Genomic DNA, 72,089 nt, shown 5'->3' with positions numbered 1-72,089 from the left:
CAATTTTCCACATATTATGGTTCCAACACACAAACTTAATGCTCAAAATCTCTCATTCATCTTAGCTTAATTATTAAATAATAATTATATTAACTCATAATATAATATTGTTTATAAAATTTCCAACACAAAAGGCCCGATGTGTTCTAATAGTCAATGAAATAAATGCGTCCTCTTTTTTTTTTGAACGAGAAGCAACAATGTGCCAACCACCTCGATACTGGGCGCTGTCGCCAAGGTCAACTACTCGACCACCGCCAGCCACTTAGCTCTCCTAGATGCGAGGAAACCCGACCTCCACCCGCCCGAAGGCACGGTAGTGGAATAACCGGGAAAACCTCGCCTCCTATCTAAGACGAACCGGCGTCGCTCGTATTTGCCCTTCACCCGGATGCCGCATAAAATAATGGGGAGAGTGGGAGTTGAACCTGGGTCACAAGGAACACCAAGTCTTTCCCCAACTACTCTACCACTGCATCATTGAGGGAAGAGGATTAATGCCGTTTTGTCGTCAGTGTCAAACGTATTTTTTTATTTCTCTTGCACTTTAATGTCTTTTGATTGCAATCTGTTGTGTATTTAGTACAAAAAGTAAATTCGAAGAATTAACAAACCTAAAATCCGAATTGAAATTGCGAATTTTATGATGAAACCTGAATTAATCTCTAATAAATTTATGTAAGGGTTACGCGTAATAATTCATCGAATTGGACAGAGATTCGCTCTTGATAGAATCTGAATTCGATAATATGTGATTGTGTATTGATGTGTGGTAAAATACACATATTTGTCCCGTGTAAAGTGTATAATTATTGTATAGTTTTATTTGTTTTATTTAGTTTTTAGTAGTATATTATATTATTTTGTGTTTTGGCAGGTCCTGGTGCAAATGAAGCGAAAACGAGTAATATGAAAATGACCAGCTAGTTGGGCAGACTGAGGTGCCAAAGACCGAATAAAAATTGCAACCATTTTCTGTGAGTGGGCTGAGCCCACTATCTCTTTGTCATCTATTAGAGACAATTTGCACATGTAGATGTATTCTGAAGCCTATTTGACCATATATTATTAGTGAGAGAAGAAGGGCTACATATGATGATTGGAAGGAATGAACAAAGCTAAAGAAAAAAAAAAGGTTGTTGCTGCTATTGTTATTATATTTGAAGGGTATCTCAATTAGCCATAATAGAAAAAGGTGGCCGACATTAAAAGAAAAATCGATGCCATATTATGATTATTATATTTTAAGTAATAGCAACCCTAATGTGCCACATATATAAACGTATATACTCACAATTTGAGGAGGTGACCTACAACAGACGGCAACAAAGGGAGAGGTCGATCAATAAAGAGAAAAAAAAAGGATTGGTTCAAGCTTCAAAGCCATCATTCAAGATTTGAGTTGGGTTTGTAATTTATTATTTTCGGTTTTATTTAGACCTATGAATATGTTTTGCTACTCGGTTCAGACTTGTTTATTTTTCTTGACGATGATTCTTGGCTAAACTTTTCATGCTACCTAGGTTGAGATGAACTAGTTGATTGTTGCGTTATTTTGACTTGGTTATGGTTATTTGATGTGATTTACATAACTTTCCTTTGATATTGATCTTGATATTGCATGTTGGTATGTTTTGGTTATTTTATTAGTCAATAAATTCAGCGGTTTAGGCACGAAGAAATTCCCCCTAGACTTAGGATTTAATTTAATTCGTTGATCTTAGGATTTTCGGGTTGAATATTGTGTTGAGAAATTGACCAAGTTGACTAATAATTGAAACCACTATATTAAAACTTGCATCCTCATCTTGTGACTCGAAAGACGATTAGGGTGAGCTAGGTTATTAGCTAATTATTGGTGGGTAGATTGGGTGACCGATAGCTCGGGTTCGTTTATTGCATCGTAATAAGGTTTCCTAGGATTTCAATTATCAAAGTTGGGTTTGCTTTGCGATTTTGGGATCTTCTCTTACCATAACTGTCTCTGAGGTCAAAAGGATTCTAGTTTCGTAGGATTTGGTATCGATAGCTCGAGCCGGTTCGTTCTAGCACTTCACATTTAGTCTTGCTTCTTCATTTGGGACATCTCTAGCGGGGGGTCAATTGAGGGAGTAGGATATTTAACCATTGTCACTGTCAGAGTAGCATTGCATGATTCTAGGGATTCGAAGCCTGGGTAGTTCTCTCTCATTATTGTCTGCTTCCTGTCACGTCACCAATCTTGCTTGCTTATTCTGTTCTCTTGTTTATTCCTTTTAGTATTATTAGTTTAATTAGTTAAAACCTCAAATCCAAACATAAATTAAAACCAGTTAAGTAATTAGTTGAGTCAGAGTCTAGTTAGCGTCGCTAGTGTCTCGTGGGTTCGATACTCGGACTTCATTAGGCTTTACTACGTACGATAGGTACACTTGCCTGTCAGTGGTCTAGCATTTAGAGAGTCTTAGTTTATAAATTTAAAACTAGGGTGTCTAGATTAGGTTAGTTTTTATATAGACCGCATTTTGCACATCAAGTTTTTGGCGCCGTTGCCGGGGACACTTAGGCGATTGCGTTATTAGCGTTGACTGATCTTATTTGTTTAATTGGTCTTATTTGTAGTTTGAGTCGTAGGGTTTGTGTCTAGTAGTAGTGTGTCTAGTCGTATTTGTAAATATATTTTTATTAGTTAATTTTTTTTTACATATTTTTTTTATCATGTGTTTTATCTGTGGAGGGCCCCATTACACTAAATATTGTCCAAACGATTCGGGGTGTCCCATAGATTTCGATGCTAACCCTCTTGTGCAGCCACAGTCATATCAATCTTGGAATTGGCAACCTGAACGAACACCCGAGGGCTTCCGTGACTGGGTTAAGGCTGCTAAGGAAGAAAGAGAAAGGGGAATTCGAGCTGCACTTGATAGGTTAAATTCACAGAGCTTGAAGAGCCAAGGCCGTTACACGTATGATATAAATGGAAATTATCTAGGATATCAAACGGCTGATGGTGAGATGGATTATACAATTTTAGATCCAGGGGGAGAAATGTGCATGGGGATCTCACAGTCAGGTAAATATTGCGATTCTACTTTTAATTATTATAATTCTCATGAATCAGATTTATCTTTGTCTTGTGAGGATGATGACGTGCAGGTTTCACATTTTAAGCCCGTGTATGAAGAAGATGAGGATCACACTCATGAACCAGAGACGATAATGGGCGTTGAAGTCCCACCTCCGGTTCAACAAAACGTTAATTCCAGCTATTGGTGTCCCACGCCATGGGATATTGACGATGGATTTTGGAGTGATGATGATGAGGGGGTAGTAGAAGAGGCAGAGTTGGAGATGCCTGACTATACCACGTCCCTTAGAGATGAAGAAGCTAGTGAGCCAATAGACAAGATGGAAGATGCAAAAATTGAGGAGCATGTACCATCTTGGGAGGAGGAGTTTGGTGATGAGTTGGTAGGATTGCCAACTCTTGTGGAAGTGGAATTTGACCCAGTCGGTGACCTCGCATGCTTAGAGAAATTACTTGAAGGTGAACCGGCCATGGAGATCAAACAAATACCAAACGAAGGAGAGATAGTGGCTGAGGAGTTTGATAGCCGACCCGTGGAGAAGTTAGAAGATGGACTGCCACCACGATCAAGAACACGGGAGAGGGCGAGAAAGAGCTTGGATCAACACCTTCTGAGGATTCGAGGATGGTACCAAAAGAAGAAGAAGAAGGAATTGCTGAAGTTTGCACAACACCATCCTTCTCATTACATGCCACGAATCAGGTTTGGTCCAGGTAAGTTTAAGTATTGTTGGCCTGACCCGTTTAAAAATGTTAATAGGTTTATAATTTCCACCCTTAAAATTTTAATTTATAATAAGGAACGGGTGGAATTAAACGGGTTGGACCGAGGTTGGATAAAGGAGAAACCTCCTGATTAAATTCAAGTGTGGGGAGGTTTGTAGAGTTTGTATTTTGAGTCGTTTATTTTGTACCATGAGTCTAATTTAGGAGTTTTGAGTCGTTTTTTTTAGAGTCGGTACTGCTTTGGTTTTGCTTGTTTTTGTTTATGCAGGTTTGAATATGTACCACCCGTACTCAATCTCCATTCGGGTGATTTCGGAGCCGTTAAGCAGATATCAAGCATTCTCCAAGTGTACCAGTCAGAGTCAAAGCCGATCGCGAATGGAATGCTATACGATCGAGCTGGATCGTGTACGAGTTCGGATTGAAGACGCGCGCAGCTGGCACTGATTTTTATCCTAACCAGCTAAGTCCTTTCCAATTCGTTATCTTTTGTATATTATTTTAGGTTTTATTTCTTATTTATTTTTAGTTGTCTTTCATCCTACATTGGGGACAATGTAAATTTTAAGTGTGGGGATGGGAGACTACGTCTTTTTAGGTAGAATTGAGTCAAAAAAAAAAAAACCAAAAAAAAAAAAATTTGAAAAAGAAAAAAAAAGAGTTGGTTTTGTGAGTCCCGGTCTTTAGCGCGTAGAAAACGGAAAACCTTTTCAAAACGTCGGTCAAAAGCGGTTTAATTGTCGAATCTGCGAGTCGGAGAGCACTTGTTTCTTTAAGTTGCGGGATAGTAGGTTGATTGAATCAGTTTTTGGGAGTAAAAGGGTTTGGGATGCCTAGGATAGTGGATGGAGCCGGAGAGTTAATTGATTATGCATTGTTAATATCGTTAGTCCTTATTTTCCACATGATAGTGAGATTTGAGCCTTTATATTTTTCATATATTTATGATCATTACTTTCGTTTCATGTGTGTCTGCCGACTTTGTTGCATTACTTTAGAACTTGTGCGTTTTGATACAGTTTGTGACCTTTGGTTAGGATTTGGCATGGATATGATAGAGGCATTAGGATCACCCCTGTCCCCTGTTTGTGTAACCTTTGTGTTTGACCCGTTTCACCATTACCCTTAGTTACACCACTTTGAGCCTAGCCATTCGTTTGTTACCCTTTTGTGATTCGATAGCCGGATCGTATTACGTGATTATTATACTTGAAAAAAAAAGAAAAAAAAAGAGAAAAAAAAAGAAAAGGAAAAAGAAAAAAAATAGAATAAAGTTGTAGGTCAAAATGACCAATATGTTAGTATTTGTTTCGTGCTTATCCGGTTTATTGTGTGATTATGTGTTTAGCCACTTATTCCAAAAAAAAAAAAAAAAAAAAAATCCTACCTTTAGCCCTTACCTACCCATTAAAGCCCTCTTGATCCGTGTTGAATTTTTAACAAATAGGTGGAAATCTGATTTACGTACAAGCTTATGATAGTATGCTTCATAATTCGGTTTTGAGAGTTCACTCTAAATTATATATTTATTAACCGAGAGATGAGTGATATTGTGAGGGGTGTTGACAGTGCATGATTGGTTGCTTGAAGGTAAGAAAAGCTTGATTAGGTAGGCCCGTTTTCAGTTAAATGTTATGATTCGTCACCTTTTGAACGTTGTAAGTCTTGCGAAACTTTTGTGTTGGATGATTTCGTAGTTCGCATTTTAACTTGTTCGAGATTTGCGTTTTTGTTAAAGTGTTTGAGTTAGACATGCTGCTTGGGATTTTGCTTAGGGACAAGCAAAAGTTTAAGTGTGGGGATATTTGATGTGTGGTAAAATACACATATTTGTCCCGTGTAAAGTGTATAATTATTGTATAGTTTTATTTGTTTTATTTAGTTTTTAGTAGTATATTATATTATTTTGTGTTTTGGCAGGTCCTGGTGCAAATGAAGCGAAAACGAGTAATATGAAAATGACCAGCTAGTTGGGCAGACTGAGGTGCCAAGAACCAAATAAAAATTGCAACCATTTTCTGTGAGTGGGCTGAGCCCACTATCTCTTTGTCATCTATTAGAGACAATTTACACATGTAGATGTATTCTGAAGCCTATTTGACCATATATTATTAGTGAGAGAAGAAGGGCTACATATGATGATTGGAAGGAATGAACGAAGCTAAAGAAGAAAAAAAGGTTGTTGCTGCTATTGTTATTATATTTGAAGGGTATCTCAATTAGCCATAATAGAAAAAGGTGGCCGACATTAAAAGAAAAATCGATGCCATATTATGATTATTATATTTTAAGTAATAGCAACCCTAATGTGCCACATATATAAACGTATATACTCACAATTTGAGGAGGTGACCTACAACAGACGGCAGCAAAGGGAGAGGTCGATCAATAAAGAGAAAAAAAAAAGGATTGGTTCAAGCTTCAAAGCCATCATTCAAGATTTGAGTTGGGTTTGTAATTTATTATTTTCGGTTTTATTTAGACCTATGAATATGTTTTGCTACTCGGTTCAGATTTGTTTATTTTTCTTGACGATGATTCTTGGCTAAACTTTTCATGCTACCTAGGTTGAGATGAACTAGTTGATTGTTGCGTTATTTTGACTTGGTTATGGTTATTTGATGTGATTTACATAACTTTCCTTTGATATTGATCTTGATATTGCATGTTGGTATGTTTTGGTTATTTTATTAGTCAATAAATTCAGCGGTTTAGGCACGAAGAAATTCCCCCTAGACTTAGGATTTAATTTAATTCGTTGATCTTAGGATTTTCGGGTTGAATATTGTGTTGAGAAATTGACCAAGTTGACTAATAATTGAAACCACTATATTAAAACTTGCATCCTCATCTTGTGACTCGAAAGACGATTAGGGTGAGCTAGGTTATTAGCTAATTATTGGTGGGTAGATTGGGTGACCGATAGCTCGGGTTCGTTTATTGCATCGTAATAAGGTTTCCTAGGATTTCAATTATCAAAGTTGGGTTTGCTTTGCGATTTTGGGATCTTCTCTTAACATAACTGTCTCTGAGGTCAAAAGGATTCTAGTTTCGTAGGATTTGGTATGGATAGCTCGAGCCGGTTCGTTCTAGCACTTCACATTTAGTCTTGCTTCTTCATTTGGGACATCTCTAGCGGGGGGTCAATTGAGGGAGTAGGATATTTAACCATTGTCACTGTCAGAGTAGCATTGCATGATTCTAGGGATTCGAAGCCTGGGTAGTTCTTTCTCATTATTGTCTGCTTCCTGTCACTTCACCAATCTTGCTTGCTTATTCTGTTCTCTTGTTTATTCCTTTTAGTATTATTAGTTTAATTAGTTAAAACCTCAAATCCAAACATAAATTAAAACCAGTTAAGTAATTAGTTGAGTCAGAGTCTAGTTAGCGTCGCTAGTGTCTCGTGGGTTCGATACTCGGACTTCATTAGGCTTTACTACGTACGATAGGTACACTTGCCTGTCAGTGGTCTAGCATTTAGAGAGTCTTAGTTTATAAATTTAAAACTAGGGTGTCTAGATTAGGTTAGTTTTTATACAGACCGCATTTTGCACATCATGTATATTGATAACCTTTGTAACCGTAAGCTCTTGTATACGTTTTTGTATCTTCTGATCGAGTAAACACAAAAGTCATAAGTATGACTTCGCCACCAATTAAAACAACTTTTTGGACTTTTAGCCCTACATAGAATAAGAGTAAAATGTCAAAATGGTCCCTGAGTTTAGGTCACTTTTCCCAATTTAGTTCAAAAATGAAACCTTTTAAATCTGGTTTCTGTTGTTTAAATTTTGATGCCATTTTCATCCGAAGGGAAAACTGGGTCAGATTTTTCTCGTGTTCCTCATTTTAAGGAAGAGTAGTATTTTCCTTTTATCCCTTAAATTATATTAATTAAAAAACAACGGTTATTGGATTTTATCACCACTAACCATGACCATGGGCCGCTGCCACCCCCAACTAACACCTTGACGCCCGACACCTCCAACTTGACACTTGGGTTGTTATGCCACCCTGGAGTTAACCAAGCACTAACCTAGTTGGTTTTTTGTCTACATGAAGGGTGGTGGTTGATGTAGGTGGATAGTGTGAGGGAGATAAACACACACAAACTGTGTGTTTTTTGTCTGCATTATTATGTATATATTAGATATATTAATTATAGGTTATATATATATATATATATATATATATATATATATATATATAGAGAGAGAGAGAGAGAGAGAGAGAGAGAGAGAAACAGGATCGGGAGAAAACGCTCAAAAGTGTGAGAACGCATCCTGGCCCAACACGTGTCCCGCGACATAGAGAAGGGCAGAGGGGCTTTTTTGTCTTTTCATTCTTCTTTTATTTTCACAACGCGGTATAATATTTTTTGGCGTCCTAAGTTTTTTTTGGCGTTAATTGTATTTATTAAACTTTTTGGCGTTGAATTAATTGTTTTTTAGTCACATATATAATTTTTTGGCATTATATCGTTTTCTGATTAATTTTTTTGGCGTTTGTGGCGTTTTGTATAATAATTCACTACAAGTAATTAACATTTGCATAAGATTAAAATAAGACCAATTTTCCTTTTGGCGTTATTGAATTTTTTGGCGTTTTAATACCCGTTTACAAGGTGCTTTGCCAGCAGCTGTTCTCCCAGTTTTCATTCTACTAGCGTTTTGGTGTTTGTAATTTTTGGTGTAACGACTCGCTCAAAAATGTCCTAAAACGCTCCGTAAGTGAAAACTCGGACCCCTGAAACCCAATGTTCATGAAAAACCAAGAATTTAAGAAACTTGGATTTCACGCGGGCCTCGTAAGACATAAGGGTAGTCTACGCGGGCCACGACAGATCGAAAATCACCGGATAAGCATGAAGGCCACGTAGCATGACACGCGTCGACCAGACGCCTACGCGGGCCGCGTAGGTGTTCCTTTGAGTTTACGCGGGCCGCGACGCACCCCAGTTTCAGCCTATAAATAGAGGACGATAGTTTCATTTCAAATCGTTCAATTCTTTTCTTTCTCTTGTTCTCTTGTTCTGTCATTCTAATGTCAGAACTTCTAAGTCCCGAAACTCTGCCCGTATTAGGGTAATAACTCTAATCACTGGTATGATACTTTATCCGATCGAGTAAAACCGATCCAATGGATGTTTAAATGCTGCCAATATTTGGCTATACTTTGTCATTCGTTGTGAGGGTTTCGATCTTGAGATTATCCTTAAAGTTGAATTGAGTAATACACTAATACGAGTTCCATTGTATCTAGAAATTAGAACTCGTAATCAGGGAGCTGCTAGAATACTTAATAGCTAAGTAAACTTAATAGCTAATTAAACTTAATAGTTAAGTAAACTTAGTAGTTAAATAAACTTATTAAACTTTCTAATTACGTACACCTAGTTGTTAAGGAAACTTAGCAGTTAAGCTACCTGAGTAGATTAATTAATCTGCTAATTAAGTTAAGTAATCGACTAAGCAAATTATAAGAGTTAAGATAAATTAATTAGTTAAGTGATTAATTAATTAATTAAGAAATATTAATTAAGATTAATTAAGATTAATCAAGATAAGTTAAACTTAATCAGTTAAGCGAGATTAATTAAGCTAAGCGAGATTAATTAAGCTAAACGAGATTAATTAAGCTAAGTGAGATTAGTTAAGTAAGTAAATTAAACACCTAAATAGATATACATGAAAATAAATAGATATATATGAGGAAGGTGCAAGGAAGGTGCAAAAGGATATATATAGGGGCAGGAAGCTTCCTAGAAAATGTATAGGTAACTTACTAGAAAAGCTATATGAAACTTCCTAGAAATTTCATACTTCTTACCTATAAATAGGAAGCCTAGGAATTCATTTCATTTGCTCATTTCTTCAATTCTTCTCTCTACACATTGGTGTTCTAACCAATAATCACCGAGGCGATATTCTGTCCGATCGATTCAGGAACCAACAAACGAATGCCAAAGTGCTGTACTTTGTGAATTTCGTCAAACGAATGCTAAAGTGCTGTACTTTGTGAATTTCGTTAAACGAATGCCAAAGTGTTGTCTGAATAAGACTATACTTTGTGAATTTTGTTAAGGTTCTGATCTCGTAACCATCGTTAGGTTTGATATGGTTTTACACAAATACGTATTCCACTCTGTTAAACTATATGTTTAACTATCAGAATAATCCCTACTATACACTTACAATCAAACAAGATGCTTAATCATCAGAAGATTCAGAACTGTAAAGTAGATGCTTGTTTAATCAAGACTATATGCTAACAAGGTGGGTCATTCTCTTTTTATCAATGGTTTTACTAAATCTCAAATTATTTTCAAAGTTATAATTACAAAGATTAAGTCGTGGTTATCTTGAATCACTGGCTAGTGGGGTTTTGTGCACATTACTAATTTCTCACGGTTAGGCTCATAAACCTAACAGTGATAATCATCACTACTTGGGTGAAAGGACCCAATAGTGGTATGACCATCGTCACCAGGGTGTGACACGGCGCCAAATAAAAATAAGATAGTAGCTATTGTAATCGCTCTTATGCTGTAATCTATAACAATGTGTCATTTTTGTACAAACTGAATGACCTCACCAGTATTTCCTGCTGACCAAATGTTTTTAAAATGCGTTTTAGCTAATTACAGTAGATCGGAATAAGAGTTGGATACGGCACCAAAAGACTTACAGAAGTGGCTTAATTTATCAATTAAATTAAATTAAGAAAAGTTGTTTTTTGTATTCGGGTTTATCCCATATTAAAGCTACCTTTCAAAACATGGTTTTATCCCATCTATTTAATAAATAAAATCCGGTGTTTTCTAAACTCTGATATTTTTCCTAACTCACGGTACTGGTGAAATTTCCGCTGCACCACTTTCTAAATAACCACCGGTACCACTAAACTGGTTCGCGGCTCTCGATTCTGTCCAGGGTGGGGTCGAAGGTCATGACATTTGGCGTTTTATATAATAATGTATTTTATTTATAGAGAATTAGATAACAAAACAACATATAACTTGATATCAATACAATATAAAATGAAAACAAAATAATTAAAAATGGTAATCTAGTTTTTCTTTCCAATCTTCAATGTCATCAGCCTCTTCCTTCTTGAATTTGTTTTTGGCGTTTTGAACCTTTTTTGAATAATTTAGCTAGATGTCAACTTTCCTTCATAAACCCCGTCTTTTTTAGAAGAAGCTGCTTAGTGGCATCCTGTTTTTTGGTGTGATATTCTTGTTTGGTGGCATGTCATTAAAGATCAACTCTTGTTTGATGCTATTTGTAATAATGGAGTCCAAAATAGCATTTTACACTTGTGTTGAACCCTTTAATCCATCCATATAATCATCAAGAAGAAAGCTCACATGATGGCATATCACTGTCATCAGTCTCTTTTTCTTGAATATTTGTCCATCTCATTTAGCAAAATATTATTGAGTTAACCCCCTCAGAAAAAGGATCCATTTCAGTGAAAGCTTTGCCATCTGTGGCGTTTTAAAGGTAGTGGGTTCTAGAGGATATGGCGATTATGTTTTTTTTTTGTTGTGATTAATTTCATTGTGTATAGACCCTCTCTTAGAGGAGTTTTTTGGCGCGTAGTTTAGGCGGGACTTTTTATTGTAATAAATGATAGTAATAAAGTAACTGTCTTTTCAGTTACGGTTTTTGTATTTACTGTGTTGATCAGCTTTTATCAGTTTTATAGGTTATAGACGTCCCATCTTCTAATTTTGGCGTTTTATTTAAATGGCGTTATGCAGACCAACATGAAAAAATACAGTAACGGAGTAAATAAAATATTAAGCAGGAAAAACATTTTTTATTATTTTTGGCGTTTTGTTAGGGTTAACCATTTTTAGTATTTTTTTAGCGTTTTGCTAATAAAGATAGAAATATATCGTTTAATTATCTTAAAAAAAGAAGATTACATAGTAGAAAAAAAGAGGAAACAAAATTAAAATCCTTCGTCAGAAGGTACTTTATCCGAATAGTATCCATCACTTGCGTCATCTTCTTCCTCCTCGGAGTCTTCATCTGGATCTTCATCCATGTCATCACATTCACCTTCATCAGCTTCTTGTTCCTGAAGATTCTGAAGCCTCCACCTGAACATGTCTTGCATTAACTCCAATTTTGAGTTTATTTCTGTGTTGGTACAAGTGGCGTTATGCAATTCTTCCATGAAACCCAGTCGCTGCTTTGTCATGATGTTCTATAGCCACTAGACTTCCTGCTCTCCGCTGTCGTATGTAACCGTTACCATGTCTGTTTCATAACACTTAATTGCTGTTAATTCTTATTTATTGATACTACTTGGTCTAGAATAAGATATGTTATGGGAAACAAATTTCCTTGATTCTAGATGAAAGCCTTAATAAAAGAGGCACTTTTAAAATCTTGAAAAGATACTATTTATGGGAAACATAATAATTACCTCTTCGGCGAGAACCGGGCAAGATGAGGTTACCTCTCCAACGAGAACCGGGTAAGAAGGAGTATAATATGTCAAACAAGTGACAAAATTCCCTAAATAGTACCATGACCTGATGTCTGACTTGTTTTTGAAAAAAAATCATTATGTTAAAAAACATTGACCTTATGAATGGTATGTATGATTATATAGATATGTATATCTATAAGGAATTCCAAAAGCCATAACGACTGACAATTTAAAATAAATCACGAACATAAGTGTCAATAATAATTCTAGATTTCTTTATCAGGAATCTCTTGCATATATCTATAATTCCGATATCAAACATTATTTCGTTTGATCATCTGTCTCGTAACTCGTGCGACAAAATAAACAATGAAAACCCTTTAAGTTGGGACGCCATCAAAAGTATAAGAATTTCCAATGCGTTACCATAGACTATTAACGAAAGTAAGAAGCATGTAAAGTTATGCTAGTGCACAAGAAAACACATGAAACTTAAATTATACGTCCACAGACGTCGAAGTATATCACACACGACTTTCAAGGCAAGACCTTTGATAAATATAATGGGGCATGATGACACGAATGCGAATCCCGTCAGTGGAAGAACTACTAATCAAAAAGCAGCACTTGGCCACGTGATCCTACAAACGACATGGATCTTGCTGAGGTACGATAGAATAAGATTTCACAACAATCGGTGCATAGTCTAATCCAATTCTTGACGCTGCAAAAGAAGTCACATATCTTTACAATCCCCCTATTTCATTTTATTCGACATTCCCTGGTAATGTCACTTAACAACGGTTATCACACAAAATTCCAGATAAGATTCTTAAATTCCTTTTGTTAAAATTCAGACCTCTGCACATAGTAAATAGACTTTTGCATTTCTACTCTCCTAATGGTCATCATGAGGATTTCTTTCATAATCGCGAATATTTATTTGGTTGTTTCATTTCTTGGTAAATCCACATGTTACACATGCACTGTTTGTTGCGCATGTGGTTAGTTTGAGTTATGAAGACCATTAGAGGGCTTCATTCCAATTTGTTGTTTTATTAAAACTCAAATATCGTTCTGCTATACTTGATCTTTGCATTATAAACCGCATTTTTTTTGCAAAACGATGACTCTTTGATATCGAATCGATGTATTTCTTGAAAAACTTGATTTTCTTTTGAATGGTATACATGGTTTTTGTTGTGACCATGTCAGAACTTTCTTATTGATACATGAACTCGTTGTGTTTAAACCAAGTTCCATTGTTTGAACTTGCTCGCAATACGTATTCAATTCAAGGTCCCGTATGATAGATTAAGGTCATCATATTCGAATTAATCCCAACAAGCCCTTCAATTACTTTGAACCATAACAGGCTTGTTTGGTCTTCAACTTCATTAAATTGTTTCTTTGATCACGATCACCTTGTGGTGACGTTTTTCACAAAATTGAAGCTTGCGTTAATCTCATTTGCACACATCGTATACGGATTTAATTATTTATTTATTTATTGAATCCGCTTTGTTGGTTTATCCTATAAAAGCAATCTTAACACAATCATGTGATAAGATAATGATACACAAATTCATGTCATATTTCAGTGTATCTCTTAATGGTCCTTACAGCATCAATCGAGCCTTTCGTGATATTTATTGCTTTATCGTCTTCAATCAAAAAACATTATTCAATTGTTTCAATTTCAAACGAAAATCCTACTAGATTTGTTTGAAACAAATATTCGGACTTACTTCATTTGATTTAAAACACGGTGAACTCGTCCAGTCACCGCTATTATTATTTCGATCACTACGACACCTTGTAGCATCGGTATAGACTTGTAGCTTGAGCTAATCTATATATACCTTTCGCTTGACTCATCCTTGAAAGTTGTCTTAATACAACTATGTGTTAAGACAATGATACACAAAACTTTGTTGTATATCGGTGTATCCTTGTAATTCGATAAATGTCAACCCATTGATTTTTCTCATATCATAATTCAATAGTTGACAAATCATTTTCGTACTTCTATTTCATTCGAGCTTGTTGATTCGGAGAACTTCCTCAGTTGACAATCAAAGTAAGTTTTCTGTTGACAATGAATTCTATTGATTGTAAAATTATTTACAACTTGTAAACATTCACGTCTATTGATCATATATCTTTTTGACTTAAACCTAATCACCATGGAAATTATATCATTTCATCTCATTCATTTGACATCAACTTCTTGAACTAGTTCAGTTAAACCATTGAGCCTTATTTATTGAAAAACACGTATTCATCTTAAAACTGTTCTTATTGACTAAGACATGACATAACTCTAAAAGAGATATCATAGCCCAAATCTCGAGCACGAGATTTAAAACAGGGTGGGGGAGGATGTAACGACTCGCCCAAAAATGTCCTAAAACGCTCCGTAAGTGAAAACCCGGACCCCTGAAACCCTAATGTTCATGAAAAACCAAGAAATTAAGAAACTTGGATTTCACGCGGGCCGCGTAAGACATAAGGATAGTCTACGCGGGCCGCGACAGATCCAAAATCACCGGATTAGCAAGAAGGCCACGTAGCATGACACGTGTCGACCAGACGCCTACGCGGGCCGCGTAGGTGTTCCTTTGAGTTTACGCGGGCCGCGACGCGCCCCAGTTTCAGCCTCTAAATAGAGGATGATAGTTTCATTTCAAATCGTTCAATTCTTTTCTTTCTCTTGTTCTCTTGTTCTGTCATTCTAATGTCCGAACTTCTAAGTCCCGAAACTCTGCCCGTATTAGGGTAATAACTCTAATCACTGGTACGATACTTTCGATTAAAGCCGATCCAATGGATGTTTAAGTGATGCCAATATTTGGCAATACTTTGTCATTCGTTGTGAGGGTTTCGATCTCGTGATTATCGTTAAAGTTGAATTGAGTAATACACTAATACGAGTTCCATTGTATCTAGAAATTAGAACTCGTAATCAGGGAGCTACTAGAATACTTAATAGCTAAGTAAACTTAATAGCTAAGTAAACTTATTAGTTAAGTAAACTTAGTAGTTAAATAAACTTATTGAACTTACTAATTACGTACACTTAGTTGTTAAGGAAACTTAGCAGTTAAGCTAGCTGAGTAGATTAATTAATCTGCTAATTAAGTTAAGTAATCGACTGAGCAAATTATAAGAGTTAAGATAAATTAATTAGTTAAGTAATTAATTAATTAATTAAGAAAGATTAATTAAGATTAATCAAGATAAGTTAAACTTAATCAGTTAAGTAAGATTAATTAAGCTAAGCGAGATTAATTAAGCTAAGCAGGATTAATTAAGCTAAGCGAGATTAATTAAGCTAAGTGAGATTAATTAAGTAAGTAAATTAAACACCTAAATAGATATACATGAAAATAAATAGATATATATGAGGAAGGAGTAAGGAAGGTGCAAAAGGATATATATAGGGGCAGGAAGCTTCCTAGAAAATGTATAGGTAACTTCCTAGAAAAGCTATATGAAACTTCCTAGAAATTTCAAACTTCTTACCTATAAATAGGAAGCCTAGGAATTCATTTCCTTTGCTCATTTCTTCTATTCTTCTCTACACGTTGGTGTTCTAACCAATAATCACCGAGGCTATATTCTGTCCGATCGATTCAGGAACCAACAAACGAATGCCAAAATGTTGTACTTTGTGAATTTCGTCAAACGAATGCCAATGTGCTGTACTTTGTGAATTTCGTTAAACGAATGCCAAAGTGCTGTCTGAATAAGACTATACTTTGTGAATTTTGTTAAGGTTCTGATCTCGTGACCATCGTTAGGTTTGATATGGTTTTACACAAATATGTATTCCACTCTGTTAAACTATATGTTTAACTATCAGAATACTCCCAACTATACACTTACAATCAAACAAGACGCTTAATCATCAGAAGATTCAGAACTGTAAAGTAGATTCTTGTTTAATCAAGACTATATGCTAACAAGGTGAGTCATTCTCTTTTTATCAATGGTTTTACTAAATCTCAAATTATTTTCAAAGTTATAATTACAGGGATTAAGTCGTGGTTATCTTGAATCACTGGCTAGTGGGGTAGTGGGGTTTTGTGCACATTACTAATTTCTCACGGTTAGGCTCATAAACCTAACAGTGATAATCATCACTACTTGGGTGAAAGGACCCAATAGTGGTATGACCATCGTCACCAGGGTGTGACACGGCGCCAGATAAAAATAAGATAGCAACCGTTGTAATCGCTCTTATGCTGTAATCTATAACAATGTGTTATTTTTGTACAAATTGAATGAGCTCACCAGTATTTCCTGCTGACCAAATGTTTTTAAAACGCGTTTTAGCTAATTACAGTAGATCGGAATAAGAGTTGGATACGGCACCAAAAGGCTTACAGAAGTGGCTTAATTTATCAATTAAATTAAATTAAGAAAAGTTTTTTTTTGTATTCGGGTTTATCCCATATTAAAGCTACCTTTCAAAACATGTTTTATCCCATATTAAAGCTACCTTTCAAAACATGGTTTTATCCCATATATTTAATAAATATAATCCGGTGTTTTCTAAACTCTGATATTTTTTCTAACTCACGGTCCTGATGAAATTTCCGCTGCACTACTTTTCTAAATAACCACCGGTACCACTGAACTGGTTCGGGGCTCCCGATTCCGTCCAGGGTGGGGTCGGGGGTCGTGACATTTGGCGTTTTATATAATAATATATTTTATTTATAGAGAATTAGATAACAAAACAACATATAACTTGATATCAATACAATATAAAATGAAAACAAAAATAATTAAAAATGGTAATCTAGTTTTTCTTTCCAATCTTCAATGTCATCAGCCTCTTCCTTCTTGAATTTGTTTTTGGCGTTTTGAACCTTTTTTGAATAATTTAGCTAGATGCCAACTTTCCTTCATAAACCCCGTCTTTTTCAGAAGAAGCTGCTTAGTGGCATCCTTTTTTTGGTGTGATATTCTTGTTTGGTGGCATGTCATTAAAGATCAACTCTTGCTTGATGCTATCTGTGATAATGGAGTCCAAAATAGCATTTTACATTTGTGTTGAACCCTTTAATCCATCCATATAATCATCAAAAAGAAAGCTCACATGATGGCATATCACTGTCATCAGTTTCTTTTTCTTGAATATTTGTCCATCTCATTCAGCAAAATATTATTGAGTTAACCCCCTCAGAAAAAGGATCCATTTCAGTGAAAGCTTTGCCATCTGTGGCGTTTTAAAGGTAGTGGGTTCTAGAGGATATGGCGATTATGTTTTTTTTTGGTTGTGATTAATTTCATTGTGTATAGACCCCTCTCTTATAGGAGTTTTTTGGCGCGTAGTTTAGGCGGGACTTTTTATTGTAATAAATGATAGTAATAAAGTAACTGTCTTTTCAGGTACTGTTTTTGTATTTACTGTGTTGATCAGCTTTTATCAGTTTTATAGGTTATAGACGTCCCATCTTCTAATTTTGGCGTTTTATTTAAATGGCGTTATGCAGACCAACATGACAAAATACAATAACGGAGTAAATAAAATATTAAGCAGGAAAAATATTTTTTATTATTTTTGGCGTTTTGTTAGGGTTAACCATTTTTAGTATTTTTTTAGCATTTTGCTAATAAAGATAGAAATATATCGTTTAATTAACTTAAAAAAAGAAGATTACATAGAAGAAAAAAAAAAGGAAAAAAATTAAAATCCTTCGTCAGAAGGTACTTTATCCGAATAGTATCCATCACTTGTGTCATCTTCTTCCTCCTCGGAGTCTTCATCTGGATCTTCATCCATGTCATCACATTCACCTTCATCAGCTTCTTGTTCCTGAAGATTCTGAAGCCTCCACCTGAACATGTCTTGCATTAACTCCAATTTTGAGTTTATTTCTATGTTGGTACAAGTGGCGTTATGCAATTCTTCCATGAAACCCAGTCGCTGCTTTGTCATGATGTTCTCTAGCCAGTAGACTTCCTGCTCTCCGCTGTCGTATGTAACCGTCACCATGTCTGTTTCATCATCAAAACGCTATGATGTCATGATAGGGGCTGGCTTCACATCTCCTTTGATTGGTCCAAATTTGCTGGTTAATGCTTTCATAAGCATATGCGTTTCATGGCATTCGTTGTCTAGAGCGATGCCAATGGATAAGATTTGCCTCTGTATTTCTTTTTCGATCTTCAGAATTGCCCTGACCGTCTTAACATACACCCTCCTTCTTTGTCAAAATGGAGGACGTATCGCCTGATTCCCCGAGTGTATCTCCACGAAACGATTGTTGCCATTTTTGGTGTTTTGGTTAAGTTGGCGTTTTTGGTTAACGATTTTTTGTTTGCAGAAAATGGATAGATTGAAGTGATTATGGAAGCTATGTTTTACCTTTGTTTATATAATGATGTTTTTGGCACGTAATTTAGGAGGGAATTTCTTCTAATAAATGTTAATAACTGAAATTCAGTTATTTTGTGTTGTTTCATCTTCCTGTAATATTCAACGCGTTTTATTACTAATTTTTGGCGTTTTGTTTTTAATGGCGTTTTTTTTGTATGGCGTTTTTATCATTTGATGGCGTTTGTGAATACGAGCGGTAAAAGACCCTTTTACCCTTAATGAAGCGCGCCCGACATAATAAAATTGATGTTATTTACGAAAACGCCACTGCGCAATCTAGTCCATGGATTGTTTTGATCGTGTTGGACCCAGTATGGCCTTAACAACTTCTTTTTACGTAATATGGCAAGTGATTTCAGTATATGTGAAAAAGGTGTGCGGAAATGGAAATCAGACTTTCAAGAAACAAGACCTACAGAATTATCAAGTTTATATCACTTTGAAACAAATTAGTTTAACAAGGTGATTGTAAGATTAGTATCTAATACAAATGAATCTTGATTTCTGTGGGTGAGAAGAGCAGTGGAGTTTGGGTGTTTGTATATGAATGCTAAGCTTCAAACTCAAGTATCTTCTGCCTCTCGAGCCTTCTATTTATAGACGGCTATAGACATGAATAAACAATTGTTTATTCATGCAATAAGTCCTGCGTAAAGTAGCAATTTGACATATTCATTGAATCCATCGTTCAAGTTGCATTTGTAATCATGAAAACCAATAATGTCATGCTTCTGTCATGGGTGGCAGGATAGAGTTGTGATTTTTAGACAAGTGGGTCTTTCATCAGAATTTCTGATAAACCACTTCATCAGAAATTCTGGTGAACAAATCATCAGAAAGTCTGATGATCAGAATTTGTCAGAAACTGATGACATTTCATCAGAAATATCATCAGATCTATCAGAAACGACCTTCTCTGATAATCCAAATCAACTCTTGATCAACTTGTGATTCTTTGTAGTAGATACTTTGCTTTTCAGTTGTCCCAACTGATTTTCTTCATCTTGCTGTGTTCTTCAGGACTGTTATCTTCTTCAGAGATCTAGTTGATTGAGATTTTCTTCAATACTTACAAATAAAGTTTCCTAACACTTTACCCCTAAGTATTGTAAGAAAATGAACTATCTCATGAATATAAAATTTCCAAACAGTGGAAACTTAATACTTGCAAAATTTAAACCAGTTGCTAAAGTTTTGAAAAACAACTTACATAAAAGATGAAAATAAACAGGTTTTAATTCAGCTTCACTCTCTTATGCACATCTCCTTTCTTTATCTTCTTTTTGTAGGAGATATACTTGTTGCAGCTATCATACATGTCTTTGTACCATTCTCTTGCTTGGATCCATTCTTCAATCATTTGCTCAATTTCTTTCCTGCTTCCCTCCAAGTTCCTCTCTATCTTCTGAAGATGTTCCTGTCTCTTGTTCATGGTTTTTAAGATATACCTCAGAGTTTGATTTGAGTACTTACAGATGTCAATACTTCTAAACAAAGCTTTGTTATTGTCTTGGTCTCTGAAGATTACACCATATTCTTGTTCTCCATCTTTGCTTATCTGCATAATGATGTCTCCAGATCTTGCATCATCCAGTATTTCTGAGGGAACTTTTGTCTTAGGTGATCTAAAGTACACCTTTTTGTTGTGCGCATGTTCATAATTGATGCATAGATCAAAGTCTGAAAAAGCCATTCTTTCAAATAGCAATATTCCAGCCTTTGATATGCTATTCAGTGCCCTTCTGACCTCTTGGTTATTTTTCTTTTCCTTTTCATAGTGATCCTTCATGAACAAAATGTCCAAAGGATGCAACTGGTCAGCTAGTTCTTCATCAGTCACCTTCTGTTCATCCCCATTTTCTCTTTGAAGTGTGTATCTGTTTTGTACATAAGTTCCTCCTATATCATCTGTTGCAACTTTCACTTCATCCACCTTTAAAATTCTCCTTACCGGATTCTCATTGTGCTTGTGAATGTTGTATGGCCCTCTTTTCATTCTTTCTTCTCTTAACCCTAGTCTGGTAGGAGATAGTGATCTTGGCATTTCATCTTCTTTTGTCAAGTAGTAACTTACCAGATTGTATTTAGGAAACATCATTACATCTCTGGCAATTTCTTTGACCATGACAGACTTGGTTTTTGAGATTTTTCTCTTAACAATCTTTGACTTTGCCTCTGACTCACCTTCTTTTTCCCATTCCTTTATTGTTTGTATATTCATATAGTTGGTTATTGCTGAGTCATCAGATATTGTTGGATTTGGAACGGTTGCTAGCAGTTTCAAATTTGTACTGACTTGAGGTTTTGCAGCTGCTAGCCTTTTCAACATTTCTTCTTTTGGAATATTTGGAGGTGGTCCCATCATTGTGGTATCAGCTTTTGTGATTGGTGTGGTTGATGATTGTTGAGGAGTTGACTTTGGAGCTTTCTGATGTGAGCTTGAAACAGGAATTTCCTTCATAAGTTCTTGAGGATCCACTTTGGCTAAACTTGCAATATTGAATTGCATCTTCTCCATTATTTGTTGTGTTTCTCTTGCCAGTTTTGAGTTGCTGGCCATGTTTTTCTGAACTTGGTTGAATTTAGCTTGAGTTTTTATCTGATTTTCAGCCCATTCTTTTGACAGCTTCTCAAGGGAATCTGTGATACTGTTATTACTTGCCCTTAGAATGGTAATTTCTTCTTCCAAAACTCTATTTCCACTGCTTGACTGTCTTGACTCTATCACATTCACAACTTGTGTTTTGATCTTTTCTATTTCTATGAGAATCATTTGGATTTCTGATGCAGAAATGTTTAGTTCTGGTGCTTTTTCTTTCATCTTCTGAAGGGACTTTAGTGCTTTAGTGTTATCATCAGTCTGTTTCTTTATTGCTTCCACTGATTCTGATAATGTCTTCATTTCAGCCCTTTGACCTTGTATTTCTGACAGCAACATATCAAGTTTTTCTTCCACTGGATTTCTTTTGCAGACTTTGTAAACTTTTTCCAACATAGTTTCCAGATTTTCTTGATTCATGGGGTTTTCAGGGATATTTGGAACAACAGATGTTCCTGCTAACATTCCAGCTGCAAACACATTTGCTGCTATTTTGGAAATGATAGGGTCACTTTTTGCTTTACCAGAATTTGGTGCAGCCTTAAGTTTACCAGTATCATCTCCACCAGTGGTGAGTGACATACTCTCATCCTGGATTTCCTTATGTCCTTGAATCACATCAAGATGTGATTCTCCATAAGTTTTTAAGGTAAACATATTACCTTTTTCCAGATTTCCTTGATCAGTTTCCTGATCTCTATCTGTTGAGACCTCATACTCCTCCTCATTTTCTGATTCAGAGTTGAGATTGAAAGCACTAGTAACCTCTTTATCAACATCAGTTTCTTTATGTTCTAAGTTGTAAGAAACATTTACTGAACTTTCTGAGTTAGTTTGTTTTGAGTGAGTATCAACTAAAACAGTTCTTGAGAAAGATGTACCCGTGGTATGAGATTCATCATGATGTATTACTTCCGTTGTTTCAATTTCAGTGTCACCAAATTGAGCTTCTTCATGAATTCTTCCAGCAATATGTGATTCTGCATGACGTTCTTGTGCTGTCTCTTGTAGCATATCAAAATCTGGATGAATTCTTCCTTCATGAATTTGATCATTTTCAGCATTATTTGGTGAGTTGGTAATCATCAGAATTCCTTCTCCTCCTGCTCCTTTTGATGATCTTGACCTTTGTTCTTCATCTCCTTCCAGTGATGAAGAGCATTTGAAAACTTCTCTGCTGGCTCTTTCTGTTGTGGAGTCTAATTTGGTTAGAAATGTCTCATGCTGTATTCTGAACTGTGAATCTTGTGAAATGAAACATAGCATGCTTTCTGGTAATATAGGAATATCTTTGTCAGATTCCCATCCATGATTAGAACTCCAGGCCTTCATTGTGTTTGATCTCCACAGATTTTCCAGAATTGGAATTTCCATTTCTCTTGCAGCAAATGTTTCAGAAATGAAAATAGAAATTAATCTCGGATATGGCAGATGTGAGATTATTTTTCCATTTTTGGTGATGATTGACCTTTTGATCAGGTTAAAAATTTCTAATCCATAATCAATTCTGAACCCAGTTATGAGTCCATACATGATTGTTGGAATAGCTTGATTAATCTGATCAGTTCCTCCAATTTTTGAAGTGAGACATTTGTTTAATACTTCCATCATCACTTGCCATATTGCTGGTAACTCATTTCTTCTGATTGAACCAATTTTGTTGATCTTCTTGTTCTTGTAACCAAGCCCGATGATAAAGCTTAGTAGCTCTTTCTTGCTTGGTGCTTCAACATAGTTATCAAGAATAGGTAGTTCAAGCCATTCTCTTACCCTTGCAGGAGTTAATGTTACGGAAACATTTTCCCATACATGGGCAGAGAGTTGGTTTTCTTCAACTTCATCAAAGGTGTGAACAAATTGTTGTAGCAGCGTTTCTGGTACTTCTCTCTCTTTTGTTAGAGCTCCTGAAATTGGACAGTTCATGAGATATTCTATCAGAAGTTGACATCTCACATCATATTCTGAATGCTCTGTATTCATCAGCAAATTGTTTTCCTTCATTGACAGAAATTCATTGTCTTCAATGAAAGGTACATCATGTTGAACAATTAGGATGTTGAGGTTTACTTCGGCCATTTTTGAAGTTTGTGAATTAGGGTTTGAAATTTAGGGATGTTTGAGTGAGGAACAAGGTTTGCTTTGGTTTGGAATTTGTGAGAAAGGTATGATTTTTGAATTTTCTGCTAAGGGCTATATAGTGAAGATTTTTAGCAGAGTGTTGTGGGTTTATGGAGTTGAGAGGATATGGAACGTGTCATGTAGTGGCGGCTAAAGGATCATTAATTGTCTTTTATACCATTTGATCATGGGATGTCGGTTTTTGATTCATGATATAACCGTTAGATCGTGGGTATCAAGACTTTAATGATGATTAATCGTGTAATCGTGGTTGTGCCCTTTCAACTTGTTCTTTTTTAACTTGTAGTTTCACTGAAGTGCTTCATTTGAATTCAGATTTGAAAAACGTTATCGGTTGTATGACACCTTTCCATTTTTGTGGACCCTACTCTTTTGAGGAGGTCCAATTAGCTTTCTTCATTTTCATCCTTCCTTTTCTTGCAAGTCAAAATTCCATGTCTTCAGCCATTCAAAATTTTCTGTTGAAGAATATGTATTTCCTTTGATCCTCCTCCTCTTTTTTTTTTGATCAAATAAAGTCAACAGAAGTCAACAGAATTTGATATGTTTTTCCCCCTAAATTTTCACCCTTTTTTTTGTTTTAACAGAAAAATAAATTCTTTTACCAGATTTTTTTATAAAGCAAAATTTAAAGCAAAACATGTAGCATTTTATATAAACATATATATATATATATATATATAACATACCATCTACACAAATAAGATCTATTTATGAAGGGTTTTAATCAATATCTATTCCATCTCCATGTTTAATCTCAAGAAGTACCCATTGTTCGGTTACTAAACCAAAATTTTTATTTGTTGGTCTAAGTAAAGCTATGCTTGCATTTTGTTGAAGAAACAGCTCTGCTCTTTGATAACCAGCAGGAATTCCACCAAAGCCCAGTTGGCTTGTGATTATCTTCATCAGAAAATGAGGATACATCTAAAATGGCTTGCTTGACCACATGTTGCTTGCAAAATCTCTCATTAAATAATAAGAGAAGTTGTAAGGAACTTTCAATGTAATAGCACGGCAAATTTCTAACAACTTATTAGATGCTTCATGATGCTTTATTGTCACACCCCTATTTTCCACGTGTCACCGGTGGGCCCGGTGGGGAGTATCGTGACGTAATTGATATCATCATAGTCAAACAACACAACATATAAATGCACAGCGGAAGCAAAAGAGATAGATTCATTTCAACTGAATAAATTATAATGTTTAAGTATCACAAAACAGTCGAAACGGATCCACAGGTGGATCAAATAAAAAGGAAAACTGTTCAACAGACTTTGACATCTAAAGCTTGCGAGACTTGAGTAATGATGCCTGGAGTAGCCAGCCTATTTCGTTTAGTACCTACACTTAGCCTTTTTAGAAAATACGTCAGTTTGCACTGGTAAATACAACTCAACTGACTCATTTTGAAAAGAGTTTGAAAATTTATTTGAATGCACTTCGGCTAAAATATTTTATAACTTGGGAAAATTATTCAAAATAATCTTGTATACAGTTTTACTCATTTGTCGTCCATTAAGGCCAGTTTTTAAGGCCAGACTTAAGTTAACTGACACGCCACAGGTATAATGCCCACAAGGTCGATTCCTTATAGTGGGATACCAGTTTTTACATAATACATCTGTCAGGTGTACGCCTACACCCCGTGCTTAGGTCGTGACCATTTCTTTGAATGATGCCAAGGATATCCAGGACATGGTCAATTAACCCCCAAGGGCCATACACCAAATAATACATATCAAACAGGTTATGTAAATACATCAATCACAATATGATTTAAATGACTACATACACCCGACCAAGCGGTACTTTTATAGTACCGTATCCCAAGCCCGTATAGGGAAAATAAGTTAAGGGTATTTACCTGAGCAAAGTATAAATCAAATACAAAAAATGCACGTAGCTTTTACTGGGCTCCTAATCTGGAACGAAGGTTTTTAATAACCTATTAGAATCCTAACGGGTCTTTAATTAAGCTTAGACTTAGACCGGTTAGTTTTCAAAAGGAAGACACGGTTCATACGCATGATAAAGCGAAGACCAGTTTAGAATGTGGTATTGACCTGACAAGCTTGTATGCTTGTTTAACATGGGTAACTTAAACACATTCTGGGTTTTGAGACAAAAACGATATGGTTTGACCCGTTTCGGCAAATATATGCAAACTAGTTACCTAGGCCGATCCGAACGCAAAACATGCGGAACGGGTAACCATAAGAGTCATGAACATGTTCCACAAGTTAATATGCCTTAAATATGTTGTGACATCAATAGGATATCTTCTATTATGCCCCAAATGAATTTTAAATTCAAATTACGCCCCGAAAGGGCATTTTGGTCATTTAAAAGGTTATAAAAGAGTTTAAATATAATTCTGAGTTACGGGTCTGATGTAATCAGTAAAAATACTTAATTACTAAGTTATATCAGTAGGGTATAACTTATATGTGAAATTTATCACTTATAACCAAACTATGCATCTTAAGGGCATTTTGGTAATTTCACATAGGCTTAAAAAGGGCAAAACTGGAATTCCGAGTTTAAGACTTTTTCTTACTGCTAAAGTATGAAAATTTACTTAAATCATCAGTAGGTATCAAGTCTTATATATCTAAAATGGTTTTTAATATATACTATGCGTTAAAAACGCTTAAAAAGGCGATTTGGAGCCATTTCCGGGTTTTTAAAGAAAAGCTGATATCTTTATTATTCCAGAAGGCTCAAAATACTTTATTTATCATATTAGATCAGTAGAAAAAGGTTTGGGGTTAAAAGGATTTGTAAAACTCATTTTATAGCCCAAAAGGGCAAAACCGGCAATTACCAAATTAAGCTTAGAACTCTATGTTATGCTCAGCCTAAAAATAAATAAAAATCTTCAAAAATCCCAAAATATTATATTACATCAGTGGGTAATAAGTTTGGTATCAAAAACTGGGTTTAAATAGGCTATATGCTAATTATGCGGTTTATTTACTTAAAAGCTTCTTAATTACGCTAATGAGCATAACTCCTAATCTAGACCTCAAACTGATGTCAAATTTTAGGGACAAGTTTATAAATCAGTAGTGAAGGTTTCTATTCTTTCAGTTTATCAAAAATCACATTTTAAGGTCAAAAGGGCATAATAGTCAACATTTAAGCATTTAACGGAATCATGCATATGAATCGGATAACTAATGAACCAAGTTGCATAATCACAGAGGGTTATACTTATAGGTAACTTGGTCCTAATAAGGCTCTAAGGCATTCCTAAATCATGCTCAAACGGGTCAGAACTAAAAGTCAAAGCATAAGTCAAACTATGCGACTCTCGGCCCCGAACCGAACCTAAATTGAAAATTGTCAAGTTGAACATGTTTAGACATGTTCTTACATTAATTACCAAGTTATATTAATGTCAAAATAGGTTGCATAGCTTCTACATTGCTAATTATGCATTTTTTTGAAAATTAGCTTTCGGTTGACTTTTTATAATCAAGTTTGACTCGACAATTGACCTAATTAGAGTGGGAATCAGAGGGTGACCTTTTAAGGGTTTAATGCCCACATAATTACCAACTCATAGGTACTTTCAAAATGAAATTTGACTGGAGCAATTAAGATTAACGACGAAGTCAAACCTTAATTACGACGGTTTGACTAAATACTAATAAACTAAGCAAAACTGAATTAAAGGAGGTTAATGACACTTACCAAGGTCCTAAAGCACGACTAATGATCACTAGGAAGAGGTCTTGAGCTCCAGGAATCTCCCAAATTTGGGTTATGAAGGTTTCCAAGTGCAAGTCCAAGTGTTGCAACTTAGAACTCCTTATATAGCACTTTAGATGCAACAAGATCATTCCACAATAGTCTATAGATGTTCCTTGATCATTTACAAGTGTCCCTAAGCTTGAAAAACCATCAAACAAGCCCCTAGAATCGAATACAAGACTTTTAAGTCGGTTTAACCTGCTGAAGTTGCAGGTGTACATGATTTCTGCCGAGCTAAGGCCCTCGCGTAGCGCTACGACAAAAGTGGTAGGTGCTCGCGCTACGCTAGCAAGTGGGTAACTAGCCAAACAAGTTTCAAACTTTGCATTTTTGGTCCCTGGTCCTTTGTTACGTGGTTTTAACTTTGTTTATTGCATTTTCAACCCTCTAACTTTACTTTTAAAGGCTCCAAGGCATAACCAAACACCGTTAAGTCCTCGGTTAACTTTGTGATCACCCGTAAAGCCTTAAATTTCAACGTTGATGCTTTTAATCCTTCGTATACGAATATTGTCATAACTTTCTCATACTTTATCGAAACCTTGTGAAATTTTTATCACACATTCTCGTGAGTATAATTAACCATTACAAATCTTCGGGTTTGCTAAAAGGTCACTCAGAGGAATACTTTAAACATGTTGACACATTTAACCCCTGTAGTTTGCAATTCCTCACTTTCTTTCACAATTAGCTTCGTATGATCCAAGATTTATTCGTTTAAAGGTATAAACATCATGTAGGGCTCTATAAGGATACATTTATCCATTGTTGACACTTTGAATCCTTTTACACACGTAGATTCTTTGTTTGTCAACTTTAGTCCCTCTAAAGAAATCTCTTACACGTTTAAAGTCCATGACACGTGTCGATATAATATTGGTCATGAATTTTTGAGGTGTTACATCCTCACCCCCTTAAAAGAAATCTCGACCTCGAGATTTGCTAAAATGCTGGAAGTTCTTTTTGTCACATAATGGACTTAACTTCTATAGCATATCTGGAGCCTCTCCAAGCTCCCAAGTTGACCTTTATAATAGGTACAAGTATCCTTCTTGGAGCTTCTTAACCTGTCGATCCTTAATCGATGCAGGTTTCCCATCATATCATAAATCTGCATATCATTATGTGATAATGCTTCTCGACTTATTGATGAAACATATCCTTAAATCATTAGTGTGTAATACATGGCGATCTCCGCCAAGCTCCTTAAATAGGTTTTAGCTTATAAGCTATTTAATCTTGATACATTCAATTTCTTCGAATGATTTTATATATTCAGAGCTTAACTAGCCTGATAATTAACAAATTGGCACACCCTTCCAGGGTGATATCTTTTGTTGAACCTTATTCCTTAACAATAACTCAGGAGGTTCGTCCTTGATTTTCTGCCGAATACTGGCAAATTTACAGATGATTATGGATTTGTTTGATCTTATTCGTTGTTTCGAAGGAAACTTTCAGATCCTGATAATTGGACTTACAAATCTTCTGTCTAACATTAGATGTTTAACATTCCATCTATACAAGGTCTCCCAAGGAGCAGCCTTAATACTTATACATCAGCTATTATAGAAAAGCTTATCTTAGGGTGAAATGGTTATTCCAATCAATGCTTAAAAACTAATCTTAAGGGATAGCTAACCCTTGCCGTTAGCCGAACAAATCGACGATCCTGGGCAGCTGATGGAAATTCTTAATTGTTGCCTAATTAGGGTTGCGGTAATCAAATGCATAAGCAAAATAAACCGTCTTTCTTATTTGACTATACCGAATTCTCAGAATATTGAGTTAGGCTATATGAATCCTCTATTTTAAAACTTACTTAATCAGGGTTTCAATTCTTCCAATGATGGCACTAGCCGTTTTGGAGATTTCATAATAATACATCCTTAAATGGGATATAATCTTAACTCTACTTACCTTACAAGAGGTAGACAGGGTAGTCTTCGGAGAAGATAATCAAGATACAAGGAGGTTACAGAGATTTTCCAATTCTCTGGCTCCAGTTCATCTATCATATTCTGTGTCGGATAAGTGATACATTTATGTTATAAGTCCACGGATTCCTTAATCGAAGACATTTTCTTGGACAATTCCATTCTGGATACCTTCTTTGAATACCATTAGTTGACTTTGGTACCATATGATCATTGAAATATCTTTGTGGTTCCATGCATTAAACCTCCATACTGATCAGGCATGGAAGCAATCTATGGAACACATTAAGATACACCAATCCTCATGTGGCGCTTTTATCATGCCTTCTGGTATTCGCAATCGATAGATATCCAAGAGATATCAATCAGATATGCTGACGCACTTCTTCTAAAGAGAGGATACTTCTAGAATTCTTACGACTGAAGATCTCAGACAGGAACAGAAGGAATAGTTCCTTTGATTTTTGTCTGTAAGTTTTACCTTACACTTAACATCTGGGGTTCTTTACGGGAAAATTTCTAAAAGTTTGCTAAGCTTATGGTTTTAAGAGAGACTTAACAGTACCTGAAACCAAACGTAACTAATAAAATCACAATAAGGGTCTTATCTGATGTCATTATTAAAGTGAACTGCCTCTATCATACATCAGGAGGGTTAAACGCCTCCATGCTTAATCCTTTAAAACTTAGCTATAAAATCCTTGACAAGTTCTAGGGCAATCTCAGCTTTGACTGGTCATTTCTTAATCTATAAAACGCGAGTAGCTGAGGTAGGTCCATAATGGAATTATAATGAACAGGCTTTGACAACTTAATGTGCCCTCTTATTGCCGTTACTAACCACCAATAATTATTGTATTAAGCTTAGATTTTGGGTAGATGGAATAGGGTACTATCTCAACCAATGAATTAAAATTTGCGACATACTGTCGACGGTCTAGAACTTTTATGGTGAGAGGCAGAAAATTCTTATTCCATCTTTTTTTCCATTTCGATGCGAATAATAGGTCTTTCTAATAAGGTCCTTAAAACTGGGACCATCCCATTCTATTTAAGAGGATCTTTCTTGTGGACTTAATTAATGTCCTTACTAATTAAGGGTATTGTCATCAAACGATTAGGGTGCATACCACACCATGTCCTTTCCAGCATCAATGCTGATACACCTAATGGATTCTACTTCATCCAACAATTTCCTGCAATTGATGGCCCCTTTTTACCATTGAAGTCTCTTGACTTCCGAGAGACCAAGTACTTTTTAAGTACATCCTAAAAAGGAATGGGGCTCCTTGCCATATATGCTTTTGTTGGGTTTATTCTTCGCAATCGAAGTATGAATAAAGCTCTTCTTATGAGCAGCGACATGGGTTTTTAGTGTAAGCAGTATTCAGCTTCTTGAACCTTTTCATGACTTTTCTCCCAGCCTTTCCAATGGCTGTGTTAATTATAGTTTTGGAGATTAACTCCATTAATAATGAGGTTCAGATTTGATGCACCATTAACATTTGCCGCATCTTAACATCGCGACTGATGTTTATCTCTCCCGAGTTTTCCATGCCCGGAGCTTTGGTATTAAATATTAAATTTAGCAAATGCTTAGGCAATCTATACCTAGCGTTCGCTTGAATTGTCAAAGGCTCACCATAAGGAGTCTTGATAACTATTTGCTTCTTATCTCCCACAATATGGGCTTGATCTACCACTATATCGAGTCCCTCTTATCTTAACGAAAACAAGGACAGGGATAAGAATGATTCCTAGTGGATATAAAACATCCATCTAATATTGCTGAAGCAGTCTCCAAGGTACTATCGGTCAATTCTACTTTATTCTTAAGGCTTAGAGTTTTAACAGGCAGATTTAATGATTTACCAAATCCATTGTCTACGAAAGACTAATCTGAACCTGAATCAATTAATACTCCAGTATGAGCGTTATTGACAAAGAAAGTACCTATTGTGACATTGTCATCCTGACTAGCCTCTTGAGCATTCATTTGAGAGCTTCCAGCTCGGGTCTTCTTAGCCTCCCCAGGCTTCTTGATTTTATTTGGGCAATTAGTTTTGATGTGCCCTTTTTAATTGCAACCATAGCAGGTTGCGTCTTCCAACTTCTTGCAATCCAAGGTCTTGTGGCCCTTGGTCTTGCAAATTCCACATAATTTAGCACGTGGGTCTATCGTGCATTTTCCAAAATGTTGCTTTCTGCAGTTACTGCATTTGGGTCTTGCCTCCTTTGGCTTGGACTGGTTATAGTTTGAACCAGTCTTACCCTTTTTATGACCCTTATTTGGGGTATCATCGCACTTTCGCTTATGATTCTTCAACGCACGGTCCACAACGTTGTTTACGGCTATATCTATCATAGCCTGTAACTCGGTGCCCGTTAGGTTCAGTCTTGCATCATTATTCTGATTGACTGGATGATTGTGAGCTTCAGAGGAATCGGCCCTAGTGAAGCTTTGAAGGCTACAACCAAGTAGTAATACTTTGCCTAATTATATAGTGAATTGTCGAACTTTGATAATTAAATAGCCATGGTACAAACAAACCATATAGGCCAATAGATAGTATTAAGTTTATTTGATTATGTTTTGCCTAGGTTTCAAAATAAACCATCTTTGGCGTTTAAACAGAATATAATCCTTCATATTTATTAGACAGGGGACATCAGTCACAACTGTCAATGTCGTACCGACATTTTATATATAGCACAAGGGCTTGTTCCAAAGGACTTTTCAATGGCACAGATGCCTTGTCACTAGGGAAATTTTAAAACATAATCAATGATTCCTTTGTATACATCTTTACCCGTAGGTATACATCCCAAATGGATGTTTAGATGTCTACATCATGTTCGACGTTTATTAGCCATGATTCCTATTATCATTTAGGCTAAATAAGGGGTTTGGAAGTTCCTAATATAAAGATGACAAGTGTGATTTTATCGCATCACTGTTGTCGGGAGTGTTAACACGTTTTCAGGTGTTAATAAGGATCTGAATCTCTTTTAAACAGGTTTTACCATCTTAGCCAGGTCTTTAATGACATTCAAGCTAGGTTATACCTTTTAAGATTCTTTTTAATACATATACTAGCAGAAAAGGAATAATATTTATTTTATTCAGGATTTTCATTATAACCCTAAATTTATAAGTTAATAATGGCACAAAAAGGCCTAGTCACGTAGACAAGTTTAATTTATTAACCAGGATTCTTACAGGATCGAGGTATTTAAGGTTTGAATCAAAGTTCATTACCTTTTCTTGACATGGAATTCTAGGCTACCACTGTCTTTAGTCCCAAAGGACGTTATTTATAGCCCGTGGGCACTTCATCCTTAAGGGATGATTATTTAAATAAGGGAATTTAGAATAACCCATTTTAATAATGACTCATGTGATTTTATCGAATCACACTTTGTCAAGCATATTAATTTATGCTTTCAGATATTAAAAAGGTTTTGAATCTTTTGAATAGGTTGTACCATCTTGGCCATGTCTGCAATGACATTTAGGCTAGGTTTTACCATCTTGGCCATGTCTGCAATGACATTTAGGCTAGGTTTTACCATCTTGGCCATGTCTGTAATGACAATTAGGCTAGGTTTTACCTTTAAGATTCTTTTAATATTAATGCAGAGCAATCCTAAGTTGAGATGTTAACAAGGATCTGAATCTAATTGAGGAACTACCATCTTGGCCTTGTCTCAAGGTGACACGTGGCTAGGTCTTGTCCTTTTAGATTTTGCCATTTTATTATAATGGTAGATCTTATAATAGGAATGTTATTTTAAATCTAACTGTCCCTTTTAAAATTTAAACAAGTACATGGTTGCCCTAAACGGGACTTCTAACTGAAATGATTTACCCATGCAAGGGCCAATCAGAAAATAAATAAAGGACAAAATAAAACAAATTAGGATTAGTCCTAAGTTCTTGTCTAGACTCGAGAATGTGCAATTGTGTAACTGAGATTAAACACAAAAGGCTAGGGTTTAATTCCCTCAGCGTTGGCTCTGATACCAACCTGTCACACCCCTATTTTCCACGTGTCACCGGTGGGCCCGGTGGGGAGTATCGTGACGTAATTGATATCATCATAGTCAAACAACACAACATATAAATGCACAGCGGAAGCAAAAGAGATAGATTCATTTCAACTGAATAAATTGTAATGTTTAAGTATCACAAAACAGTCGAAACGGATCCACAGGCGGATCAAATAAAAAGGAAAACTGTTCAACAGACTTTGACATCTAAAGCTTGCGAGACTTGAGTAATGATGCCTGGAGTAGCCAGCCTATTTCGTTTAGTACCTGCACTTAGCCTTTTTGGAAAATACGTCAGTTTGCACTGGTAAATACAACTTAACTGGCTCATTTTGAAAAGAGTTTGAAAATTTATTTGAATGCACTTCGGCAAAAATATTTTATAACTTGGGACAATTATTCAAAATAATCTTGTATACAGTTTTACTCATTTGTCGTCCATTAGGGCCGGTTTGTAAGGCCGGACTTAAGTTAACTGACACGCCACAGGTATAATGCCCACAAGGTCGATTCCTTATAGTGGGATACCAATTTTTACATAATGCATCTGTCAGATGTACGCCTACACCTCGTGCTTAGGTCGTGGCCATTTCTTTGAATGATGCCAAGGATATCCGGGACATGGTCATTTAACCCCCAAGGGCCATACACCAAATAATACATATCAAACAGGTTATGTAAATACATCAATCACAATACGATTTAAATGACTACATACACCCGACCAAGCGGTACTTTTATAGTACCGTATCCCAAGCCCGTATAGGGGAAATAAGTTAAGGGTATTTACCTTAGCAAAGTATAAATCAAATACAGCAAGTGCACGTAGCTTTTACTGGGCTCCTAATCTGGAACGGAGGTTTTTAATAACCTATTAGAATACTAACGGGTCTTTAATTAAGCTTAGACTTAGACCGGTTAGTTTTCAAAAGGAAGACACGGTTCAAACGCATGACAAAGCGAAGACCAGTTTAGAATGTGGTATTGACCTGACAAGCTTGTATGCTTGTTTAACATGGGTAACTTAAACACATTCTGGGTTTTGAGACAAAAACGATATGGTTTGACCCGTTTCGGCTAATATATGCAAACTAGTTACATAGGCCGATCCGAACGCGAAACATGCGTAACGGATAACCATAAGAGTCATGAACATGTTCCACAAGTTAATATGCCTTAAATATGTTGTGACATCAGTAGGATATCTTCTATTATGCCCCAAATGAATTTTAAATTCAAATTACGCCCCGACAGGGCATTTTGGTCATTTAAAAGGTTATAAAAGAGTTTAAATATAATTCTGAGTTTCGGGTCTAATGTAATCAGTAAAAATACTTAATTTACTAAGTTATATCAGTAAGGTATAACTTATATGTGAAATTTATCACTTATAACCAAACTATGCATCTTAAGGGCATTTTGGTAATTTCACATAGGTTTAAAAAGGGCAAAACTGGAATTCCGAGTTTAAGACTTTTTCTTACTGCTAAAGTATGAAAATTTACTTAAATCATCAGTAGGTATCAAGTCTTATATATCTAAAATGGTTTTTAATATATACTATGCGTTAAAAACGCTTAAAAAGGCGATTTGGAGCCATTTCCGGGTTTTTAAAGAAAAGATGATATCTTTATTATTCCAGAAGGCTCAAAATACTTTATTTATCATATTAGATCAGTAGAAAAAGGTTTGGGGTTAAAAGGATTTGTAAAACTCATTTTATAGCCCAAAAGGGCAAAACCGGCAATTACCAAATTAAGCTTAGAACTCTATGTTATGCTCAGCCTAAAAATAAATAAAAATCTTCAAAAATCCCAAAATATTATATTACATCAGTGGGTAATAAGTTTGGTATCAAAAACTGGGTTTAAATAGGCTATATGCTAATTATGCGGTTTATTTACTTAAAAGCTTCTTAATTACGCTAATGAGCATAACTCCTAATCTAGACCTCAAACTGATGTCAAATTTTAGGGACAAGTTTATAAATCAGTAGTGAAGGTTTCTATTCTTTCAGTTTATCAAAAATCACATTTTAAGGTCAAAAGGGCATAATAGTCAACATTTAAGCATTTAACGGAATCATGCATATGAATCGGATAACTAATGAACCAAGTTGCATAATCACAGAGGGTTATACTTATAGGTAACTTGGTCCTAATAAGGCTCTAAGGCATTCCTAAATCATGCTCAAACGGGTCAGAACTAAAAGTCAAAGCATAAGTCAAACTATGCGACTCTCGGCCCCGAACCGAACCTAAATTGAAAATTGTCGAGTTGAACATGTTTAGACATGTTCTTACATAAATTACCAAGTTATATTAATGTCAAAACGGGTTGCATAGCTTCTACATTGCTAATTATGCATTTATTTGAAAATTAGCTTTCTGATGACTTTTTATAATCAAGTTTGACTCGACAATTGACCTAATTAGAGTGGGAATCAGAGGGTGACCTTTTAAGGGTTTAATGCCCACATAATTACCAACTCATAGGTACTTTCAAATGAAATTTGACTGGAGCAATTAAGATTAATGACGAAGTCAAACCTTAATTATGACGGTTTGACTAAATACTAATAAACTAAGCAAAACTAAATTAAAGGAGGTTAATAACACTTACCAAGGTCCTAAGCACGACTAATGATCACTAGGAAGAGGTCTTGAGCTCCAGGAATCTCCAAAATTTGGGTTATGAAGGTTTCCAAGTGCAAATCCAAGTGTTGCAACTTAGAACTCCTTATATAGCACTTTAGATGCAACAAGATCATTCCACAATAGTCTATAGATGTTCCTTGCTCATTTACAAGTGTCCCTAAGCTTGAAAAACCATCAAACAAGCCCCTAGAATCGAATACAAGGCTTCTAAGTCGGTTTAACCTGCTGAACTTGCAGGTGTACATGATTTCTACCCAGCTAAGGCCCTCACGTAGCGCTACGACAAAAGGGGTAGGTGCTCGCGCTACGCTAGCAAGTGGGTAACCAGCCAAACAAGTTTCAAACTTTGCATTTTTGGTCCCTGGTCCTTTGTTACGTGGTTTTAACTTTGTTTATTGCATTTTCAACCCTCTAACTTTACTTTTAAGGGCTCCAAGGCATAACCAAACACCGTTAAGTCCTCGGTTAACTTTGTGATCACCCGTAAAGCCTTAAATTTCAACGTTGACGCTTTTAATCCTTCGTATACGAATATTGTCATAACTTTCTCATGCTTTATCGAAACCTTGTGAAATTTTTATCATACATTCTCGTGAGTATAATTAACCATTACAAATCTTCGAGTTTGCTAAAAGGTCACTTAGAGGTATACTTTAAACATGTTGACACATTTAACCCATGTAGTTTGCAATTCCTCACTTTCTTTCACAATTAGCTTCGTATGATCCATGATTTATTCGTTTTAAGGTACAAACATCATGTAGGGCTCTATAAGGATACATTTATCCATTGTTGACACTTTGAATCCTTTTACACACGTAGATTCTTTGTTTGTCAACTTTAGTCCCTCTAAAGTAATCTCTTACACGTATAAAGTCCATGACACGTGTCGATATAATATTGGTCATGAATTTTTGAGGTGTTACATTTGTGGTCTTCCTCGAGAAGCATGCACCCAGTTGAGTGATCAGAAACTGCCATGGTTTGATAAAGCCATTTTTGTTGATTGCTCTGGGATCATTTTCAGGATTGTACCCCATGTGCTCCAAAGTTTCTTCAATCTCATCGTCTGTGTAGGATCGTTTTCTGACCCAAACGAGTCGATCAGAAGAGTTTATCTCTAAATGAATGGCGGAAACAAACGTGTAGAGGTCATTTCAGCTAGAATTACACAATAAATTGTTGTATGATTGATATAAAGACGTTTTACAACCTGAAAACACTTCGTTGCACAAGCTGGAAAGTTACAAATGATGAAAGTTTGAAGGGTATATATAGGAGGGACCCTTCTGTTTGAAACTAACATAACCTCTTCAAATGGAACCCTTCAAACTAAACCCTCTTCAAACTTTCAGCTTCAAACTAAACCCTTTTCAAACTTTCAGCTTCAAACTTTCAGCTTCAAACTTTCATCTTCAAACTTTCAACTTCAAACTCTCATCTTCAAACTTTCAGCTTCAAGTGTAGTAAACCGAGACTCGATATAAGACGAAGACGACAGACGGATGCACCAACAAACTCCCCCTCGGATGTTGACGGAGTCTTCAGTGTCGAGTCTTCACATCTTCAATCTTTATCAGTCCTCTCGAACTCTTTGAAGCATTTGACGTTGTAAGAATCCTCAAATCTTTCTCTTCTCTTTTCATCATCATCAATAGACTCCCCACGAACAATCTTTACTCGGATGTCTTCAGACTCCCCCTTTCGATATGCTGGGATCGCAGTCTGGCATATTGAAATTACAAACCGTTTAACCGACGAATTTTCACTGTTGACTGACAAATTTGATCCTTCAGACCCAGATTTTGACTCAGACTCTTCATCAGTATCCAACACCTGATCAACCACCTTTTTAATTAACTCAGACTCATGATCGGTATCGGACGAGGTAAATGTGACATCAATGTTATCTGGTAAAATGTCAGTTGTGTTGGTTTTTAGCTTTATATTGACTGCTTTGTCAAGTTGCTCCTCATTTGGTTTTCTAGGAGAATACCCTTCCCAAATTGGAGGCGGACACTTGTTATAGCTAACAGTCGGTTTCTTACCACAATCTTTCTTCTTCTTTGGCTTCTCGTCTTGAAAAGCTTCCATTCCTACAATAGTTGGGTAAATACGATCAATGAGATAATCAGAACTAGAATAACTTTGTAACAAACGTCTAATTCTCTCATTCTCGATCTTTTCTATCTCCAACTCTTGCTTCCACTTAGCACTTTCTTCGATGTAAAAGTTGATAGCTTTTTGCTTTGTCATCATGACTGCATTCATCATCATTAGAGCTTGTTCTCTCTCTGAGTTTGTCTTATGGAGACCAGTTACTGTTTTGTTCAAGACATCGTATGATTCTTTTACATAGTTGAGATTGAACAGTAACTGCTCTTTCTTCTTCTCGTACTCAGCTATTATGTCATCTGTTGCTGCACATTCCTTGCAAGCTTCCAAACACTTTGTGCAAGGCTTGACAACTTCAACAATCTTCTCAACCTCGATTGTTTTCACAACTTCAATCACCTTTTCTTCTTCTTTTACCTTCTCAGCTTCAATTACTTTCTCAACTTCAGTAATCTTCTCAGCAACACTTTCAACATTTTGAAGATCATCTTCAGATTTCTTTTGTTGTTCTTTAGCAGCTCTTTTCTCCTTCAGTTTCTCCAAGCGTTCTGCAAAATAGAAATGAAAACTTTCAGGAGAAAGATGAGATTTTGCAATATTGATATGTTTCTCTTCCTCATCATCACTGCTACTATCAACTGGTGACTGATCAAATTGTACAGATTTTTCAGAATCAGCATCTGAAACACCAGAATCAGATGGTGTTTGATCAAATACAACTTCCTTTTCCGAAGTAACATCATTCTGAACACTCTCATCAGCACTCTGTAAACTTTCATCAGCACTTTCTGAGCTTTCATCAAACGTAACAGATTTTTCATCCTCACTCGTCACATTCACTCCAATAGACTTCATCCAGGTAGCAAACATGTCTGGCTCTCTGACAATCTTGGCGATGAAGGCTTTGAACTCTCCTTTTTCATCAATGAACATATCCCAGCTGAAACCTTCAGGTAGTCTCTCATCATCTTGATCAACTATACAGGCTTTGCTGTCAGGAGATATGTATTTGTCCTAGCTAAAGTCCACTATACACGCTCTCTTAGAATCTTCAATCTTCCTACCATGAGCCGTCTGTAAATCTTGTGATTAACCAACCTGCTGATAAATGGCTTTCCGGTTGTAATCATCTTTACCAAATGGATTCTGAGCACCGCTAGCTTCTCTATTCTTGCATTCCCGTTTGAAATGGCCTTTCTCCCTGCATCGAAAGCAAGTAACTTTAGATTTATCAAAACCTAAAGTAGATACATGAGCATCAAGAAAGTCATTTCTCCTGGTAATCGTTTTGAACTTTTCAGCACGTCAAAGAACACTTGCAAGACACCATTTGATATCCATTAATTCCATCTCTTCGGCGTCTATTTGGTCGTAATCCTCTTTGGTGAGCATAGGATTTCCGATCCGACCAGTTACTAGACCCTCATAAGATAACAATACAGAACCAAGTAGAGCCATGTGGTCTTTAGCAGTGTCTTCTGAAAAACTTTGGCCTTCTGGAAGATTTAGTGCGATGTTACACTGAATCACATATCCATTTCCCATTTTTTGTGCTTTGTGACTGAAAACTTGAATTTGACTCTTTAGGATTTACACTCGGAAATGATGAGAACCCACTACTGCTTTTGTTAGATCCCTGATCAGCCTTTTCTGATGAATCCCCAGCACTGAATGCAATTTGGATTTTCGGACTTCTCTCAGATTCTGGAACTGGAATGCTACCCTTGTAGTACATCTTCACATCCTGTTGACCACTCGGACTGTTCATCCTGGCTATCTTCTGATGTTCCAGATCCTGACTCTCGATCTTTTCGATAAACTGAGAAATCGGTAACCCATCATAAACACCCGTGTTTTTCAGAATCATCAGATATGTTCCCCACTCCTTCTGTGGAAGTGCATCAGCTAGCTTATCCACCCACTCTTCACGATCTTTGGTAATACTGAGCATTGACATTGATCGCACTAGGTGGCAGTATCGTTCTATCAGTTTCTTCGTGTCTTCACCCGGTAGACTGCTGAACAGATCAAACTCTTTCTTTAACAGCGCCTTTTTGCTTTTTATCATATTCTCGCTACCTTCAAACTTGACTTGAAGTGCATCCCAGATTGATTTAGCAGTTTTGTTGTGTTGAAGCAGTATGAATATGTCTTCTTTGATTGCTTGCTGAAGAAGACTGATCATCATTTTCTCAGCTTTGTACATAACCCGTTCTTGATCTGTGAATTCTGATAACTCTTTGATAACCCGCAATTCTGTTCGAGGCAACACGTATTTCTTCAGAACACATTCCCATGACCTAAGATGGTTTGCCTGAACCCAGTTCTCGAATCTGTCTTTCCACCCGTAGTATTCTTCGATACTCATCAATTTCGGGGGTTTCTGGGTGGTTCCCGTCTCGTTCTCTAAGTTCATAGCTTGAACAACTGCAGCTGGACTAGACGGTGTTGCAAATGCTTTGTAGAACTCGGTATCCATGTTTCACACCTGTATCACCTGACAACACACAAACAAACAAAACACAATCAATTTTAAAAAAACTTATCAAATCAACTGAATCAAACTGATACTCCGTGCGAACTGAATCACTCGAACTGATGAATATTCGGTGCGAACTGAGGATTGACAAACTATGCAAACTGAAGGTTGACAAACTGTACGGACTGCTATGACACGGATCAAAATCAAATGACCTTTTTCCAATGACCTGGCTAAAACACACGATCTTGAACGAGTTTGAATTCAACCGGAATGGACCACCTCTCTTGTGAACTGGAATCGAATTCAAACCGTGGGAAACAAAATTCACCTTTTCAATACTTCACAAATTTTAAAACCAATTTCAAAGTCCGAAAACCTGTATCCTTTGAACTTGGGCCGTAATTGGGCTTGAACCAACACAACCAAATCCTTTAGACAAGTGCCGACAAATTTATAACACTAATATTATCATTGAGCCGCTAATATGTCTGTGTAGTGGGCTGATAATTAATTGATTGTTCAAACACTGATTGGACCAACAAATTTCACATCAATTTCTTTAAAGAGCCGTCCAAATTTTTATTGATGTTAACGAGAATGTGTGATGGACTGTTAAAATTGCATCTATTGGACCGATATACCTGTTGTTATAATATGATAGGGCCTTTCATTTGAAGTTTATTAATACACTTAACTAATGGAACATTAGAAGTCAAATGTGGCCGACACTTTTATGAACTCCAATTTTGTGATTGGGCCGACCAAAATGGAATCAGTATGATGAGTGACCTTATAAGCGAAACACTTGATTGGACCTCAACTATTAATCACATGGGCTGGAATAACTATGGCCGACAACTCTGAAGTAATACAAAACTATTGGGCCGCCCACTTATCTAATTTTGTAGCACATGCAACATTATGGGCAGACAACTTTTCATTGACTCCCCCTCAGATGTTGATGGAGTCGTTCATTGAGTCACGTCTATGCAGTGTCTTCACATCTTCAGTCTTGATCAGTCTCTGGGCTTTTCTCTCTCTTTGTCTTCAGACTCCTCCTCTCGATTTACTGGCATTCCTTTGTTCTTCAGTAATAACTTCAGGATCGTTATCTGACCTTCACAGTAACAAGATTGATTTCCAGGATCGAAACTTGGCTTTCTTCAATCAGAGGTCTTCAGGAATCGAGACCTGGCACTCTATCTTCAGATCCAAGATCGAAACCTGGCTATTCCTGCACATTCTTAACCCAGAAATAAATTTTCTAAAAATAACAATTTGAAAGCATCAACACTAACTCTTCCTCAGAAATAAGTGCATCAACTACAACTCTCCCTCAAATTACTTTCTCTATGATGAACCACTTGTTGCTTAAAAATATTTTGACATTTAATGCACACTCCCCCTCACAACAATGTCATCATGTTTAGCACTCGGAATTTTGAAAATCAGCTTTCCTACATCAGTTGTCTAAAATCTTTTTGTCTTTTTCAAAAGTTTATGCTAAAACACATACAAAATCTTTTTGGATTTTTCTAAAAAAAATAATTGACATCACTTGTAAAAGCACAAGAATGAAGAAATGAAATATTTACAAACATTTTTTGTGAGTTCGTGTAAGAGGATCATATCAGTTTATGAGACATGTCACTAACACCGTTAAGCTTGATTGTCAGTATATCAGTCCACTGAAATTCTCACACAAAGTTCAATTGATCCGAGATACGATATTAATGTCTTAGATACTGACTTATTCGTGTGTCTCACTTCTTGAATATACTCCCGTATCCAGATCCCAGTATTCAGTCTTACAGGTGAGTATACCACAGCTGATATCTGTATAGGGGTTAGATGCGAGGGCCGTGAGAGCTCAGGTCGATACTTCCGTATACGCAGAGAGATGACGGCTTCGACTTTTGGTGTGTCCCCTTTAGAGGATCTTTTTATTTCAACAGCAGTGACTATCAATTTTATTGTTTCATCAGCATGCTGAGGGAGAAACTATGTTTCAAGCTTTTGCGGAAACCATTATCCAGGGACTAGGTCAGTACTTCCATACAGCAGAAGTCCCGGGATAATACCCCAGATATCACTGAGCATAAAGACCTAGTATCTCAGAATAAGGGACCTTTCAAACAAGATTTCAGGGGTTACCTATATATCCAAGTTTGTGTTAACCCACAGAACAAGCAAGTTTGAAATTTAGTTTATATCTCGTCACAATCTACTAAATGTGCGAAAACCTACTGGCATATCCGCAGTGAGATTGTTTATCACATTTTATCTTTACATTTCTTTAGCATGTTGTGACAGCCTACTGATGTACTATCATTTCCTCTTTTCACAACAAAACTCATTTTTGAATTTTATCATGTTTTTGTCTTTTTTTTCAAATTTTCAAATGTTTTTGGATTTTCTGAAATTTTCTTACTCCCCCTAAAATGCAAACCCATTTCAAAGGAAATTTGAAAATTACTAGACTTTTGACCCACTTGAAAAGTAAAAAGTAAAACAAACTGTACAGAAACTTGACAACTGACATCGAATCACATCAAATCGCCATTCACTCGACAAAAACAATCTGAACTCCCCCTATCACAAACCATTTTCTCATTTATCAAAATGATTTTTCCGGAAAATGAGTTTGTTTTTACCACTTTTACGTTTACCACTTGTGAAGCATGGGGATATGGTTCATCATCTTGTTTATCAATCTCATATGTATAGTAAATCAAGTACAACTTAATGTCCCTGATTTACTATTTGCAGTTCAGAAACCTCTGTCTCACATGTAAACATAATCTCTTCAAAGTATAACCAACAAATACCACTTGTAAGCAAACCAAATAATACCACTTGTAGGTTTTCCTGTAGGAATGAGACATCTACAGAAACCTCTTTACCACTTGTCAAATTAGTCAGAAAGATGCCGATTCCTGCTTCTCAATTACCAACCTGGAAGCTCCGGCGGCACTTCAACCTGTAAAATTTAAACATTATTCAAAATCTTTCAAATAATCTTTTCAAACACTAGAATGATGCCGATTCCTGATCCACGATATAAACTTGGGATCTCCGGCATAGTCCTAAGACTTTATGGAAAACAAACTTCCATCCAAGTCTTTTCAGACTTGATGGATTTCAACTCTTGCGCAGTGGGGTTGTATGTTGCCTTTTTAGTTGCGTAAAAGTCTTTAACCCCCTTCGCTTTCCCATTCAACATTTTCCCAAAAATTTTCTTTACACTTCCATTAAATGTTTTCTCGACATCAAATTCTTTTTTCTCAGTGTAAAACTATTTTGAAATATCAACTTTTCCAATTTTCTTTTTAACTTCTTCAAATTTCAGTGATGGAAATTCATCATCATTCACTGAAATTTTCTCCTCAACTTGTAGCTCTTCTGGCTTTGTGGAACCAAATTCATCGCCGACATTTTCATCATTCTTTTTAAGAATCCACACTTGGTTGTCCTTTTCTTTCTTTTTGTAAAAATTCTTCTTCGAACACTCACCAACCTCATATTTTGAATTTTCAAAAATTTTAAGTCTATTGGTTGGTGGTTCAACATCAACAACGTTTTCTTTTAATTTCTGAGAAACTCTCTGTTTTGTTTTTGCATTTGTCGAGCAGTTCCATGCAATGTGACCAGCTTCATTGCACTTGTAACAGGTTCGAGTCTCTCTTTGATAAAACACTTCAGTTCCATTCTTCTTTCTTTCAGCAAGAAACTCTTGATTGGACCTCAACTATTTATCACATGGGCTGGAATAACTATGGCCGACAACTCTGAAGTAATACAAAAACTATTGGGCCGCCCACTTATCTAATTTTGTAGCACATGCAACATTATGGGCAAACAACTTTTCATTTAATTTTACTCTATTCTCATTTGACCAATTTATTATACTTAATATCTTTTAATCATACGCAACAGCCGTCAATCTCTGATCAAGATGATTTCATTGGACCGCTCACTGTTCACGTTCAATCGAAACTAGATTTGTCACTAAAAGCGGACCTAATGAGCGGAACTATTGATAACATCTTTGGAGCGGACCTATCAAATTAAGTGACACAGAAGCGGACTTGTGATGAACACAAAAGCGGACTTGACTTTGAAGCGGACCTATGATGCAATTTGGAGCGGACTTCGATCAAAATATGTTCGGATAAGCGGACTTGAACTGTCAAATAAGCGGATCTACTCAAATGTCCGAATAAGCGGACCTAAGTCCGAAGATGATTTCACCCATTTTTCGTCCGTATTTCTGTCTAAAACTTTCAAGGGTTTATCAATGTCCAATAACACGCAATCTGTGCAATTTTGACCCAATTTTAACCAGTACAACTTTCTGAACTGAAAATAGAAGGTGTAGAAGTAAGAAATGATGATGAATTCCAGCTATTCTCTGTAGAAAACCTCCTCCCAAGCTCTTAAGAAATGAGTCGTTCAGAGGCGTTCTTCTATGTTTCAGGTGCGGAATGACAAGAAACGTAGGTAGAAATAGCTTGTTCTTCACTTAAACTACTGTTTTATTGATTTGACAATGATTACAGCTCGATCTTCAGCACTTCGGTATGGAATTTTACCAAGTTACAAATGAGATCCGCTCATGTGGTATTTATAGTGTTGGTAGGTTCCCACATACGGACATGTACGAATAAGCAGACCTGACCTGGTAGGTTCCCATATACGGACATGTACGTATAAGCGGACCTGGCCTGTTAGGTTCCCACATACGGACATGACACAAAAGCGGACCTACTCTCTAAAACACATATACTCTCCAGTTTTCTCGTAAAACGCGCCCTAATCTATACAATACAATGTATAACATGATCCAAGACGAAATCAACAGATGTAGTGCACCAACAGTCTGAGAACATCAGAACATTGTTGTCAACATTGAGTTGAAGAGCTATTCTGATGGTATTTTCAGTTATTCTGATAGTTTGATTGAGAACTTTACTTTCAACATATATCCTGTCACACCCCCAAAATACCACATGCGGAAACATCGCGGGACGTGTGACGTACCAGGATCGAAGCCACCAATCACATTAAACTGTAGCATATATTTAAATAAAAACTTTCGTTCATTATCATAAAGTGTTACAAATCATTAAATGTAATTCATTGTATACAGCGGAAGCAATAATAACTTGTTACTCGTTTCGTAAACCACGTGTTCAAAAACCATTAAGCTTGTGTTACGAACCCATGTATCTCGACCCATGACCACTTCAGCCTTCCAGACAGCAAGTTCCATGATATAAACCTACAGACCTGCAAGCATGCAGACAAGTGTGTCAGACGACGCTGGTGAGTTCAAAGTTTTGTTACCGAGTTTAGTTTACCAGGTGTTTATACAAAACAGTTTACCAAGTTGATTTGATGTTGTTATTAACTCGATTACCGTATGTGGCGACTAGATGTGAATGCCCAACCCCAATGCCTCCATTTAGGCATTGGTCATGATGTCAAGGTATCAAACAACCTTGAATAGATGTAAGGGGTCTTATATGTACACGATGTGAATGCCCAACCCCAATGCCTCTAACTAGGCATTGGTCATGAAGTCCAGGTAATTAGTTCACGCCCGTCCTTTCGGCCCGGTATGAGGGTGCCAAACCTAATAGCGCTATCAACTAAATACCTCGTTGCTTCTTCAGCAACATGGTAGATGTATGGGGTCTTACATGAGTTATACTGTGTTCAATAACCAACATCCCAAATAAACAGTTTACCCAGTATTCCCTTTAGAAACGTTTACCAGATGTCCCAAACCACCGGGACGCATGCTTGGAAAAGTGCAGTGAACTCACCTTAGGTTTGCTCGGTAAGATTTAAGTACGTATTTCCACTTGGTTAATTAATCCCTATTGGGGTTACCAAGTTAGTCAGTTTCGTGCAAACATAACACAAGAGATCTTTGCATTCGTTACACAAGTTGCAAATAAGAAAATATATTTCATTACGCAAGTCGTAGTAAATATTCGAATCCTACTCCAATCACAGCACAAGCACATATCATAACATAGCACATATTATCACACGAGTTATAATGAGTATTCGAGTTATGTATCTTCACATCATAAACCCATATATCATAATGCCATACATTAACAGCTCACTCGCCATTCACATAATTATACATGTATTAATATTAACCCATAACACTTTACGATCATTTGAACAACAAAATCATGCAACATAATTCTGCGAACTCATCTTTGTTGGTGGTTCTCGTCCACTAATACCCAATCCCCTTCAATTTACAATTGACTAGTAACTTAATTTACCCATTAGCATTAACAACCCTTGGCCCTATCATGCTTCCTGTTAACCCAACCGACAAACTACCATATATAGACTCATATTCATTCATTACCAATCTAAAGGAACACATCAGTTATTTACGGCACATAGCTTTCCCAGGTGAACTAAATGGTACAACATGCATACACAAAACTCCACATAACAAGCTCACATTTACAAACATCACAGAGGTAGAATATCAGGTTTGCAGCGAAACATGAAGTTTCGTCGAGTTAAGTCTTGTGACGAAACCTGAACTTCGTCGGAGAACAGTAACGCACAACCCCAGTCACGTTTCACAGCCGATCACATTATTATGCCATCATTCTTGATATAATTTTCTAATCATTAGCATCCTATCATATTAATTCATCACCAATGGATCCTTATTTATCACTTTTACTAACTGTGAGACACGTGCTCACCACCTACCATACAAATTTGCATGCTACCCAACCCTACGTCACCTACAGCCCTTACCTAGCAATACCATTCATTATGCAACCACTAAAAGATCACAATAATTCACCGATTATCATACCAAGTATCATGCAGTTTAATCTAATTAATGGATAGCCAATCAAAAATTAGATTCGTGACTATAAATTCATTATAATATAAATCCACTAACCAAATCAAGTGGGAAGATGACAAGAACTTCGAAAGATATGAGCAGACCGCTGTTAGCTTTACTTCGAATGATGGGCTGCTGCCGTCGCAATACAAGTGAGGAAGAGTAGGGTTCTTAGTTTTTGAGTTTTGTTTTAAGTTTCAACATGATAACATTACGTTCCCTAATTAATAGAAGTTGTGGGGCGATTTAGATCCAATTCGGAGTGGGCTTAAGCCCATGAAAGTGGGCTGCCGCCACACTAGGTAGAACGGCAGTTTAGGCTTCGATATATGTTGGGCCGAGATGAAGTATTCACAAGTATTGGACTATACCCGTCTCCAAGACCAATAAGTACTTCAAGTTCTAAAAAATATGCTAAACCCACAAAGAGATGGGCTCAAGTGATTCGCTCAAGTGATTCGGGCTTGACAGTGTGGGCCGAGATAGCTTAAGGTGATTGCGGTCCAATGCCCAATTGCTTGACACATATAAAAAAATCCAACCACACACCTAATCATATCCAATTACATTTACGTTTAATAAGTTTATCATAAGATGAAACGTTTAGCAAAGTTAACAGAGGATAAAGCGTTTGAGAGAAATAATGAGAAGTTACGATCCCAAAACGAAACGAGACTAACCTAGGAAGTTCGGGTTGTCACATCATCCCCAACTTGAAAGAAATTTCGTCCCGAAATTTGACAAGTAAGCACAGAAGAGTGAAGTGACGAATCAAGATTGCTGCAGTCTTTCCTCAGGTGCCACATCATCCCCAACTTGAAGAGGAATTTCGTCCCGAAATTCTCCAGTAGTACCAGAACTAGATTGGTTGTCAGGAAAAAGTTGAGGATAATTAAGTTTCATCTGATCCTCGCGTTCCTACGTGAACTCCGATCCACGTCTTGAGTTCCAACGAACTCTCATAATCGTGATACGACTATGTTAACGAACCTTGACTTCCTGGTCCATGTGTTCGATAAATTCCTCCAGTGAGGGTATCGCACGTGTTTCTTCAGACAACCACTATCTTAGATCCGAAACATAAATGACATCGCGTACGTTACCCGATTTGTCAGGTAACTCGAGTTTGTAGGTTACGCCACCGATTCCTCCCAGACTGTTAGATGGCCCATTGTGACGTCAGTTAAGCTCGCCATGCTTCCCAAGCATTCCACACCCTCCCTGGGTGAGACTTTCAACACGATTCGATTTCCTACCACGATCTTCCAGCGTTTCCCAAGTTTATCAGCTTTCCTGACGGTCACGCGTTGCCGCCAATCGACTCCCGATCCAAACAACCTTCCCAAGAGTTTCGAATACCAGTCCTGGACCAGTAATTAAGTTGTCAACCATTTCAGGCTAACCAGAAGGTTGGCATTATCGCCTATGTAATGATTCAACAAAGCTGTCTGGTTACCAAAATGATAACTGCCGCATCAGTACTCAACCATAGGTAAGAGTCCTTCAAATCTGCACCAAAGCCAGTCACACACATGCTCGCAGCATGTCTTCGAGTGCCAGGAGAGTTCGTTTTCTCTGATCATTTGCCCAACGGCGATAAGCAATGCTCTGGTCCTGTCGTGAGCCAAGGGTGTTGTGTATTGCCTGGCATAATTCATGCATCGATCAAATTCAGAGGTAACAGGAGTTGGCACCTCGTGCCTAAAAGTCGCCTCTCTCAGAGGATCATTCACAGCTGTGAAGACTTGTTAGTTTCCTTGGTTGCGAGAAAGTGTGCTGGTTACATGAGACAATCATCGATCACCCAGGTGATATTGTTTCTGTTTCGAGTTGTAAGTAGGCTAGTAACAGAATCTATGGCAGTCTGTTCTCATTTCCATATGGGTGATTCTGGTTGCTGATACTTCCCCTTGACTTTCCCACAAGTCAAACATCATTCACATGCATAGCTAGGTGGTCCTTCATGCCCGATTACCAGTGCAAGATTTATAGATTCTAATATCTCTCATCGAAACCCAGACGACTAGAATATCGAGGCCGGTGTGCTTCGCTCAACACAAGTTCCATCGCATTGCTGTACAGTAGAATCCATATTTGTTCCATGAAGTAGCGAGTACCGTTCGCCTTGCCAAAAGTTGCTCCTCCATGCCCCGCATGGACCCAACTTGAAAATCCTTTTCCTTCAGCGCTTTAGTTTGAACAGGGCGAGTCTGATCAGGTAAGTTAGAGTCGATAGCAAGCTGCAAAGCTCGTGCACATTCAAGTTCACCATCGTAATCATCCAAAAGTTCCATCCAGCGATGACATCACATGTTTAGCTCTCTAGAAACAAGGGTACACGGGAGGCCCTTGTGATCGGTCTAAATAGTGCATTTGGTATCGTCCAAGTAATGCCTCCAGCTCAAATCCGAGATCGTGGCTTCCACCCCAGGTTGTGAGTCGTGCGATTCTTCTTCGTAATCCACCACGTGCGTCATCATCTCCTCGTGTTGCATCAGCGTGTAACTGGGTCTCTGATTCGAACCATCATGGTATACCTCTAGTTCACCTACATCCTCGGGTAAAGGCGATGCTCAGTGCATTGCAGAGTTGGGATTCGAAAACTGAAAAGATACCCTCCTCTTTTGTCTTCCACGAGCACTGCACCCTACTGTGCTAAAGAGATTGTTGTATCCTCGAAGGGATCTTAGGTGTTGATTAGTTTCTAATTAAATGGATCTTGGCGAGATCCACGCGTATTCCCACTTCGTTGTTTATATGCCCAAAATGTACCTTTCGAATCCAGAAGTTACCATTAACAAGACTTCATGTGGAGTGGCTCCTCCCTCAGTAACTCTAAACTAAGATACATACGCCGCCCATGTTGTTCCTTTCTCCTGAGAATGGTCCAAAACATCATCAACAAACACGGTCGATTCTTGTGGTCCAATAAGCTGCTGGTGTGTTGATTATCTCAATGATCATGGTGTACAAGGTTGCAATGGCCGCATTGCGTTCAATATGCCATTCTAAGGGCATTCTCCCCTCGGACTTCGACCTGATGATAGTTTGTTCGATAGTCAATCCTCGAATGGGAGCTTGTCCCTCGCAACTGGTCGACAGCTTGTCAATACATGGTCGAGGCAAGCGGTTCTTAACTGTCACCTTGTTAAGTTCTCGATAATCAGTAAATATACGAAAAGGTTTATCTTCAGGGATATAACTAGGGCTCCCCAAAGCGAAAAACTAGGTCCGATAAAACTCATGTGCAATAGTTCCTGAAGTTGATTAGACAATAATTGCAACCCTCCTGGTGCAAGACGATAAGAGTACGAGTAATCAGGGCTGCTTCTAGCGTGAGATCAAACTGAGATTTTACCCAGTTAGTTGTAGAAGTAAACCTGAGAGTTTCTTGGGTAGCACACCGAGAGGAATCACGAACAATTGGTGGATCCTCGATCTTCTTTCCCTTAGCCTTAACACCAGTAACGGTTGCTAACGTAATGGGGTGATCCCTCCGTAGAAACTTCTGGGCCTTCATAGCTGAAATGGCGCTAACCCTTGCGCCACTCTGACGCTTTAGAACAGACAACGGTCCTCCGCTAGGGGAAGGATACGCAAAACTACCTTCTTACAGGGTATATCTGCGCGATATCTGAATAACCAATCCACCCTAACCACTGCGTCAAAACTGTCAAGGGTAGTAGAAGGAAGGTCGAAGTCGAACACTTGTCCCACAGGGTCGAGTTCCCAACAATCATATGAGGTTTCAGTTAACTTGCCATCAGCCGATTCCACAGCAGGTTCGGTTTCAAGAAGCATCAGGGTTAAGCAGAACAGTGATGAAGCGATTAGTTACTAAGAACGTGTAGCCCACCATGTTGTTATAATCCTGGCGTCGCCCACGCCAATCCTGAATGCCCTTCACGAGTACCACATCCAGTGTTGTTGCTACTGCTACTTGAATTCCCAAAACTGTCATTGCTCCCTGGGTTGTTGGCGTCTTGCCTTAACATCTACCATTCCCTGTTGAAGCCACCATCATTTCCATACCGAAAGTCATGATTTGCGAGTACCTTGCTGTCATCGTGACTGTTGCTCCTAATGTCGTTGCTCGAAACGGAGTCCTGCGATCTTTCACCAACAATATCCATCCTTTCACATTCCGTGCCACGTTCTAAGGCGCTGCTCATTGTGCTGGCAGTTACACATTCCACATCATGGTCAATTGTCATTGTTTATGTCCCGATTGATTCATAAGAGTCGACTCCCATAAGTCGCTTACCAAGGTTAAAGATTCGATTGGCGTCAAATTGCTGATGTTCGTTGTTGATAGTCAGGGTCGTCCAATTACCGAAGTCGGTAAAGTACTACGCTCATCCTCTTATCCATCGTTCTTGCAAGTTGGTCGAGTAATACACAGTACGTTGCTAGGGTGTTGCAGAAACGATCGCACTTACAGAATCTAAGGCGTCAATACACAGAGTTCCAACCAATGAAAAGGAGTGAGAAGGTATCATCCAATCATGTGACGCTGCAACATCCAACTCAGGGATGTTTGTACAAGCACCTAACATTCTACACAGTTCGCTAGGCGTTCAGATGGGTGTTCAGGTAATACTCGATAGCATCGAGATTCGAAAGAATTCAAAGAGGAGTGAAAAGATTACGTTCAAGTAGGAGACAATCACTGCTACGACTCCTATAGACTGTTGCATTTCACATCAATCAAATAACGGTGCGGAACCCCCTTTTCACTTGTTAAGCCTCACTGGGACTCGCATGCACCCCACATTATTATTATGTGTGCACCCATAATAATATTGCGATTTGCATGCTCGTCTCAGTTCCTCCTAACTCATGTCAAATGGTCCTTCAAACCCAGATATCAAACGGAGGTTATCAAAACGATATGATCATAGAAATCCAAAGACTATGACAAACTATCAACGCATCATAAAGTAAGCAAGCAATCCATGCCATCATGCTATAGTGACGAGTGTGTGTTCGTATGCTACGTCATAAACAAATGTGTACTAATCATGTAATGTATGCAACAAGTGAGAAAGACGAACCTTGCAATCTGGAGCTGAGTGTCATGGTCGTATTTACTTATTCAGAACTGCTCGGTTATAGTCTGGTTTTACAAAAAGTTTTAAAACCAAGTTCACTATAACCAGTGGCTCTGATACCAAACTGTCACACCCCCAAAATACCACATGCGGAAACATCGCGGGACGTGTGACGTACCAGGATCCAAGCCACCAATCACATTGAACTGTAGCACATATTTAAATAAAAACTTTCGTTCATTATGATAAAGTGTTACAAATCATTAAATGTAATTCATTGTATACAGCGGAAGCAATAATCACTTGTTACTCGTTTCGTAAACCACGTGTTCAAAAACCATTAAGCTTGTGTTACGAACCCATGTATCTCGACCCATGACCACTTCAGCCTTCCAGACAGCAAGTTCCATGATATAAACCTACAGACCTGCAAGCATGCAGACAAGTGTGTCAGACGACGCTGGTGAGTTCAAAGTTTTGTTACCGAGTTTAGTTTACCAGGTGTTTATACAAAACAGTTTCCCAAGTTGATTTGATGTTGTTATTAACTCGATTACCGTATGTGGCGACTAGATGTGAATGCCCAACCCCAATGCCTCCATTTAGGCATTGGTCATGATGTCAAGGTATCAAACAACCTTGAATAGATGTAAGGGGTCTTATATGTACACGATGTGAATGCCCAACCCCAATGCCTCTAACTAGGCATTGGTCATGAAGTCCAGGTAATTAGTTCACGCCCGTCCTTTCGGCCCGGTGTGAGGGTGCCAAACCTAATAGCGCTATCAACTAAATACCTCGTTGCTTCTTCAGCAACATGGTAGATGTATGGGGTCTTACATGATTTATACTGTGTTCAATAACCAACATCCCAAATAAACAGTTTACCCAGTATTCCCTTTAGAAACGTTTACCAGATGTCCCAAACCACCGGGACGCATGCTTGGAAAAGTGCAGTGAACTCACCTTAGGTTTGCTCGGTAAGATTTAAGTATGTATTTCCACTTGGTTAATTAATCCCTATTGGGGTTACCAAGTTAGTCAGTTTCGTGCAAACATAACACAAGAGATCTTTGCATTCGTTACACAAGTTGCAAATAAGAAAATATATTTCATTACGCAAGTCGTAGTAAATATTCGAATCCTACTCCAATCACAGCACAAGCACATATCATAACATAGCACATATTATCACACGAGTTATAATGAGTATTCAAGTTATGTATCTTCACATCATAAACCCATATATCATAATGCCATACATTAACAGCTCACTCGCCATTCACATAATTATACATGTATTAATATTAACCCATAACACTTTACAATCATTTGAACAACAAAATCATGCAACATAATTCTGCGAACTCATCTTTGTTGGTGGTTCTCGTCCACTAATACCCAATCCCCTTCAATTTACAATTGACTAGTAACTTAATTTACCCATTAGCATTAACAACCCTTGGCCCTATCATGCTTCCTGTTAACCCAACCGACAAACTACCATATATAGACTCATATTCATTCATTACCAATCTAAAGGAACACATCAGTTATTTACGGCACATAGCTTTCCCAGGTGAACTAAATGGTACAACATGCATACACAAAACTCCACATAACAAGCTCACATTTACAAACATCACAGAGGTAGAATATCAGGTTTGCAGCGAAACATGAAGTTTCGTCGAGTTAAGTCTTGTGACGAAACCTGAACTTCGTCGGAGAACAGTAACGCACAACCCCAGTCACGTTTCACAGCCGATCACATTATTATGCCATCATTCTTGTTATAATTTTCTAATCATTAGCATCCTATCATATTAATTCATCACCAATGGATCCTTATTTATCACTTTTACTAACTGTGAGACACGTGCTCACCACCTACCATACAAATTTGCATGCTACCCAACCCTACGTCACCTACAAACCTTACCTAGGAATACCATTCATCATGCAACCACTAAAAGATCACAATAATTCACCGATTATCATACCAAGTATCATGCAGTTTAATCTAATTAATGGATAGCCAATCAAAAATTAGATTCGTGACTATAAATTCATTATAATATAAATCCACTAACCAAATCAAGTGGGAAGATGACAAGAACTTCGAAAGATATGAGCAGACCGCTGTTAGCTTTACTTCGAATGATGGGCTGCTGCCGTCGCAATACAAGTGAGGAAGAGTAGGGTTCTTAGTTTTTGAGTTTTGTTTTAAGTTTCAACATGATAACATTACGTTCCCTAATTAATAGAAGTTGTGGGGCGATTTAGATCCAATTCGGAGTGGGCTTAAGCCCATGAAAGTGGGCTGCCGCCACACTAGGTAGAACGGCAGTTTAGGCTTCGATATATGTTGGGCCGAGATGAAGTATTCACAAGTATTGGACTATACCCGTCTCCAAGACCAATAAGTACTTCAAGTTCTAAAAAATATGCTAAACCCACAAAGAGATGGGCTCAAGTGATTCGCTCAAGTGATTCGGGCCTGACAGTGTGGGCCGAGATAGCTTAAGGTGATTGCGGTCCAATGCCCAATTGCTTGACACATATAAAAAAATCCAACCACACACCTAATCATATCCAATTACATTTACGTTTAATAAGTTTATCATAAGATGAAACGTTTAGCAAAGTTAACAGAGGATAAAGCGTTTGAGAGAAATAATGAGAAGTTACGATCCCAAAACGAAACGAGACTAACCTAGGAAGTTCGGGTTGTCACATATCCACCCTCTATCTTGACTTTCTGACAATGTTGCATTTTGCTAGAATGTTTGAAGGATTTCAGGGAATATTGTTATGTTGGCAGTGAGAGCATTTCCTAGGTTACTTGCCATAAGCATGTTTACCACAGTTTGACATCCATCCCAGAGAGGACCCTCAAAACTGGTTCTGAGTTTGAGGTTGTGGTATGGATGTAAAAGAAGTGGGAAACGATCAGCTCGTAATGTAAGCATTTTTTTTAAGTGAAGATCTGTATCTGTGAAGAAAGAGATGAAGAGATTTTCTGAATTTCTAGATGAAGGTGATTGTCTTTGCTTAATGTGGTAGACATATATAGTAAATTTAATAATTGCCATAAATGTTATCTACCCACTGTATCTTGTCTACCACAATCTTGGTTATTTTATTGTTTTCTCAGGTGACATTAAGAATAACCCAGATTGAACCCTCTTCATTAAATGATTTAGGCGGCTATTTTTCAATTTTCTATCATGATTGCCTACTGTTGTCATTTCAGTGTATTTAATGAAGAAGAGAAAAAAAAATCTCTACACCTATTGACAATCTCCAGAAAATCTTCTGTCATAAGACGTTTTCCAAAGAAAATAAAATAAACTAAAAATTAAAAGAATACACAATTTTAAATTATGAATTTGTCAGTTTTGAGTTATGGATAAAGGTGATGAAATATATGAACTTGTTCAAATAATCATTCAACAATTTTGTTTTAAGAAGTTTTCTGATTTGTTACCAGAAATTCTGATAATTTGTTAGATTTTTCTGATGATGTATCAGATTTTCTTATAATTTATCAGATCTTCTGGTGTTTTATCAGAAATGCACTTTTTCTTCTTATGATTCTTTTTATTTAAACAAGTTACAAATCAAGGAGAACTTTATCACAATGTTGACCATGATTTAGCAGAATATACCTTAAGCCTATATAGGCTACTTTCTTCAATGGTCAGATGTTCCTTTCATTTATTTCATTTCCAAAATTCACCATTTTACCCAGCTTTGAGACAAAGTTGCTGAGTAAGCTCCTATCTCCAGTCATGTGCTTGGAGCTTCCCGAGTTGCAGTACCAGATCTGCTGCACATGATGGTCTTGAAATGAAATGATTAGAGGGTTTTAGGTACCCAGGCATGCTTGGGTACACTTTCTGATGATATTCTGGTTCTATTATTTCTTCTAGATGACCTTTCATCAGAATTTCTATTAAATGCTGAGCCATTAACAGAATTTTTCTTTTTCTTTTGGAGATGGTGTTGAACAAGCTTCAGTATTTCAACACACATACAGGAATCATCAGAAATTTCTGATTTTCCTTCTTGTGATGGAATGAAGAGATAGTTTTGAAAAGATGAGTGAACTTCTTCTGGAGTTTTTACAAACTCTTGATTGTATTCACTTCTTTTTGGTTCAAAATTTGGCTTATCAAAGGAGTATTCAGAACATGTTGATTTGCAAGTTTCAGAATCAGATTCTGATAAGAATTTATCAGAAGTCTATTGAGTTGCTTTTACAAAGACAGTGAGTTTGTTATTATTTGTTCTTACATAACCCAACCCTTCTCCTTTGTTCTTTGGAATGGACTCTATGAAATTTATGAATTCTTTTGCCTCTTGAAAACCTCTTACGTTAATTTCTTTATCATTGATTTTCTTGTAAAGATCTCTTCTTTCATTTTCATAGAACTCAATTTTTGCTCTTTGATCTAAACTTTGTTCTATAAGTAATTGGTTTTCAAGAATGATTTTATTCAAGGTCCTCTGCAACTCATCAGATTTTTTACCATCTGATTGATGTTTAACTTGCAAGTTTAAAAAATCTGACATGAGCTCATTTAGCTTGTGTTCAAGATCAAGATTATTTAAACTTACATGTTGTCCCGAAGTCTCTGGTATGTCATCAGAAAGTGCCATGAGACAGAAGTTGGCCATTTCTTCTTCTTCATCATCAGAAGAATCATCAAATAGCCATGTATCTGTTCCAGCAATTAAGCTGACTTGCTGTTGTTGCTTCTTAGCTTCCTCAAGCTTCTTTTCATAGTAAGCAACATCTTTCAGCTTCTTGGTCTTACACTCAGATGCATAATGACCTTTTTGCTTGCACTTGTAACACACCACCTCAGCCTTTCCTTTATCCTTAGATCTAACTTCTTCTTTAGATCTATCATCCATCCTCCTTCTATCACTCCTCTGGTAGCTCTGGCCTCCTCCCCTCAACCTCCGCTCAAATGTTTTGGTGAGCAGTGCTATTGCATCAGCAAAGGCTGAAAAATCTGATGATGAATCAGAAGTTTCAAAGACCTGGCTGTTTGATGGTTGTTGATCATTGGAAGTTGTTTGTCTTTGTGAGTTAGAGATAAGAGCTAAAGATCCCCCTCTTTGAATGGTTTCTTCAAATATTTCTTCCTCTCTGGGGATCAAGATGCTATATAAGTCATGAAGACTCATGTTTCCTAGTTCTAAGGTTGATGACAAAGTCATTGTGAGACTTCTCCATTCTCTAGGCAAAACATCAAGATATTTTATGTTTCTTTCATCATTTGATTTAGTTATTCCAAATTTCTTTAGCTCGTTTAAAAGTTTTGTGAACCTTTGATATGTGTTATTTAACTTTTCATTAGGTAAACTTTTAAACCTTTCATAGGATGAGACGTTGTTTGTTCTCTTGTTTCTTTTCATCCTTTCTCCTCCTTCACAAAGATTTTCCAACTGATCCCATATTTCCTTAGCTGATGCACAAGCATCAACTTGTGAAAATATGTCATTGGGGATGGCCATTATTAAGAGTGATTTTGCTCTTTCATCCCCTGCTACCAGTTCCTTGTCTTCCTCGCTCCAAAGTATTTCACTTTTGGGAGCTCGGGAGGAAGGGATAGCAGGTAGTTGGTCAGTTGCTAGAATTGCAGGTATTTCAGTCATTGATATATGTGGACCCCTTTCAATGGATCTAAACAGAGCTCGGTCATGACCATTAAGGAAATTGACCAACCTGATTTTCCATTAGGGGTATTCCTCCCTGACCAGAGTCGGAGGTTTGGACATAGAACCAATATTGAAAGCATTATTCCAGGTTTGAAAGCTGGCCATATTTAGAAAAAAGAAGAAGAGCGATTGATCGTTTGAAAATAATTTATTCAATCTGCTCTGATACTAATTGTTGGACCCAGTATGGCCTTAACAACTTCTTTTTACGTAATATGGCAAGTGATTTCAGTATATGTGAAAAAGATGTGCGGAAATAGAAATCAGACTTTCAAGAAACAAGACCTACAGAATTATCAAGTTTATATCACTTTGAAACAAATTAGTTTAACAAGGTGATTGTAAGATTATTATCTAATACAAATGAATCTTGATTTCTGTGGGTGAGAAGAGCAGTGGAGTTTGGGTGTTTGTATATGAATGCTAAGCTTCAAACTCAAGTATCTTCTGCCTCTCGAGCCTTCTATTTGTAGACGGCTGTGGACATGAATAAACAATTGTTTATTCATGCAATAAGTCCTGCGTAAAGTAGCAATTTGACATATCCATTGAATCCATCGTTCAAGTTGCATTTGTAATCATGAAAACCAATAATGTCATGCTTCGGTCATGGGTGGCAGGATAGAGTTGTGATTTTTAGACAAGTGGGTCTTTCATCAGAATTTCCGATAAACCACTTCATCAGAAATTCTGGTGAACAAATCATCAGAAAGTCTGATGATCAGAATTTGTCAGAAACTGATGATGTTTCATCAGAAATATCATCAGATCTATCAGAAACGACCTTCTCTGATAATCCAAATCAACTCTTGATCAACTTGTGATTCTATGTAGTAGATACTTTGCTTTTCAGTTGTCCCAACTAATTTTCTTCATCTTGCTGTGTTCTTCAGGAGTGTTATCTTCTTCAGAGATCCAGTTGATTGAGATTTTCTTCAATACTTACAAATAAAGTTTCCTAACAGATCGGACGATCCATAAGCGTTCTCACCGTTCTCACACTTTTCACCGTTTTCTCTAAATCCCGACCATATATATATATATATATATGGTAAAGTTATTGTAAAAAAGGTTAAAAGCGTGAGAAGTGTGAGAAATATTGTGGAGATGACATGTGTCCTCAACTTAAATTAATTCAAAAGGGTAAACAAGTAATTTTACCATTGATTCAATTAATTCAAAACCTTCCATAACCGCCACCTTATTTATAGGAACATGATTTTTTTAAAAGATCTCTACAAAAAAACACTACGAATAACACTGCAACCACCATTCAGCACATATATAACACCATTCAATAATTATATAACACCATTCAATAAGTATATAACACCATTCAATAAGTATATAACACCATTTTAAAGATCTCTATAAAAACACTACGAATAACACTGCAACCACCCTTCATCACATATATAACACCATTCAATAAGTATATAACACCATTTAATAAGTATGTGACACAATTTTAAAGATCTCAATAAAAACACTACAAATAACACTGCAACCACCATTCAGCACATATATAACACCATTCAATAATTATATAACACCATTCAATAAGTATATAACACTATTAAAGACACTGCAAAACACCATTCATACTGTAATAAGTACATAACACTACAAAACAAGATATAACACTACAAATCACTATACAAACACTATGAATAGTATATAACACCATATTAGCAAACCAGAACCCTGGGTCATCATCATCCTCAGCCTCATCATCATCACTGGTAGTCTAAGAAGTCATAACTTGCGCTAACCGCTGCGCCGCAGCCTTCGCAGTGACGTTCTGTGTCCGCTTAATCGTTGAGTAACCTGACGGTTGACCTAACCTTGACTGCAGATGCGCCGGTGACATCGCCGGAGATGATGACCGGTGCTGCTGCAACCGCCCCTCCACTGCCGTGTGTATAACGGACTCTCACGGTGGTTGACAGAGACAAATCTTTATGGTGGAGAAGAAAGATGATACAAAGTGAATCGCGATTTTGTAGGGTTTTTTTATACGGTTTCCTTCTTCAAAATGGATATAAAGACTTTATTACCCCTACATATTTCAAATCAGTCCAAAATAATAAAACACATTTTACAATTTGGTCCTTATTGATCTCAACCTAGATTTGATCTAATGGTGTAGATTCTTTCTTACCCTTCTCACAAAAACCCTCTTTTTTACAGGAACCTCTACCTGTGTGTGTGTGTGTGTGTATATATATATATATATATATATATATATATATAACCCTGGGTTATCATCATCCTCAGCCTCATCATCATCACTGGTAGTCTAAGAAGCCATAACTTGCGCTAACCGCTGCGCCGCAGCCTTCGCAGCGACGTTCTGTGTCTGCTTAATCGTTAAGTAACCTGACGGTTGACCTAACCTTGACTGCAGATGCGCCGGTGACATCGCCGGAGATGATGACCGGTGCTGCTGCAACCGCCGCTCCACTGCCATGTGTATGACGGACTCTCACGGTGGTTGACAGAGACAAATCTTTACGGTGGAGAAGAAAGATGATACAGAGTGAATCGCGATTTTGTAGGGTTTTTTTATACGGTTTCCTTTTTCAAAATGGATATAAAGACTTTATTACCCCTACATATTTCAAATCAGTCCAAAATAATAAAACACATTTTACAATTTGGTCCTTATTGATCTCAACCTAGATTTGATCTAATGGTGTAGATTTTTTTTCACCCTTCTCACAAAAACCCTCTTTTTTACAGGAACCTCTACCTGTGTATATATATATATATATATATATATATATATATATATATATATATATATATATATATATATATATATATATATATATATATATATATATAACCCTGGGTCATCATCATCCTCAGCCTCATCATCATCACTGGTAGTCTAAGAAGCCATAACTTGCGCTAACCGCTGCGCCGCAGCCTTCGCAGCGACGTTCTGTGTCCGCTTAATCGTTGAGTAACCTGATGATTGACCTAACCTTGACTGCAGATGCGCCGGTGACATCGCCGTAGATGATGACCGGTGCTGCTGCAACCGCCGCTCCACTGCCGTGTGTATGACGGACTCTCACGGTGGTTGACAGAGACAAATCTTTACGGTGGAGAAGAAAGATGATACAGAGTGAATCTCGATTTTGTAGGGTTTTTTTATACGGTTTCCTTTTTCAAAATGGATATAAAGACTTTATTACCCCTACATATTTCAAATCAGTCCAAAATAATAAAACACATTTTACAATTTGGTCCTTATTGATCTCAACCTAGATTTGATCTAATGGTGTAGATTCTTTCTTACCCTTCTCACAAAAACCCTCTTTTTTACAGGAACCTCTACCTGTGTATATATATATATATATATAACCTTGGGTCATCATCATCCTCAGCCTCATCATCATCACTGGTAGTCTAAGAAGCCATAACTTGCGCTAACCGCTGCGCCGCAGCCTTCGCAGCGACGTTCTGTGTCCGCTTAATCGTTGAGTAACCTGACGGTTGACCTAACCTTGACTGCAGATGCGCCGGTGACATCGCCGGAGATGATGACCGGTGCTGCTGCAACCGCCGCTCCACTGCCGTGTGTATGATGGACTCTCACGGTGGTTGACAGAGACAAATCTTTACGGTGGAGAAGAAAGATGATACAGAGTGAATCGCGATTTTGTAGGGTTTTTTTATACGGTTTCCTTTTTCAAAATGGATATAAAGACTTTATTACCCCTACATATTTCAAATCAGTCCAAAATAATAAAACACATTTTACAATTTGGTCCTTATTGATCTCAACCATTAGATCAAAGATCTAATGGTGTAGACTTGATCTAATGGTGTAGATTCTTTCTTACCCTTCTCACAAAAAACCCTCTTTTTTACAGGAACCTCTACCTGTGTGTGTGTGTGTGTGTATATATATATATATATATACTACTATAAAAAGCATATATGAAGGATAGGATGGTAATTGAGCAATGTACTTAAAAAACCCTCAATGCATAATGTACAACACTTAAAGCACCAAGAAACACAACATAATTTACCCTTAAACTGATTCATCTTCAGCCGTCCATTTCTTTCACTTTTTCACACGGATTGTGATATGGACGGCTGATATTCAGCTCACACGGATCAAGGGTTTTACTTTCATTATTTTGACTCTCACAAAACTTCATCAACCTTCTCTCTCTCGGCGACTCATGAACAGATCTGTGAGGATTTCACCAGATCTAGGGTTTTACTTTCATTCGATTTCAAATCCATGACCCCAACCTGTGACGGTGTGGTGTGCGGTGTTAAAATCCGCCGATTAGGGTTCCGGCAGTGGGATTCTCCAGCAGATTGGTGGCAAATGAGACGAGCATCTGGCGGTAGATGGTGATTGAGGTAGGTTTCGACAACCCGCTTCTGATTTATCGGCTGCATGTACGTTTTCTGACAACGAAGGTAATTCTAGCAACCTTTTTTTTTCTTATTTTTGTTGGTCATGTGCTTCAGATTTCGTTAGTTCTAGAAACTGATGTTGAAAATTTGTAATTTTGAGGATTGTATTGCTGATTTCAATAGTTTAGAAACTGGTGGCGTGTTTGTGCTGGTACGACAAAGCTAGAAAGCGGAGGCGACGGCAAGGGTTTCGATTAGTGATCTCGGTCCGATGTTCTTCACGATAGAGATCCACTCGAGATGGTAAAGATGGAATTCCAACATTGCTTGGGGTTACAGGTGTGCTTGATTTGGTGGGGTTGAAGTTGAACGTTTACTTGAGTCCTTTATGTATTTTTCATTATTATTGTTAATCTCATGTGTGCATTATGCAATCTACTACCTGATGTTCTTGATTCTTAACTGTTTGGTCTGTTCATGTCTTGATTTGCTAACATTACTTGCATGTGTTGAAAAATATGGTTGCAGGGGATATATCAGCAGCAGCTACCGCGGAGGATATTGATATTGCTGTGAAAGCAGCACGCAGAGCTCTTAAACGTGATGAAGGAAAAGAATGGGCATCAGCTTCTGGGGCTCATCGTGCAAACTATCTTCTCGCCATTGCTGCAAAGGTAAGGATTTTCTGGATGATATTCTAAATTTGGGTTCAGTTTGTTTTCTATCGTTAATATGCTAAAGCTTTCAATTATGCATAGGTTACTGAGAAAAAGGATAAGTTCGCTAAGCTTGAAGCCATTGATTGTGTAAAACCACTTCATGAAGTAGCATGGGATATGGTATGTCCATTGCATATAATCATTTTGCTATATTTTCTTAACTAAGCATACAACCAGCTAATGTATATGTTATTACTCAGGATGACGTTGCTGGATGTTTTGAATATAATGCTGTTCTTGCTGAAGCTTTGGATGTAAAACGAAACGCACCTGTTAATCTTCCAATGGATACCTTTAAATTCCATATCATCAGGGAACCAATTGGTGTTGTTGGGCTGATTACTCCATGGTACTCTCTACCTCTACTCTAATAATGATTTGTATTTTCTAATAAATATTTTTCTTATGGTCTGTTTTATTTGTTTTCTATAGGAATTATCCTTTGCTAATGGCTATTTGGAAAGTTGCATCTGCACTGGCTGCTGGGTGTGCTGCAGTACTTAAGCCCTCAGAGTTGGCGTCTATGTAAGTCCTATACTGAATCTGGCAGTCTTAAAGGGTACGGTTTGTTTAATACTGAATCTGTTGTTTGATAATCTGATCTTAAGTAACACTTGGGAACGAATTTTTTCAGGTTTTCTTACCTAGATTTTGCTGACCGTGACGCGTTGAAGCACTTGAAACCGAGAACAAAATTAGAACAAACTGGTCCAGTGGTAACGATATATTGTACTCACTCGAAGACCTAAAAATAGGAGTCAAAGGGGATCTATCAGAGCTTAGACCGGCTCTTTGTGTACAACTTACTTTAGGTGGGCCCGGCCAGGCTCGCTTCTGCTACAAAACCGTACTTCTAACGCCAGCCTAACCCGAAATTCGCTGGCTTGGGTTCAGTTTAAGTGGATTTGGCTTTGTGTTAGCTCGAGCTCATGAACATGTTTAGCTAAATTGTTTCAAAACTGATGCAAAGATTTCATGAAATTGTTTCAGTGTTATCAGGAAACGGTGACCGGAACTTGTGATGAAAGGGGTCAGTCATGGCGCTTGTGATTATCTCATGAAACCGGTTTGCATTGAGGAGCTATGCAATATATGGCAGCATGTGATCAGGCGAAAAGTTGAGTCAAAATCACAGTCAAAGTCAAAACACAACCATGAAGAATCAGATCAAGGGAACAAAGGTGGAGATCATAATGAGAAGTTGAACCGAAAACGAAAAGATGAAGAAGAAGATGAAGAAAATGGTAATGAAAGTGACGATCCAACGACAAAGAAGAAGCCACGGGTTGTTTGGTCTATTGATCTCCATAGAAAATTCGTTGCTGCTATTAATCAACTGGGCATTGAGAGTGAGTCTTTTTTAGTAAATTAACATCGGTTACATGTACAATAGTTGCTAACGCACGTTTTTTATTCTAAATTACACAGAAACTATGCCTAAAAGGATTCTTGATTCGATGAATGTGGATGGGCTTACTAGGGAAAATGTAGCAAGCCATTTGCAGGTACTTACATATTCTCTTAAAAAATGCATATATATGGCAATTAGATGGCGAAAAACCCTTTTTTGGATGGTTAAAGGGAGAAAAATACCATTCTTGGTGATCAATGGAAAAGAATAGGTTTTTATCACGGCGAAACGTATAAGCGTCCGTTTTTGTTTACAACTAAATAGTTAAAAAAACATGTTCTTTTTTGAATAAAGTAGTAAAAGTTCATTTTTGGCGATTAAATGGAAAAAAATTAGGCGTTTTTTTTTGGCGTCTTTTTTTGGCAATTATATGGAAAGAAAGGTCTCTTTTTTTGGGGATTATATGGTATTTTGGAAGTTAATGAAATACCCATGTTGAAAATAATTCAATTATGCAAATTTTGATTTCTTCATGTAGGCTTTACCTAATGAGGATCAGTCAACAAGTTAACATGGTGGATGCGTTTGGAAGCAACAACGATGCATCTTGTTACATGAGAATGAGCCCTCTTGACGGATTAGGAGATTTTAGGACATCATGTTCAGGAAGATTGCCAAATGCCACGTATGCGCCATCTGGCATGCTCGGTAGACTCAACAGTGCAACGAGTGTGTCTTTTCATAGCCTTACGGCTCCACCCCTGGTCCAACCAAACCATACCCAAACCAAGCTACAACTGGTTGTATCTTCAAATCACCAAAACGTGAATCTTTTTTAGGGGATCCCAACGTCTTTCGATCTTGATCAACTTTAGTACTGTAATAAACCCAACGCCCAACTCACCAATGTCAATTCCATTGAAGAATCTCAAATCTTTACAGGTATCAGATGTTATAATCTTTGCATTGTATTGGTCAAAATAAGTAATACGTTCGGGTTAAAACATGTCAGTTTTTTACAGGTCTGGTTGATAATATCGTTACTTCAATAATATCACATTCAGTTTTATCTTCTCATTTGCAGGCTTTAGTAAAGACACTGGGTACTGATGAGTTATTTTATCTAAAGGAGCAATTTTCGCTATTAGAACCGAGCAAAACCGGATCCATAAGCATGGAGGATATCAAAACGGTCGGTAATCAACAAAACAAATGAACTTCCTTTTGTTTTTTTTTTGTTATGTACTGGTCAGGCCTTGTTGAAGCATGCTACAGACGCAATGAAGGAGTCACGAGTCCATGATTTTCTAACATTGGTATGATCTTTAATTAAACAAACTATATAAATATATTTAGTAATAAAATATAACCAAAATTCGGGTATTTTTTTGCATAAACGAGTTCGGTAACAAGTCAAAATGGTTAAATGTTAGGGCGAGTCAAAATAGGGCAGGTAGTTTGAATACTATTCTCAATATATATATATATATATGGTTTTTGATTTTGATTATTATCATAAAAAATCTATCTACTTTTTTTTTTTTTTTTTTTTTACGAAAAAGTCCCTCAACCTAACTTTGGTATGTTAAAGTCTCTCAACTTGTAAAAAATACACCTAAAATATAACTAACTGATGTTTGTATATTAAAGGTCCTAAACTTGGTTAATGTTGACTGGTTAATAACCCTTAAATTGGTAAAGACTGCCAGCTCATGTGTTCTATTTGATATATAATTAATTCATTAAGTATACTTGGTGCACTCGGTAAAGACTGCGGTTACAACAAATGCAACTGATAACCTTTACTGCACGCTCTTGGCACTCTCGGCGATTCATGGTGTCATGGATGGGTACACCGGGTTTGTAGCCGGACCGATCAATGGAAGCTATGCGTATATTCCGATGGAAGAGATTGCGGTCACCAAGAATCAAGTGGACACCAAAGATCATAAATGGGCATAGGTTTGATCCGTCACTGCGCAACCTGATTTCAAGAGAGGGATTGATGCACAAGTTACTTGGTGCTAACTATATCACACCCATAATGATCCTGTGTTTAAAGTAACATTTCATATGTGTTTTTCTTAGTTATTGTTGTTGGTGTACTTACCATAATGATCATGTTTAAGATTATTAAACGGGGTAACTAAATTTTAATATATTGTTTGTTTAGTTCACCATTATTTATATGAGATGTTTGTCTTTTTATTGATATTAAAATTGATTTTATGATGGTTATTGTACTTATCTCTTTTCAAGTCAGAAATGAAGTTTAACAATTGAAATTAGGATGCACTGCATCTTATATTCAACTAGGGTGGAGCGGGAGCCCCCCGCTGCGATGCGGCGGGAACGGGAGGTTAAATGACGAAGCATAGTAATTAGTAATTAAACGATACACGCACATTGCAACGAAAAAAAACCTTACATAGGATGTTTAGGCTACTGAAGCCTATTTAAGTTCGAAATTTTCACAGGCCTTTACATTAATAAAACACTCACAATCATCTTACTAATAAAACACTCACAATCATCCCGAATTTTGTAAAATAATAATTCCATACCATAAACACAATATCTTTTAACTTTACATTTAATTTTTATTTTTAATAACCCATAACCGGTCAACTTATTATAATAATTTATTTTAATTTTTATACGATATGAAAATAGGAACCCGTACATAATCAATGACCATAAACACAATATCTTAACCGCAAATTTAGATTTTAGATATGACCCAACTGAATTGAACCTTCTCATGCACACCCTTAGAATGACTAACAAGTGTCGTGTTTTCTGTTGCATCGCGAATTTGGTTTTGGGTATGGCCCAAAACCGAACCTCCCCGTACATAGCCCTAAACTCACCAACCTAAGTGATATGTTTCCCGCCGCATCGCGCGGGTAAACGGCTAGTATATATATATATATATATATATATATATATATATATATATATATATAGGGTAAGGTTCATGCGAGAACCACCTTATTGTGAGAACCGCGAGAACCAATGTGAACACAACCTAAAATAGCTAAAAAAACATAAAAAAAACCTAACCCCCACCCCCCACCCCCAAAAACCTAACCCCCCCCCCCCCCCAAGCTAAATGCTAAAAACTAAAACCCTCAAAAAACCTAAAAAAAAACCTAACTCCCCTCACCCCCCCCCCCCCCAAAAAAAAAAAAAACCTAAACCCCCCTCCCCCACCCCCCAAAAACCTAAACCCCCCTCCCCCCAAGCTAAAATGCTAAAAACTAAACCCCCAAAAAACCTAAAAAATCTAAAAAAATAAAAAAAATCTAATTTTTTTTATTTTTTTACTATTTTTTATGTTCAAATCACTACTTTTAGTAGCCAAAAAAAATTTTTTTTTTAAAAAAAAAAAAATTTTAAATTTTAAAAAAAAAAAATTAAAAATTTTTTTTGATACTAAAAGTAGCGTTTTTATATAAAAAATAGTAAAAAAATAAAAAAAATTTTGGGTGTTTTTTAGATTTTTTTAGGTATTACTGTTTGTGTTCACACTGGTTCTCGCGATTCTCGCAATAAAGGGTGGTTCCTAACGGATCTTTGTCCTATATATATATACCTCAACCTTTTAGAAAGAAAAACTGCTGAAAGAAAGGTCTTATTTGATACAGAAAGACTTTCAGGCAGAACTTTGGCAATGGTAAGCTGACTCGTTTCTGGGATGATGTTTAGCCATGCCACTCTACTCAGAGATGCATGCCATAATTTATATCAATTCACAAGGTTATCATGATCTCAAAGTGATACCTTACCCCCGCTACACTCTCACTCCAAGCTACGCCTGCTGAGCAAGATGCATTGCGATTTCCTCTTCTGTGGACGCACCGATGACCCGGGACGGGAAGAGAAAGACTTTTTTCTACGGCGAGCTTTCTCTCGTAAAGCCAAAGACGCCCCAAGAAAAGTTCCAACTGATATATATATATATATATATATATATATATATATATATATATATATATATATATATATATATATATATAGGATAAAGATCCGTTAGGAACCACCCTTTATTGTGAGAACCGCGAGAACCAATGTGAACACAACCAAAACTGCCTAAAAATAGCTAAAAAACACACAATTTTTTTATAAATATTTTTTATAAAAAAAAATCGCTACTTTTAGTAGCCAAAAAAATTTTTTTTTGCTACTAAAAGTAGCGATTTTAACATAAAAAATATAAAAAAAAATTTTTAGATTTTTTTTGATTTTTTTGGGGGTTTAGTTTTTAGCATTTTAGCTTGGTTGGGGGGGGTGGGGGTGGGGTGGGGTTTAGGTTTTTGGGGGGTGGGGGAGGGGGAGGGGGGTTTAGGTTTTTTTGGTGGGGGGGAGGGGTGTTAGGTTTTTTTTGGGAAGGGGGTGGGGGGTTTAGGTTTGGGGGGGGGGTGGGGTGGGTTTTTAGGTCTTTTTAGCTATTTTAGTTTGTGTTCACATTGGTTCTCGCGGTTCTCGCAATAAAGGTGGTTCTCGCATGAACCTTACCCTATATATATATATATATATATATATATATATATATATATATGTATATATATATATATATTAGCTATAGTAATTAAAATATACACATAAGCCTCCAAATAATCCACCTCATTTTGCCACATAGGAAATGGAGTGCCACGTAGGATAAAAAATTAACTAAGTGTTTGGTTAACGACGTTGTGTCAGCACAAACTAAAAGTCAAGTTGGAGGTGCTGGGCATCAAGGTGTTAGTTGGGGGTGGTAGTGGCCAATGGTCGATAATTGGGGGTGATAAAATCCAATAATCCAAAAAACAAAAGGCAAAGAGACAAGATATTTTTCTGATTTGTTAATTGTAGAACCAAGGTCCTCAACAACACAATTCATACCTTAACACGAGTCTTTCAACATTGTGTGTTTGGAGACTTGGTTTGTTTTCACTCACATTGTTGTTTATGATTACTTAGTTACTTACAAGGACATGAAATGAAGGCATATAAACCTCAAGTTTCTGGAATCAAACCTCAAGTTTGTTGGTGACTTGGTTTGGTATGCAAAAGATTCAAAAACAAAGTTAATACAAACAATTATAAAAAGTTTACTAAAAATTCTAACTTGGACCTTAAAAATGGTGGTTTACCATCTTTTTTACCTTGGTAAATAAGTGGTAATACTCCTAGAGATTTTCCAAGTGTAGGGAAGAAGAAATCAAGTAAGAAAATGGAAGAAGAAAGCCCAAAACTCATTATTTTGGTTCTTGAACTTTCTACCCAAAGTTGCAAAAGTGAAAGATTATAGAGTGTTAAAGAGAGATTTGAAGGTGGTGAAAATGTTTATAAGGTGGAAAACGGCTCGCCCCACACACAATGCCGTTCTCAGGGTGATGTGTGCGGCGTGGACAGTCATAAACTCCATCAAATCACGCCCACATTGTGTGGTCTAAATTAGAATCCAAAATATATTATAATACAGAATTATTAAATTAAATTATATACAACCGACGAATTTGGTTATCTCAAATAAGTCAACGTTCATAACCATGTCACCTCGCCACCACCCAATCGCCGCCCTGCCGCACCGCCATCACCCGCGCAACACCCACAACGCCGCCTCGCCACCTCCTGCCTCACCGCACCGTCCCTGCCGCACTGCCACCACACGCGCCATCCTGTTGCAACGCCTGCGCTGCCGGCGTTGCCGCCCGCCACCACCAACTTACCGTGCTCCTCATCTGTTTTGATCTGAACCCATCTTGACTTGAACCCATCCTGACCCATGGCCTAAATCTACCCACTTTACCAGGCCTATTTAGAACCATCTTTTTTTTTTCTTTTTTGGAGTCCAGTATCGGCTATAATGTAACTATCTCAATTAGTTTAGAAGCTCCCATGATCCATCCATGTTATATGGAATATATGCTAAGTTTACATCATGGGCTTGAAAACCCTTCATCACGTGGGCTATTTTTCTTTTTCAAACCAACCCATTTCCACAAACAAACTCCATAACTACCACCGCCTTTTTTCAAACTGAATCCTCCCTCCCTCCCTCAACCTTCTCGATTTACAATGTGACTCCGTAGCCTTCATGAAACCACCAACTTGTAAGACCTCGAAAATTCGTACCCAATAAAATAAAGACACGTGTCATGAGGGACAAACATGTCAGGAACCCGGATCAAATAAAGATGTATGGTAGGATTTGAAAAGGGCGTCATGTTATTAAAATACCTCTGAACGACCCAAATTATAAAATCCCAAGATCCTTAAATTGTTTGACAAAAATCTGTTATATATTAAACGGTTGTTCCTAAATAAATAAAATTCCATCTTTTGTATGGAAATTGGGTCATTAAGGATATTACTACTAAAATCCTGATTTAAATTCTTATCTAAGAAAGATTGGAACTAACTTAATAAAACATGTTTAGCCTTTGTAAGAATCCAAGGTTTTAAACTTGGAAGTTTTCCGTCACTTTAAGTTGTTACAAGATGCCAAGGATTGTAAAAGCATGCTAAGCATGCAATGGCTGAGCAAACTGGTCCCCCAACTGGAAAAGATGGCATGAGATTCGGAGTCCACGAAGTTGCATGGTCAAGGCTTGAAGTTTGTAAAAATTTTTGCCTTCTGGCCACCGGTTACGGACCGCAAGGCCCTAGGCTTACGGTCCGTAAGATACATACCTGGGCGATTTCAGCAAAGGCGGTTACGGACCGCAACCATTCAAGCATACGGTCCGCAAGAGGAGCATACGGACCGCAAGAGCTTAGGCTTACGGTCCGTAAGCCAGTCGCTGGCAGCAGAAAATGGACAGCTGCCTGGTCAGCTTGTTGCACCGCCTCTCATGAATGGTTTTCGAAACCAAGGACTTGCTAGGCAGTATTTAGCCTATTAGGGACACTTGGGTTGATCTTGTAACCATTCTAGGCTAGCTTGGCATGATCTTGGACCTTATAGTTCACTATATAAGGACTTGTGTTGTAACCATATTCACTTGCTCACTTGGGACTTTGGTTCAAGACTTCTCTGGAGCTTTTCTGGACAGCATCAAGTTCTCATTAAGTCTCTAACCCTAATTAGGACCTTTGTAAGTGTCCTTAATCCTTTTTAATCCCTTTTAACTTAGTTATTTAGCTAAAAGTCAAATCGTCGTAATTAAGGTTTGACTTCGAGATTAGTTCATAATTACTCAGTAATATCTCGAATTAAAAATACCTATAAGTAGGTAATTATGTGGATAACAAACCCTTAAAAGGGTATTATCAGATTCCCACTCTAACCATGTTAATTGTCGAGTCAAAGTACACTTTAAAAAGTCAACAGAATGCTTAAATCCAAATTAACGCATAATTAGCAATGTAGGATACATGCAACCTGTTTGATCATTAATATAACTTGGTAACTAATGTAAGAACATGTCACAACATGTTCAACTCGACAATTTTCTGTTTAGACCCGGTTTGGAACCGAAAGTCGCATAGTTTGACTTTCGCTTTGACTTTCAGTTCTGACCCGTTTTAGTCAAGATTAAGATTGCCTTAGAGCTTCTTTTGGACCTAGTAACATGTTAGTATAACCCTCTATGATTA

At 37.1% G+C, this 72,089-nt stretch overlaps 1 protein-coding gene across 4 annotated transcripts; it reads left to right on the top strand.

The window, feature by feature from the left end:
• Positions 1 to 61,992: 61,992 nt before the first annotated feature.
• On the top strand, positions 61,993 to 66,679 carry LOC110885828 (betaine aldehyde dehydrogenase, chloroplastic-like). 4 transcript variants are annotated; one of them, XR_004869574.1, is made up of 12 exons: positions 61,993 to 62,495; positions 62,616 to 62,771; positions 62,961 to 63,106; positions 63,191 to 63,271; positions 63,352 to 63,500; positions 63,584 to 63,676; positions 63,786 to 64,500; positions 64,580 to 64,656; positions 65,041 to 65,444; positions 65,587 to 65,694; positions 65,756 to 65,818; positions 66,273 to 66,679. XR_004869574.1 is itself a non-coding variant. In XM_022133550.2 (10 exons), exons 1-5 carry the CDS (start codon positions 62,951 to 62,953, stop codon positions 63,898 to 63,900), a joined length of 594 nt encoding a protein of 197 aa, XP_021989242.1. In that variant the 5' UTR covers positions 62,792 to 62,950; the 3' UTR covers positions 63,901 to 64,500; positions 64,580 to 64,656; positions 65,041 to 65,444; positions 65,587 to 65,694; positions 65,756 to 65,818; positions 66,273 to 66,679. The 4 variants fall into 4 exon arrangements, 2 of the variants coding, with proteins under 2 accessions (XP_021989242.1, XP_035834547.1); XR_004869573.1 differs by having other exon boundaries at positions 62,593 to 62,771; XM_022133550.2 differs by lacking the exons at positions 61,993 to 62,495; positions 62,616 to 62,771 and having other exon boundaries at positions 62,792 to 63,106.
• The last annotated feature ends 5,410 nt before the right edge of the window (positions 66,680 to 72,089 follow it).

Source organism: Helianthus annuus, chromosome 10 (genome assembly GCF_002127325.2).
Source record: "Helianthus annuus cultivar XRQ/B chromosome 10, HanXRQr2.0-SUNRISE, whole genome shotgun sequence".
NCBI lineage: Eukaryota > Viridiplantae > Streptophyta > Magnoliopsida > Asterales > Asteraceae > Helianthus > Helianthus annuus.
The sequence above is the reverse complement of the archived record's forward strand: the minus strand, read 5'-3'. Positions and strand labels throughout refer to the sequence as shown.

What these genes read in the sequence shown, in the direction of transcription:
- LOC110885828 (XM_022133550.2), top strand. Translation starts at nt 62,951, where the DNA reads ATGGTTGCAGGGGATATATCAGCAGCAGCTACCGCGGAGGATATTGAT. An exon ending in TTCTCGCCATTGCTGCAAAG is followed by an intron (nt 63,107 to 63,190) that starts GTAAGGATTTTC and finishes AATTATGCATAG; the next exon opens with GTTACTGAGAAAAAGGATAA. An exon ending in ATGAAGTAGCATGGGATATG is followed by an intron (nt 63,272 to 63,351) that starts GTATGTCCATTG and finishes GTTATTACTCAG; the next exon opens with GATGACGTTGCTGGATGTTT.